A 59,035-nucleotide genomic window follows, 5' to 3' on the forward strand; every position below is an offset into this window, starting at 1 on the left:
CCAAGACCCAACTCGAACTTGATTTTTGAAAACAATAATAAATCTTTACCTCAAGGTGTTGTCTAGTGTCATCCCCACCATGGTAAGAATATATATGAATGATATGCCGAGAATATGCAACTCCTGGAAAATTGGTAACATTTAGTGAGATATAGATATTTATTTAGACAGTTCTACCCATATAGAGTAGTTGAAATATAATATTCTCTCAGCACATAAGCTTACCAAAGAAAGAACCATCAGGGCTCCATATTACTCGATTAACAGATACACCAGGATCTTTAACCAGAGCAGCCTGATTTCATACAACCAGCTTCAACAATTTCAGATCATCTAAAGCATGAAGGTCTAGAGAAACCTAGAACATAACAGGATGCACTACAACATCACGAGATAGTGAATCTGTACCTGGAGTGGCATTGAACATGCTCCAATATCCCAAACCTTAAAGTTTCTAAGAACCAATCTCTCCCTAGAGCCAACTTCCCATAGTCCTATGTCCCCAACATTTGTGCCAACTGAAAAAAGTAAAATCATCCAGTCAAGTCAGAGAAACAAAACAAACTAAAATGAAGGGGAGAGAGAGAGAGAGAGAGAGAGAGAGAGAGAGAGAGAGAGAGCTCACCAAGAAGTATAGTCTGCTGAACAGGATGAAAATCCATGCTCATGGGAGATGAACCCTGATTCAAGGTACGGGCAACTGTCTTGGGCAGGTCATCCAGAGTGTACAAGCTACGGCTATGGTTCTGACCGGGGTAGTTTACAGGTAATACATTTACTGGGAGGCTCACCTGAAAAAAATAGGTTTTTGAATACCAAAAGGAAGTGGTAAATGATTTCACAGAGAGAAAAATACATTAAAGTCCATCTGTTTAAAATTGTAATAGTAGAAAGGAAGCAAAAGTACCTCATCTGATATCCCAATTGGTCTTGTTCTTTTGGATACATGATCTGAATCCGCTGATGGATAATCAAGAGCAGGGTTATTAGTTGGTGGAGTCCTAGGATGCTTCAAAATTGCAGCTACCACAAAACATTTGAAACAGTTGAAGAGTTAACAAAACTTGAAGGCCCTAAATTTTTGTGTGAGCATCACCTCTATTAGTCACCAATACCATAATAGCAAATCCATGGCAGGAAAATGGCCATACAATATGTACTTACTCGGATTATTGGGAGCACCAAGCCCAATGGTTGCTCCAGAAACTGCAGGATGATTTGCTGTTGATGGATTTGACATCCAACCCGCAAGGGGAGCTGGAACTGGTGCAGGACCAGGTTGGAAAGGCTGAAGATAAAGAAGATGAAACATTACTACCAAATCTTTAAACAACACTAAGACATGACAGCACCAAGTTTAAACTGATAAACTCACCCCGGGAGCACCCAATGCGGGAAAACCCCCAGCTTTGGGCAGGCCTCCAAGAAGTGGACTGTTTGCAGGAGATGGGGCTCGTGCACCATTAGCTTGTCCACAGGTGTGATCCACAAAAAGTGTTTTTATATCAGGATTTGGCCTGGGATTCTTGCAAAGCTGATGCTGCCAGTTCAAGCTGCAAATCATAAAAGAAGGTCATATTCTTGCTGGCTGCAAAATAGTAAAAAGAAAAACAATACACAAAACCCATCTATGAAGTTTTTGAAAAGGTTACAGGCCACTTTCACCATAATATATTCAACTATGTTTTGCTTTTAATATTCTAGAAATGTTTACGTCATATAACATAGAGTATATGGTGCAAAATGGATAAAAATGGCAAAGAAGAACTGCTTTAAAGTGGGAAGAGACACTGTTAACCTGTTACATTTGGTGGATAACCTGCTTACCACTGAAAAAAGCATCACACATCCTGTTAACTAACAACTACAAATGGTTACATACAAATGCCACTAGTGAGTGAACAATGGTCAGCTCGTTTCAACAGGATTCCACAGACAAAATTCAATAGTAAACCAAGAACCTAAACACATATAGAAACTTCCGGTTACCTTTGATTGATGAGAGTTCGCAACCTTGAGCTCTTGAGGTTAGGAAACTGAAGTTTGTCCCGGAAAAGAGGATTTGCTTCAATAAGTTTCTTGAGTTCAACCAGCATAATTGCCCTCGCAGACTTTGTATCTCCATACTTGGATAGTTGTTCATTTTCCCTGCACAGTACATACAAGTATAACCAGGTATACTTAGTTTAAGTACTTCTTTTATTAGAAAAATGAAGAATAAGATACTACTGAACTAAAATGAGAAAGAAAAAATACAACGAAAAAACACTAAGACCAGTTACCTGAAATCCTCTAGTGTCAAAAGTTGAGTAATTTCTTTGAACAATTCTTCATTAAATGATGCAAAAACTTTCAAGTCCTTTACAAGGATGTCCACCGCCTTGCCCCGATCATGCCTGCAGAAGATTTGGATATTATTCAGGCAAAATTTCAGAGCAGAGTAACCACGAGAAAACAAGTACATACACTTACTTATCCAATGCCTCGAGATATTTCTGTTTCCGTATTTCAAAAAATATTTTCATGGAATAGCGGTTGTCATCCACTTTGGTGAAACCCGAGAGGTACCTCTCGACTTCATCCCAGTTCCCGTTATGCACTTCATCCTCGAAATACTTCATGTTGAAGAAGAAGCCCGATTCTTGCTCGAGCCTAATGAGTGGAGAAAACAAACAGATAAATTTTTTACACCAAAATTCAAATTTAAACCAATTGAACAGAAATCTCACTTGTGAACAGTCTCCTTGAACTTTTCCTCATCGAGGAACTGTAAGATTAAGAATACGAGCTCCCTACTGAGAGAAGACATCTCCAGAGTTGCGTTGCCGTCGCCTCTGAAATGTCAATAACAATGGAAAGGATAGTTATGCTTGCGATCTGCTCCCAGGAACTGAAAATAGCTCATATTCTCTCGAAATTTGATAGGAAATCAAATTATAACGACAAGAAACACATCCAAGCGAAGTTAAACGCGCTGATCATGCGCAAAAAACAAAAACAAAAAAAAAACAAAAAAAAAAAACTCTTTCCCTGAGACAATAAAGAAATGACTGGAGAATAACCCGAAGAAACAATTCTAAAGCACCAGTCCAATTGAAGGTTGTGAGGGATCGTAAAATGAGAAAGCGGCTTTAACGGGAGAAGAATCAAATATGCAGGAAAAGGAAAGTCAAGAAAAAAGAGAAAAGACGTAAACTTTAAAGCGAAGATTTTCAGGAAAGAAAGAGATCGTCGAAGAGCTCACCTCAGAGACGCCGGAACGAGCAATCAAAATCACCAAAAACGAAAACCAGATCGATCCACTGGTAGTGAGAGAGGCTTTTCCCTCTTCTGCGCTCGTTTCCTTTCACTTTCTTCCCTCCATCCTTTCCACAAAAATAAACAAATAAATAAATAAATATTAGTCTTAAAGTTGCTAGAAACGGAGCATTTATAAGGACCGGCGATAAGGAGCAGAAAATAAGCAGACGCTCTTATTTTTCAGTGATAAGCATCAAATGATAAGCACTCAAGTATAAGTGACATAAGCTATATAAGGACAGTCCAAAAGGGTCCCATTTGAGCCGGCTGCGTTTGCTGTCGACGTTATCGCCGTGGAATCTAGAACAGACAGCTGTCCTTTCTTTTGGATAGTACAGTCCGAAAACGACAAACGCAGCAAAACTCTTCCTTCCTATTTTACCCTCAGTTCTTCTCGTAATGGCCAAGCATCTGTCAGTCACGTCTCAAACTTTAATTTATCATCAAATACTCCCATATTTTGAAAAACCCATACTCTTCCATTATCTCATATCGTGTCGATAATCGTTATACCGTCACATTGATATAATTTCTCACGGGTAAAAAGACGAGAAAGTGAGACCGACATGAAGGGATGGCGACAAAAAAAGATTGGAATGCGATATCTCGAACTACTTTTAAGTTTTAGTTTCACGCGAGATGTGTCCGAGAGGGGAAATAGGTGTTTAGACTTTTTGAGGGATGAGCGTGGGGGAATAAAAGGAAATTGACGGTGACGGAGTCGGAGAGAGAAGAGGTGAAAAACACCAAAAGAGGCGCCGGGGATTGATTATTCCGTCGTCTCACCGGAATCTCACCGGACCTAAAAACAAGTCCCGTTACTTAAGGAGGTAGATGGAGAGACAACCATTGGCTTAGAAAGGCCATGGCAGAGGCAATTACATCTCATTCAAAGCTCCCAGTTCGATAATGGATGGTCGCCACGTGACAACCATGTTTCGTCAGATTCAATGAACTTACTCCATTTACTCCCATTATCTGGGACCTCTCCTTAATTTTCCTCCATCTACCTCCTTATCCTCCTCCCTTCAAGTGGTGGGCCCATCCGCCTTCTTTTAGAATCTGTCAAATCCCGTCATCGCATATATTTACGAATTTACCACAATCATAAAAGCAAGACTTCTCTTTCCACGTTTACACGCGTTAGTGCGGAGTGCGGAGTGCGGGGGGAAAGTTGGTGACTGACAAGTGACAACTCGACCAAATCGGACCTGATTAAAACGAGTTTTCAAAAATCTGACGGACAGGTGGCCTTCAATTAAAGCAATTACCGTGTTTTTTAAATTTGATTAGGAAACCGAATAAAGGGCTGGTGAGTTGCGTGGGGTCCACGGTGAAACGAAAGATGGGACTTTTGGAGCCGTACGTGGGAGAGTACACGTACATCCATCATTTCCGGAATTTATCGGGGAAAATATTTCTATTATTTGGTACCACTCTCGGGGACAGTTATACGTCCAGTCATAATTAAAATCATCTCGCGATCTTTTGTTTTTATCGTGTCTCGTGATACGGCGAATGGTGTCGCTTTTATCGCGTCAGCACGTGATGGGATTTCAGACGAGGGACAGCGACGTTAGGAAGGGGACCCACCGACATTTGATTGCGCTTTCGAAGCGAGAGGCGACATGTGACGTGGCTTTTTATCTCTCCATGCAAAATACGTAGGGTTTGGGATGTAGCAGCCGTCCTTCGTTCTCCACGTCATTGACCCATCTTTTCAATTTTTTTTTTTTTTCGATTGGATGAGAACCGTTGGATTTTTCTCACTTTCTTTACGTCATTTAGATGATGATATTTTTTTTTTAAAGAAAACCCTCCACCATCGAGAAATATTACGTTTTTGTCCTGGTAGTAATTTATTAAATTGCTTGGGTTTCTCCTCACCTCTCCTTTCATAGATTGTATCAAATATATGTCCACTTTATTTGTGAGGTGGTCTAACTCGATCCTAGTAGAGTGGTCCACCTTTGTTCTATAACCATTTTTCGGGTTTATTGTTGGTCTCAAAATCCCACTTAAGATAATTTTATGATAATAAATATTTAAGTTACTAATGATGTGCATTAAGTATATCTTGCAATTCAAAAAACCCCAAATAATTTTTTTAGTAATAGGACTGCTCGAACGACCTATACAAAAAGCCAGAAATCATTCAACTAAACAAGAGAGAGAGAGAGAGAGAAAAAAAAACTCTCAGTTGAAGATCTTTAGTCCAAATGTCAAAATAATCAGCCAAGAAAAGGCAAGAAAAGTATACCACATGGGTAAAAAAACTAAAAAAAATGAATTAAGTTGAATGTTGTACACACTCTTGATCTTTGTAGGTAGTGGATTTATAGGCATTGTTTTGAAATAATTTTAAAAATAAATTAATTAAAAAAAATAACTGCTCTCGTACTTCAAACAGAAGGATGCATACAATGTGACTCTTCACTTTTTCCAAATAAAAAGGAAATGTTTTTAGACTAATAGATGGATGAAAAATTATTAGGTTTAACTCGAAAGGGAGATAAGAAATAATTCTTCTACGGAGATTAAGGAAACTTTATGAAAAAAAAACTCCAATAAGGAAAATTTTGAAATGGAATATAATAATAGAAACTTTCCAAAAATAGAATTCTCATATAAGTAAATTTCTTTTTAACACAACTTGACCAACTTGGAAATAAATTTTTGAATAAAGAAATTCCGAATAAAAGAGATTTAAGCCAAATATATTTGGAATTTAGAATGAGGAAGCAAGACTTTTTAATCTGGAAATTTAAGACGTCATCAAAAAAAGGAAACTAAACACATGCATGGAAAGAGTTGTCTTAAAGAAACTCATATAATGTGAGATCAAAGAAAGAAAGTGCTCTTCTGGAAGGAAAGATACTCAAATAGGTAAATACTTGACGGGAGTCATTGATATTGAGTAAGAAGAAACACCAAATGGAAGGGATAAAATAATCTATTTTTCTCATTTTCTTCTTCTTCTTACCATTCTTCTCCATCTTCTTTTGTTTCTCCTTTTTCATGTTAGGGTTGTGCATGCTCTAATTGATAGCGGCTAGCTAATACACCCAAAAAACCAATCTATTAGGTGCGAAAAACTACCGCCTACAAGAGTGAACGGAACTAATTTGACACCCACCCCGCCCATTCTTGACCGCTTCTTACGGGATTCGAATGTTGGACGTAGCGTGCTCAACTCTAATACCATGATAGCGGCTAACCAATACACCCAAAAGACCGATCAGTTAGGTGCGAAAAACTACCACCTACAAGAGTGGACATAACCACTTTGACACTGATACCATGTTGATTTTTTTAGAGAAAACGTGGAGAAAATAGGGGAAAAAAACTTGACAGAAGAAAGAGAGAACAAGCAAAGGCACGTTGGTATTGATTAAGATAAGAATGAAGTTGTTCTCTTATATCATGTCCTTTATAATGGAATACAACTTCAACCCTACTAATGATAATTTTTTCCAAAGCACCTGTAATTATAACTTGCTAAATTAAACATAAAAGAGACAAAACACAACTAGGAAACATCTTCTTTTATTTTAGCTTTTTCCTTTGAGTTTGCTTCTCTTGTGAGACTTGTCTTGCATGAGATTTACCTTTAAAACTCCATGAAGCTCATGAGATATGTTTTGCATGAGATTCAACTTGGACTCCTTGATATGGCTTCTTCAACATATCCATTTTTCTTTTTCTTTTTTCAACAACCAAAGTTGGTTTAACCTTTCTTACCAGAGTAAAAACATGCAATGAGATTTGTTTTTGCGAAGTTTCTCTAGGGTTTCTTGAAAGATCTTACTTTTTCTTAGGCTCTTTACTTGTACAATATATGTCAAAGACTTCAACTATGCTAAGGTTAAAAAAGTTAGTCTTTCAAGTTTCCTAGACTTATCTTGTGCAAATCTTTGAGATTGATCAATGTATCCAACCTATTATGACTTAAAAGAGAATTTGTCCAAATCAAACTTTAAACAATCTCTTTACCTTTCCAAAGATTCGAATTTGGCTTTTAAAGCCTTATACTCATCAATGCACATACATGCATCATGTAATTTTCATGTAATTTCTCGTTGAACAGTTTGTCTAGCTCATCGTGCTTATCACTTAAATGAGTCTAGACTAGCAACTACATCATTTTGAATAGCATCTAAGTTAACTCTTTTAAGTTTTTCTGCATTGTATAGCGTAGTCAATTTCTTATTCGTGGTTAGAAAATATTCACATTTTTCAATAAGTTTTTCTTTACTACATTCATCATATTTTATGTTAGAGAATACATCTAATTCTAATGCTATGAAGACCAAGTTGGCAACTTCTTCTCTTTGGGCTTCATTCTTTGAACCTGAGAGTGTTTCATCCCATGTTTCAGATCTCAAGGCCTTTTTCTTGGACGATTTTACTTCTTTTTTCTTCACTGTCAACAATGAAATGATTTTTGCTTCCACATTTGAAGCATTTGTTATTGGTCTTTCTAATTTGCTTGTCCTTTTAAGACTAATCCCTTTTTGAGTTTTTGTTGGATTGGTTCCCTTTTTTTCTATTTACAGGTAATTTTAATCCATTATGACTTTTATGCTACAACCCTTAAGTGGTTTTTTTTTTTTTGCTACTATTGCTCTTACTGTCGTCCTTGAGTAACAAGCATTACCCTACTTAGTGATTATTATCACTTTTTTTATGTTCAAAATCCGTTGAGTCAATTTTGACTCTTATTTATCATCCATATTTTCTATGGTTTACTTTTTTGAGAGTGCGTCCTCTTCAGCACTTCTTTTGGAAACACCTTGAGATGATGGAAGAGATGATTGTATAGAGTCTTTTTTATATTCAAACTAGGATCTTTGTTGTTACCTTTTAACTGGAGGGGGAGAATACAAGGATAAGTAAAAAAAATGAGGTAGGTGGCAAAACTTATCTTAAAAGATTCGACAAGTTGTGGTAAAAAATATCCATAAGAAAAAATTGCTATTTTTGAGAGTTTTATATTTTGCAACTTAAAGTTACGAACTCCAACATGAGGGGGAATATTGAAGAACAAATATAGAAGAATTTTACATGACTCTCATAGAAAAGAGTCTCACATATAAAGAGTGAATGTGAAGGAGTCTTATATGAGCAGGACGACCTCTCCTCTCTGTTTTTCTCCCTCGCATGCAATGAAGAAGAGAAGTTTTGTTTAATAAAATATTAAAAATAAATAGTAGGTAATTTTTAATGCTACTTTAATAGAGAAGTACAACATCTATCAAGGTTATATTTGAAATTACACTTGAAATATTTATATTAATATTATATTGAGTAAATATATAATAAAATATCAAGATTTGATATGATTATTATCATATGTGGGTTGGTAGGCTTCGCCTTACACCAAGTGGGCGGTAAAACTTTAATTTTGACCGATTAGGTTTTACTTGTGACCCAATTAACCCTAGCAGTCTTCGGGATACGGAACATGATTAAGCTTCTTTTCATTCTTTAACAGTCAGACGTGCACTTCTCGCCAATAAAGGATGAGATAAGAATGCCTCGTGACAGATCTTATCATCTGCTCGACAATCTCGCAAGAAACCTGGCTAACTGCTCCATACATGCAGATCCGATCAGAAGGCGTCAGCTGCTTGTCTACTTTCTTGTCTTTGTCTCTCACAGACAGATCTACCTTCCAGGATGACGAACGAACCATTGATTGCTGAATCTACTGGTATTGGTTTTTTTTTTTTTTTTTTCTCCAGTTATTGAATTTTTCTGCTCCTTTTTTAAGTGCGAAAATTTAGAAACTTTTGTTCAGATTGGGAACCAAACAGATGGAGTTTTTACAGAGCTATATTCAGATAGATAGATGAGAGAGATTTGCCGACAATTGATTTATTAGATATACAGAAAAGCTCCGGTCATCTTGTGTGGAAGCTGTCAGTAGCCCAACCAGATGACCCTTGCTGAACAGTTGAAATCAGAGAAGATAGCGTTGGCTTCCTTTTGTAATTTTTACAAGGAAGACGCGTTCAGGTAGTGGATTGGAAATGGAAAAGGCTTGATGATGTGATGAGGATAAGGACAACCGTGCCGTGAAAATGAAACTATCATCGGCGATAATCGACGTGATGGATATTAAGATCTTACTGGTAAACAGCGAGACTAACCATAAAAGTTGGTGCTATTTTGTACTTCTCGTAAAACAGGCGTTCTTTTATAAGTTACAAACAGTTTTTCTAATATGCATCTAAGTAGGATTTGTTAAGGAATAGTCCTATAGATTAGTGACATAAAAATCTTGAGTTTATTAGTTGGGAAATAAGATTTTAAGCTAGTTATTTTGGGATAGAATTTTAGACCCAATTTAACATGATATCAGAGAATCTAATATACGGGTATCCACCCCAAAAAGATTCCACCCAAATTATCCACGTGCCTATACGTGATGGGGGTGTTAAGAAATAGTCACACTTGAATTATTGAGATAAAAAATCTTGAGTTATTAGTTAGAAGAAGTTTCTTAAGTGGTAGTCATTTTGAGATAGAACCTTGGATCCAATTTAACAGGATTATCATAATCTTTTCCTAATCTGCATTCAAACATATTAAAATCGGGCTCAATTTCTTCTCAAAGTAACAAATATTTAACCACGAAAACTTTGGGGACAAAAACAATATTTTCTCTTTCTTTTCTAAGTTTGAATTTTGAATTTTTCAATGATGTTCCTCAATATCGATGTGGATGACTTTTTACGAGCTTCAATAGTTTATCTAACGGTCTAAATTTCAGTTTAGCTGCAGAGAGAGAAGGTTTTCAAAGACATGAAGTGAGGAATTCCATAGAAGACGAAAGCGATGGACAAGGACAGGGCTCTTATTTTCTTCCCCAATTATTACAAGGGTACAGAAGAGACTTGCAAATGACGACTACAAGTGGAAGATCCCATGATCAGAATGCGTTTATATGGGAACTTTTAATTCTCACGATTGGTTGGTAGATAGAGAGATGCGTTTGTTAAAAAAAATGACTAGCAAAAACCTGTTTGACTAAGTCGAATTTGCTAGTTTATACAGTGAATTAGTTCGTGTTGGTCTCAAAATCCTCATTGAAATAATTTGATGATAAAAACACTTAAAATTACTAATAAAATACATTAAATAGACCATGTAGAATATCTTGTTTGATCGACCAAGAGAGAGAAAAAGGAAAACAAACAACTAGTACTAAAAACACATCGTTTGACTGACCTTGCAGTGTCATTTGATCGGATAAGAACGTTCAACACAACAAGCAACGCAAGAAAAGAGGATTCATCCTACTCTATAAAAAGACATAAGAGAGAAAAGGTACCAAAAGTACCAATTTGGCCACTTGACTAACCACATTGAAGAAAAACACTTTAGGAAGGTCAATCAACTGGACCAAGACACCATACAAACGACCAAGAGAGAGAATGTTATTGGAAGCATCCGTTTAACAAACCATCTAAACGCCTAAGCCAAAGAAGACAAACACCCAAAAGAAGTGGAAGAAGAGGCATCTAAGGAAGACTAACCAGTCCAGGCGTATGAACGAACAGGATTGAAGGGGTGTCTGATTATCATTGAAATTTTTGGGGCTAATATTTAGAAAAAACTAATATTATACAGGCTTATATTTTGAAATAAGTTATTTACACTTGGTCAGGTATATCCAAACACTCTTACTTTGATAATGAAATCTTCTTAAGAAACAACCCCCACCCCCCCCCCCCCCCCCCCCATCCAAAAAAATTTTCCTCCTGCTCGGCCAAATTTTATTTTTTCTTCTCTCTCCCTCCCCCGAATCGGCCTTCCTCCCCCACTCCTCTTGGCCTCCCTCTTCTCCCTCCCGGCGTACCGTCGGAACGCCGCTCCATCGCCGTTGCCCGCTAGCCCAAAAAATGATTGTGCACCGAATAAGAGGATTATTCAGAAGAGGTGACCTTTTTCAGAAAGAGGATTGTACACTAGTTGTAATATTTGAGACTATTTATGATTGATTGCATGCATAAACAAATGGGGGAGTTTAAAGTAAAAAAGGGGTATATGTACATAACAAAAATGTACATATAATAAGAAGGGTGAGTCGATGCAATAGCCAGAGGGGAGGGAGAGCATTGGATAGTGATATGTAGAGCATATTTATAGTCCCTAATACAAATTTTGTTGATGTCAAAAGAGGTAGAAAATCAAAAGGTATGTAAAAAGAGGAAGAAAAATTGAGTCAAAATCTCAAATAAAAATGGCAAACAAACATAGCAATGACTAAGGAGTCAAGATAAGATGGTTAGATACAAAACTTAGAAAAAGTTTATCAATGTTTTCTTGTAATATTTATGCACTCTCTTGCACTTGTATTTTTATATGCTCAATAGTGTTTGTTATCATAAAAGGAGGGAGAATGTTGGTTTCAAGATCCCCATTAATGATAACAATTACTTTAAGTTACTAATGAGATGCATAAAATGTCTTGCAGCTCAAAAGCCTTGAAGGATTTTTTTGGCAGCATATCTATTCGATCAGTTATAGTCCATCCAAACGGCCCATACAAAAACAGGAAGCAGACAACTCATTCTAGAAAACATACCTTCACACGGCCTTGCAGTACCGTTCGCCCAGCCTTGCAACACTGTAGGACTGGACAAAAGTGCTCAACACAGCAAGCATCGACAAAAAAGCAGAGTCGTTTGAATGGACATGAGCAAGGAAAGGTGCCAAAAGCATCGGTTTGGCCACAGGGCCAACCACACTGAAGAAAAGTGATTTATGAAGGTCAACCAACTAGACTAAGACTGTCCAAATGGCTAAGAGAGAGAAATGCCATTGGCAGCATTCGTTTGGCAAGTCATCTAAATGCCTAGGCCAAAGAAGTTGAACACCCAAAAGAAGAAGAAGATACATCTAACAAAGACCATCTGACTAGTCCATGATCATCTGAATAGCCCGTTCTAGAAAAGCTATGAAACAAGATTGAAGACTTCAATTCAAACAAGATAGGTCTCTAAAATCTATAAGTGATCTATCTATGTGATTAGTAACTCAAAACAAAAATTTAAGTATTTTATCTAGATTTTTAGTTGAGATTTCACCAAAATTTACAAATGGAAAAAAGTCTCTATCCATGCTCAATGGTTCAATTTCTGAAAATTGAGAACATGTTTGTTTAAATTGATTTTACCCCAAACAATTTCCAACCCAATTCATAAGATTTTCACAACACCTCCAAAGCATACATACACTTTGAAATCTATTTAGAGACAGAATTTTAGGTTTTGACAAAGAGAAGTTACATTAAGAGCCAAGTATTTTCAAGCTTTTACTTTGAAATATTTATTTGCTCAGGCTCTTATGTGTTAGAATCATACCCCCGGTTACAAATCTATAACAAAAGAGGCCCCTCTCCTCTCCATTTAACAAAGGAATCAAAATGCTAAAGGCTGAGACCGAAGTTGATAGATAGCAGGAAGTGATTGAGGGAAGAAACGATCATTTAAATTAAATATCAAGGATATTTTGCTAAAGTCGAGTCCTTTCATGTAGATCCAACTTCCTATAGTTGTTTTTGAAGAAAGGTCACCGAATAAGATTTGAGCACATAAACGGAAATTCAATTAATACTAACTATACATGCCATAAAACAAACACCAATTTTAAGTAAATTGAAACACTATTCAGCTACCTCATGTCTCCTCCTTGGCTGCTGCAGAAGCATAACTTACACTGCTATCTCTCACGCTTTTGCAGTGGCTTGACTGTTCATAGCGAAGGAAGTTGATCTTTATTTTGGTTGAGCAGTTCCTCAGCATCTATCAGACAATTAGACGGAACAGTCATTTACCACTACACATAAATGAAGTGAGTGGTATTCACAGTTAAATTTTAGAACCTACATGGAGGAAAACACTAATGGGATGACGACCGCAAATAGTATTGTCAAACTCTGATAAATAATTTCTGAAAGCATCAGTATCTCCTGTCTCAATGATGTCCATGCCCATTCGATCTAATGCTTCAATGGACTTGTAAATGGCTCCATATTTCCTGTCATAATGAGTGTAGTTGAACCTGATAAAAGAAGAGTCAGTTATATAGATCAACTTACTAGGAAGCTAAGCCAAAGCCAGGAAAATCATTTCAACTTACAAAAATAATATGGTAAGATAATAAAGCCAACTTAAAACTGTAAATATTATACAGTAAGACTTTCAAGTTTTGACCACAACAAGACGCCACATGACCGATCATTCTGATTCTAGAACAATAACATTATATTAAATATTAATTAATAAGAAGAAAATAATGATAATAACATTTAAAATTTAAATTTGAAAATAAAAAAGTAAAAGCAACTTCTATTATAAAAAAAAGAGTCTAGATAACAACAGTAAATAGAAAAATTAGAAACGGACACAAACAAGTGGCTTAAAAAAACAACCAGAAAATCAAGTTCAGATACAGAGAAAAGGCGAATTACAGCATACCTAGAACCCCAATGGCAAAAGTCTGAGGACACAGAAAAGAAATTCTTCGGGTCATCCACATACTTGGCTAGCAATCTTCCATATATAGCTTCTTTTTCTGAATTGAGAGCGCCAACCAAAATTGGAACAATTTTTACTGGCCAACTGCATGGGGTCCAACTTAGATGTCTTCATTAAGAAAAATACGGAAATAAAATTCAATCTACAATGAATTACCCATGAAAAACTCTAGCAAGATAAGGCAAGTGCATCTCCATGCTATGTTCAGCCTCATCTACATGAAGATCCATCAGTTCAAATTTTCCTGTTGCTCGCAATTCTTCATTGACTGAAACCAAGTTATGCCAGCATTGCATCAATAAAATAGACAAGTAAAAGCTAATTGCATTAGCAATGGGCTAGAAGACTATCAAAAATGTGAAAATATAGAATAAGAGATTTTCATGATGGTAAGTTCTTGGGTCACAGGAAAAATGCATGGAATACAACAGAAAACTTAGAATTTGGATACACTCACTCATCCGCTGATAATCTGGAAGAAATAAATGAAATAAATATCGTGCACAACCAAGTGGTTAGGAACATCTAAATTACATTACTGTGCATTTTTGCCCATCCAGAGTACCTTGGAGTCCTAGATGCAAAACAAGGCAATACACACCACTTATATCATTTTCAACAGTATTTTCTTATTTTATTATATCATAGTTATCAAACTATAATTTTAGGACTGCATATAAATTCATTAAGAAAAAGAGGAAAAAAAGGAACAAATATCAATAGTGACAAATAGGTCCCATAAAAAGCCAAAAAAAAATTACAATAGGAGAGCCGGATAAACAAAGGAAATCTACTCACACCATGATTGGCGAATTTGATGGCCATTTTTCAACTGCTTCCCATTTCACTCAGAAATTCATTAACAAAGTGAGGAGGAAAAAGAAGAAATATATATAGGCCCCAAATAGCCAAATAAGATTTACAAAGAAGAGAGAGGTAAACAAAGAAAGGAAATCTACACAACCTAATTGGCCAATCTGATGGCCATTTTTTCAACTGCATATTGTTCCCCAATTTTCACAGAAGATGCAACCCAACAAAAGAATCCTAAATCAAACAACTGTGATATAATTGAGCAATTGAAACAGTAGTCATCTTCTACCTTCTGAATCAATTGGCAGGTCTCCCACAGGCGTCTTGTAAACAGTGGCTCTTGAAAGAGCACATCTCGGTGTGTAATAATGGTGAGATGGACCAAGAAGAAACACCCTTGAACTGAAATATCATATCTTTACAAACTAGTTAATAAAGAATTGCCATTTTTGCCTCCATAAAGCAAAATAGAATACGACATCTTCCGCTTGAACAATCACAAAAGGATATTTAAATTATATTGTACAAAATTTATTCTTCTCAAAAACTATTATTGGTTTCTTTCAAATTTTCTTTTTGGAGCATGTTCGGTCAGTCACCAGAAAGACTTGTAATGAGAAAGAAAATGAAAGAAAATTGAAACCCCTGCTGGATACCAATATATTTGCACATCAGCAGACACTGGGAACAAAAAAGGATTATAGAGTAACACAAAGAGTTCATCCCACTTCAAACAACAGAAAACACATACAGCCTATTGTATAAGGCAGAGACTATATTGCAAAATGTGGCATCTGCACATAAATTAAGCAAAGGTATCATACGCATGAAAAGAGTGACGGTAACTCTCTGTACTGGGACCACAAGCATATTATCACCAAACATTTAATTAGATGTTCTCTAGTGTGATCTACTTGTAGCCACAATTCTGGTTGTCTTCTACTGATGATTATGGCAGCATATGATGCATCTGGTGCACCCGATGATAAAGTAATTGAAAGTGTTAAATGTACTGGAAGGGTATTTTGGTCACTTCATAATTTTCCGATTGTGTCTAGAAGAGTGTTATTTGTTTCAGGGAGTTTAGAAGTGGCTATGGTCCAATTTTCATAATGTTTGGACATGTATATAAGGAGATATAAAATGTACATTTTAGAGAGGTACAGGTGTCTTTTCTTCTACCAATCACTTAAGTTAATATAAGGAATTAGGGGGCTCGAGTTTTTCCTCCTAATCCAGAATCACGCCTTCTAAATTCTGGTCTCTCTTCTTCTCCCTCTTCATCTCTCTCTCTCTCAACCCTATTTCACTCAATTTCTAACATGGTATCAAAGCGTATAGGTCCATAAGATAGGCGCTTGAAGCGTTCTCTTTCTGTCTTGAAGAAGGGGATTTCAAATCTGGAGTTGTCCGGTCGGTAAAAATCTATCTTTTTGTGTTCTTTTCTGCCACAAAACTCTAGGGTTGATGGCTCTTGCTGTTAATTAAGCACACTTGTGACTAATTTCTGTCCTAAGGGGGTTTGCTGAAGTGGAATTGACCCTTTCCTACTGTGTGCATCCAATCCTACTCTCCAATGCTTGCATCATCTATCTGTTTGCTGATGTCAGCCCTTATTGTTGGAGTATTTGTGGCAATTGTTTGATTAAGTGCAAAGTTTCTCAAAAATTTCATGTCATTGGTGTTGGCGTACATAGTGCTTGCCCTAACCCTAATTTGAAGTGAGGCCCAGAACTATTGCTGCCATACCCTAATTTGAAGTTACTCCATCAAAGGATGCTGTGAATTCAGATGGACAAGATTCCATATTAATTACCTCAAAAAGGTTGAATGCACAAAACTATTTGAGTTGGTCCAAATCTATTCAAATCTACTTGAAAGCTAAAAGGAAATCTAAATTTACCAAAGAGCATCCTCCTACCCTATTACTTATGATTGAGAAGCGGATGATAGTCAAGTAATGACTTGGCTATTGAACAGTTAAAATTCAAGGCTGAGAAACCAGATTATTAATTGTGAAACTACCAAGGAGGTGTGGGTATCCTTGGAATCAATATATGCCCAAGAGAGTAATCTATCTAGGGTATATGAATTATATGCTATACTCTTCAGTCTAAAAAGGGAGGAGAGATCAGTTACAGACTATTACAGCGAGTTGAAGGGTATTATGCAAGAGATTCACATGTACCACCCATTCACAACTAATGAGAAAGAACATATAAAAACAAAAAAAACGTTCTTACGACAAAATTTCAGGATGGGTTGGAATCTGAATTCGATGCAGTCAGGGCTCAACTGTTAGCTTCAAATGATGTATCATCTCTGCCTAAGGCATTTAACCGAGTAAAATCAGTAAAAGCTGCAGTTATGACTGAAGGTAATAGGGATGATAAGAATATTAATGTGGCAGCACTGAACTCCTTTGTTCAGTCAGATTCTACTCGAGGCCTTAGGAGAAGTTCTCGAGGTAGAGGCAGAGATGGATCTAGTAGAGGTTGAGGACAAACAGATGGTAAGATTGATAGAAAGTGCGTTCATTGTGGACACACTAATTACTGTTCGGATAAATGTTGGATCACGATTGGACAGCTCACTTGGGCAAATTCATTAACTAATGAGCAGACCGAGCCTCTGACGGGACAGATAGGTGGTATCTTCCCAGGAGCCCCTGATGATATGCAACAGTTGGTTCAGTGCATGAGTCAACTTACATCTATCTCAGCTCCTTCATCCTCAGCATCGATTGCACAACCTCCATTTTATACGGCCACTCTAGCCAACTCAGGTATGTTGCATTATATGTGCATCCTAAATCCTCCTGGGCGATCGACTCAGGGGCATCTACTCATACGTCAGGTATGTTGTCTTTGTTCATTGGTTTGAAAGATTCTTCTTTGGGTTAAACATGTTACACTAGTTGATGGGTCTGTGTCACCTGCTTAGGGAGGGATAATGCCATACCTACTCCGTCTATGCCTCATAATTTGTGTTACTTGTTCCTAAATTTCCTCATAACTTGTTATATGTCAGTCTAATTACTAAATCTTGCACTCTTTTGTAACATTTTATCATTCTCATTGTGTGTTCAAGATCTCACGACAAGGAAGATGATTGGTTCTGTGCATAAGAGGGGATGACTATACCACTTGGAAGGATCATCTCAGTTGCCTACGTTTGCTCTCCACACTGTTGTTTCACCCTTCCAATAGCATTTATGGCTTGGACATCCTTCTCCTAAGAAGTTGGTTCATCTTTTTCCTACATTTCCGTCAAAGTTATATTTTAAATGTGAGTCATGTAAGTTAGGCAAACATCATTAGATTGTCTTTCCATTGAGTAAAAAAAAAAAGTAAAAGAGCATTGGAACTTACTCATTCTGATGTATGGGGGGGGCTTGCCTAGTGTCTAGTTTGTTTGGATACAAATATTTTGTTTCTTTCATTGATGATTTCAGTTGTACTAGTTGGGTGTATCTCCTATAGGAGAAATCAGAGGTGTTTGATATATTTCCAACTTTTCAGAATGAAATAAAAATGAATTTAATGCTTCTGTTCAGATTCTTCGTACGAACAATGAGTTAAAATTCATAAATCACAAATTTACTACATTTTGTCAGAATCATGGCATACTTTATCAGTCTTGTTGTGTATTTACTCCACAACAAAAAGGAGTAGCAGAATGTAAGATTATGCATATATTGGAAATTGCTCAGACATTACTCATACATATGCATTTACCCAAATCATATTGAGGAGATGTTGTACTTACGACATGCTATCTTAAATATAATGCCTTAGTTTGTGCTTCGGAATCAAATTCCACTTCAAGTGTTGAATTTGTCTAACACATTATTTCTATTGCCTCATCGAATATTTGGCTGTGTTTGCTTTGTCCATGTTTTTGGTACTTCCACAAATAAATTGCCCCCACATGCTGTTAAATGTGTTTTTCTTGGGTATTCTAGAACAAAGAAAGCATATAAATATTTTTGTCCATCTCTTCCCAAAACATTTGTGTCTATTGATGTGACCTTCTTTTAGGATGTACCATTCTTTTCTTTTTATGATACAATAGCTTCACCTTCAGTCACAACTCCTATTGTTGTTGTTCCCACACCAGTGGAAGATGCCTTTAGTTTGCCACAATCTACTATTGCAGAAAAGCCCCTTACAGGTCTATCAACGGAGGCAAAGGTTCGCAACAAGATCTAGTTCCCTCTCTCTCATAGGTTCCAACACCTTCTCTATCACAATATCCTGAGGTAACTGATTTAAATATTCCAATTACTCTCCGTAAAGGAGTCCATTCTTCTACTTGTCATCCATTGTCTTATTATGTTTCCTTTGATTCCTTATCCACTAGGTACAAGCAGTTTGTCTTGTCTTTGTCCACCTGTACTATTCCTTCCTTTATGCAAGATACTCTATTATCTCGTTGGTGGAAGCATGCAATGGATGTTGACATGGAGGTATTGACAGATAGAGGTACGTGGAGTTTGTGTGAAGTTCCTACTAGTGCAACAATTGTAGGGTGTCGCCGGGTCTACATAGTGAAATATAGAGCAAATGGGTCAATTGAGAAGCATAAAGCCCGATTAATTACAAAAGGGTACACTCAAACCTATAAAATTGATATGTTTGAAACCTTCTCTCCAGTTGCCCGTTTAACATTTGTTCATATACTTGTCTCACTTGTTGTTAATTAAAATTGGTCACTCTTTAGTTTGATAATCAGAATGCTTTCTTGTATGATGACTTAGTAAAGGAGGTATATATGGATCAACCTCCGCGGTATGTTGCTCAGGGGGAAACTCGTAAGGTATGTAAACTGAAGAAAACAATTTATGGGCACAAACAAAGCCCCAGTGCATGGATTGAAAATTTCAGTCAGGTAGTACTATCTTTTGGATTCTCCCAAAGTCACAATGATCATTCATTCTTTGTTATGAAGAGATTATTTGGCATTGTGGTTCTACTTGTATATGTTGGTGACATTGTTTTTTCAAAGAAGTGATGTTCAAGGTAAGGAAGAAGTGAAACAAAAATTGGCAAAACATTTTCAACCAAGGATTTGGGGTGTCTCTTAAATACTTTATTGGGATAGAGGTTGCAAGCAGGACTGCCATTGTATTGACACAAAGAAAGTATGTCACAAACATGCTACAATAGTATGGTATACTAGGTGCAAAACATGTAGAGATGCCATGGAAGTTAGAAATAACCTTCATGATGAGCAAAGTGAAGAACTCAGGGATAAGATTGTATATTGTAGATTAGTTGGGAAACTTATCTACGCAACTGTCACAAGACCAGATATATCCTTTCCAGTTAGTGTGGTAAGTCAGTCCATGGAACGCTCATGCAAGGTTCACTTAGAGGCAACTCAGAGTATATTGCATACTTGACGGGATCACTTGGAAAAGGGTTATTTTTTATGTCTCACAATCATATGAAAATAGAAGCCTTCTTAGATGTTGACTATGCAGACTCTAAGCTAGATAAAAAATCTACTATTGGTTATTGTGTATTTATGAGAGGTAACTTAGTTAGCTAGAAAAGCAAAAAAAAAATGTAATGGCCTGGTTACGTGTTGAAGTCGAATATAGTTAGTGAAAAAAAGGTGGGTGAAATCAATGTTGCAAGAACTGAATTTATAGGTCCATGTACCAATGGCAATGTACTGTGATAATCATGCTGCCATTTTTATTACTAGTAACCCAATGTTTCATGAAAGAACCAAACACATTGAGGTGGGTTATCATTTCGTTCGAGATGCAGTAATGAAGAAGGAAGTTGATACTCATGTCCGATTAGGTGATTAGCTTGGTGGTGTATTCACTTAGCTTTGGGCAGGAGAGACTTTGGGACTTTCTGTAACAATTACTTGATATATATATGCTCCAGTTTGAAAGGAAGTGCTAAATATATGGGAAGAGCATTTTGGCCATTTCACAATATTTCAATTCTATCTAGAAAAGTGCCATTAGTTTCAGGAAGTTTACAAGTACCTATGATCCAATTTTCATAATGTTTGGACTTGTATATATGGAGAGATAAGGTGTACATGTTAGAAAGATAGAGGTGTCTTTTCTTCAATCAATCACTTAAGTTAATATAAGGAAATTAGGAGGCTCGAGCTTTTCCCCTAATCCAGAATCACGCCTTCTCAATTCTGGTCTCTCTTCTTCTCCTTCTTCATCTCTCTCTCTCAACCCTATTTCACTCAATTTCTCACAGGAAGTAATGCTAATTTTATCTTGATAAAAGGTGAACAAGGTGTTAAAGGTAAAGAAACAACCTCCTTGCCATGCTAGTGTTAAGTTAGTTACTATCATCAGAATTGTGACAGTGATAATTTGGCTTTCTTGGGTTTGCTTGAGTTATTATGTTATTGGAGCTTGACATGATGGTCTAAAAGCGGAAAAGTACTCTCAAGGCATATGATTGGCAATGCAGAAGCCTCTGCTCCTATGAATCAGCCACCATCATGAATGTGTAGATATTTCCTGGTATCACATGTCGAGAAAAATTAATTGTGAACTTTGCTCCCCTCTCATCAGTGTTTTTTCTGTTCTTTCTTTCTGTCCAGTTGTAATTTTTTCTTTTGCATTCTCAGGTTTATGCTTTGTTATGATCTCTAATGAAATAATACTGCCTTGTCCAACAGTTGTTACACAAATGACTGTCATCTGACCATAAGTGCCAGCATGACATGGTATTTTTGTTGAAATTCTAAACATCATCTGCATTTTTTTATTGAATAACAATATTCAAACAACAAAAAAACAAACAAAAAGAAGATTAACATACATGTTTGATGGATCGATATTTGCAAATGCAAAGGCTGCACACCGACCCGAATAAGAGTAGCCAGCATGCCTGTAATATGGAAACCACTAAAAGCTTATTGATGTAAATTTGAAAATGATGTAGCCAGTTTCCTTGCATAGAGGGCAGAGATTTTATTGAATGACAGAAAGTTACAAGATAACTTCCAACCCATGCTACAAGAAGAGTGGCGCCAGGAGAATATCAGCTCAAATGTGAAGAGACAACAATTATCCACAATAAGGTGCAGACCATCAACTTGAATGTATCTAACTTTGAATATGTACATGCAGTTAAGAAGGAAAGATGTACTTACGGAGCAATTACACCTCTTACATCAGGAGACATAGTCAGACCAGTTGCCCTAAGCCATCCATCAAGCTCTTCACTAAGTTTGTTAGCTAAGAAGGGAACAACAGAATCCTCACTTAGTATCAGATTGAATCAGAAATATAAAAAATTAAAAAAATATCTGACAACCTCTGAAGCCTTTTTATAACAAGAGGCTTTTATAAGAGATGCAAAGACATGACATCTAGTGTAGCTGCTTTTCGGAGTTCATATTTTAGAGTGGATTGGTTTTGGAAATCATCATGTGGTTTTCGCTTTCCATTGAAGGGTTTTCAAAGTAAGTTTGGCATTTTCCCATTTTCTTTTAGTGGTCCATTTTGGCATATTCTTGTAATCTTATACTTTTGATTCGTAATTAATACAATTATCCATCATTCAAAAGAAAAATTAACGTTCTCCAATGGAGGATGTGATTTATTTATGTTATGGTGTAGTGATGGTGTTTTTTTCAAATTACTGTTAGCTTCTATGCACACATAATCTTGGGTGATTCCCCTGAACATAGTTGTATTAGAACTCCAGGTTGGATTGATTTGTGTGAGTTAGAAACAGAAACTAAGACAATGAGAATGGTTACATAGATAACGACCAAAAGTTTGATTTTTTTTATTTTTTTTTGAGAAAAGACACCTTTTTATCAAGCCCAAAGGCAAAAAAGAAAAAGAAAATATAATCAAGGAAGAGACCCCCTTACAATCACGCATTCTTTAGCTAATAAATCAGTAAAATCATTAGCTGTTAGTGGAATATGAGACCAAGAACAAACACAATCCCTAGCCAAATCCTGAATTTCCCGAAAACATTGTCAATGATGCAAGGGTGTGTTATGGTCCTGGGGTTAAGTACCTATGTCTTCTGTTCCTAACAGGCCGGTCTTTTGGGTAGTATTGGCTAGGTGCTTAACATTTGGTATCAGAGCAGGCATACGTCCCGAATTCGAGTCCCCGCGTGCGCAGGTGGACAAAACGGCCCTGGCGGGGCGCCATAAGGGAGTATGGGCTCCTGACCCGGTCCCCATTGCTGTGTTAAGGCCGCCGTGGTCGTCAACTCGGGAGGGTGGGGTGTACTGTTATGGTCCTGGGGTTAAGTACCTATGCCTTCTGCTCCTAACAGGCCAGTCTTTTGGGTAGTATTGGTTAGGTGCTTAATAGGGTGATCCATCCTTCTTTCCTGAACACCAGACAATGAAATTTTGTAGAATTGCCTTCATCATATCCATACATTGCAAACTATCATCAGAAATCCTCAACTCATGCATTAATGCATGAATTTCAGCCGTTGTAGAGCTGAAATTCCAAGAGGTCCAGCAAAAGATGCTTAGACACAAAAGTTGGGAGACAATTCGAAATTTCAAACTAGATGATCTTACATACCCTTGAAGTTCTCTACAATCCGATTGATGCAATTAAATGGAAACCCAGAAAATAAATCAAGATGAACGAAAGAAGCTTGACTGGAAGGTATGTGGTTTTCATTGTATGTTTAGTGAGAAAAGTGTTAATCCGCAACAAGAAATCACAAAATTTGTATGAAAGGACAGCAGGGAATGAAGCTTTTTTAATAATAATTACACACACACAAGTGTGAGGTCTTGAGCTCAATTTTGACAAATATAGAGATGACTACAGATAATGAGTAATAAACCTTAATGTTGGTTCTTTTTTTTTTCAGATTCTTCTTGTGGCTCTTAAGAACGTAGGCATTGGATGGGATGTTAATTGAATGACAAAGTTGAAAAAAAAAATTGTAAAGTACCTTTTTGTGAGCTTTGGTCATCAAAGAAAAGGGAAGACAACAAAGTAGATGGAGACTCCAATTGGATGTCAAGCTTAGAAGGGGCTCAAATGCTATTTCTAAGGGGAAGAGATTGAAGTAAAAGAAAGATCAAAGAAGAAAGAATAAGTCTGGAACGAGAGATAGAGAAAAAGAAGAGACATAAGTAAAAAGCAAATGAGAAGATCGCATGCTCCCCTGATTGTGGAGGGGAACTCAACAATTACGATTATTTGTCAAAAAGAAGAGGGACAAGTAAAAAGTAAATGAGAAGATCGAACACTCCCTTGATTGTAGAGGGGGACTCAACAATTACGATTAGTTGTCAAAAAGAAGAGACAAGTAAAAAGCAAATGAAAAGATCAAATGCTTCCCTGATTGTGGAGGGGGACTCAGCAATTACAATTAGTTGTTGCATCAAGAAGGAACTCTTGTTATTGATGAAATCATATTTTGGACATACTCTCTCCATAAATTGGCTTCATACCCCTCAGTTTGTTAATATGATTGTTAATTCCTTGGCAAAAAACGGAGTTTCCCTTTTGATACACTACATCATATTGTGGAGGATCTATCTAAAGAATATCTAAGGACAAGAGATCACCCCAAAGTCATTCACGTTTATGGACAAAGAAAGAAGAAAAGGATTCAATTAAAAGATGCCTGAAATTACTATTCTAGGACTGGTTCCGAGAATGAAAGTTCAAAATTGGAAAGTTTTTCTAAGTTGCAATTTCCTATTTCAAGCACGCTGAAATTAGAAGTTTTAACTAGATAAGTAACTTGTCGTATTTAGCAACTTGTTGTTTTAGTTAAAACCATCAATTAGAAAGCCTTTATAAGTAATATTTCCTATTTTAAGTATGGGTCCTTGCATCCAAATTAGTGTAGCCTAAAGTTAGTAAGTCTATAAGTTCTAAACTATTTTCTATTTTCAGTTCCTTTTTCCATCAAGTAAAACTAAATTTAGTAAGTCCTAATTAAGCCCATTTCCTAGAGTGGACAGCATTTTTTATTTTGTTGATTTATATACTTCTTTAAGGCCTTCATATATAACACAAAAATCACTCTTTTGCTATTGAATAAAGTTCTGGATTTTGTTCTCCTCGGATAAATTTATACTTTCTGTTTTGTTTATTTGCCATGCCACTCTTCTTAATAGCTGCAAAAATTTTACTTCTGTCCTTAAAGTGTGACCCATCAAACTTGAATTCAGATGGTAGTTTTCTTAATACTTAATGAAATCTAGGTTACCTATACCCAAGAGGAAGCATTCAACTTTATTACCCGTTGTATCTAAACCACAATGCTGCATCGCCTTCCAGCTTGACACTGTATGCTATCTTCCCATGTAATTGTATATGTTGTGTATTATTTTATAAAATCTGTTTTCAATCTTTTCCTTTGCTGTAGTTTCCTTTTTTTTTTTTTTGCTGTTTTAGCTGTAAGGCACTTTCTTCTGTGGTGTCCCTAGCCCATCTCTTTCCCCTCCTTAATAAAATTTTCACCATAAAAAAAATAAAAAAATATTAAAAAGAGAAAATCAGAAAGAGGTGAGATGATAGCCAGAGGGCAACTATATCCTCTATCTCATCAAATAGGTGCAGAAAATGCCCAGAAGAGGAAGATGTTCTTGATGCCAGCTGATTATAGTTGAGGAGAGCCTTTCCACAAAAGGAGGTTTGAAATGTTATGTGCAAAAAATTTCAATCATTGAAGGAAGGCTCTTATTCTGCTTCTATGGAGTCGCAATAACCAAAAGGAAACAAGAAAACCTAAACAACCATCAAAGCATGGACAAGACCACCTCCCCTAGCCAAATCGGCTTTGCCTCTAGAGACACCATCAAAATTAAGTTTGAAAGCCTTGTTTTCGGTGTAAAGAAAGAACAAATTATTGGATGTCAAAGTGAGATCTCTCTTTGAAACTGAGAGCTCTCTATTTCTCATGCTATTTGTATAACCTCAAACTAAGCTCCTCACTGATTTCGCATCCACTGGAAAGAAAGCACGCAACCCAGTGGAGAGTATCTATTAAAAGTGACACCAAGCTCCTAACAAAATCCATTACCGCTGGAAAAAGCATACAATTGTAACAAACAAAACGAACCAATAAAGACGAAGATAAAAAGAAATCGGCAAAGTTCCAATTCTTCTTCATAAAAAAAAGTAGAGAATGCGACTGTTTTTAGCCAATTTAAGGATGAAGTCACTACATTTTCTCTTTAGCGGATGCCATTTCCACTGAAACCTTCAATCACAAGCTAATTCAACACCACAAGCCTCATAAGATTCTGCATACCACCCGAAACCAACAACTATCCGTCACTTACAATCGGTTATCACATAGATCAATGGAAAACTCCCTTGCACATTATCAAATGCAATGGAGAGGAGGAAGAAAACCCTCAGAGAGAAATAACGAGAGAAAATGAACTCACCATTGTCAGAGTACCAAGTTCCCGCATGGGAAGCTCTTCGGATCACTGTCTCCATTTCGAATCGAGACTCAAAGCGGTAAAAATCACTCTAAGATGAGCGATAGAAAGAATAACGATCGTTCTACAAAAGGCGATTTTTTAATCAATATAAGAGCAGAGATGTTTGTCAGCGTGACACCCACGCAGCAAACACTTATGGGTCCCCCATTCACACTCCTCTTAAGTCGCTTCTTGAGATTGCTAGATTCCCGCATGCGTCCGCCTCTGCTGTGCAGGGAAGAAGAACAGCACAAGAGTCCGAGCCGAGTTGAAAATGGCCTGATTCGTGCTATCAATCTTATCAAAATAATAATCAGGTTAGTTTAGATTCGACAACATAACCTTACAGTTAAAAATAGTTAAAAACCAGATTGAACCGGTTAGAATGTGATTTTTTTTTTTTTTTTATAATTGGTACGTAAATCAGACCAAATCAGACAAGATGAACTGATGAGGTTGTTATTTTAAAATTTTTTAAATGGATTAACAGAGACTCCATCCTCACTAATATGATCTTCGTTTAGGTCTATGTTTCTGATCCATTTAGACTAGGGTGTAATAAACCGATCGGATCCGATCCGATTTCAGTATCCAAAACCAATCTGTTAGATACATTTGATCGGATTGAATTCTTGTAATATAAATAAATAAAAATCCAAAAAATATTTAAAATACACAAAATTATAAAGGGGGGTTATTCAACAGACATAAAATTTAAAGTTCATCTTCGTTTCATTCATCTATATGAACAGTTTTCGGTGTTAGTACTCCCAAATATGAGAAAAATATGGAAGATAAGAGAATTAGTAACTTGTAATACTATACTTAATTAAAATTAATAATTAACACATTAAATTAGGTAAAATATGAAATGAAAGAATGACGGACCGGGGAAAATAAGGTTTCTATCATTCTAGATCAATATCTGAATCCCGATCTTTATATTCCGATTTTGGATTCGAAATTTTTTTATCTTGGATCTGGATATCCGAATGGGATCCAAACGATCCAAAATTTCGAACGTAAGGGGTCATGTAACATTACTTTGTAAATTTTAATTTACTTTATTTGCCTCGTATTGATATTGGTATTTTATGTTTAATGTTTAAAATAGAAAAACATTAAAGACACATCCATTTTATAATGTTAGTGGCTTAAGGGGGAACTGAAGAGGGGTTATTTGGTAAGTAGAATTAGAAACAAGTGACACTTAACAATTTTATTAGTTAAGTATTTAGGGTTTAATTACCGAAATCAAAATTAGATTGCAAGGTCAAAAATATGAAAATAAGTTAAGCATATTGCAACAACCGTCTTGTAGATAAGGAGTAATTTGGATGTGGTCACAAATCACCAAAGATTGTTCCCTGAGGAGGCAATTTATGGATTAGGGGGGTAATCTAAAATGAAGTGAGATGAATTACTCCCGCATTACTTAGTTCATTAGATTGAGGGGTTAGTATTCAAAAAATAATTTTATTTGGGGATCACTTTAGGCTATATTACCATTTGTAGTAGATAAGTGTTATTTTTGTAGTTTCAATATATATGATGATTGCAATGTAGATATCAATTCAAAGGGTTAAGTCTAATATTTCTATTTTTTATTATAATAACTTAAGTAAAAAAAATTATAATAATTATTGGTAAATTTATAAATTTATTTTATGAACAAATTATATATTATAAAAAATAATTTTCATTATTTTTAAGAGGGAAAAGAGGGCTTGACTCAAGTCCAAACAACCTTATTCACACCCATTATTTGTTTGTATTTTGGTCCAAAAATCATGACATATCATTTCAAAAAATAAAATGGAAGAATCACAATATATAATTAATTTCATCATGAATCGTAAAATTTTCTAAAACGTTACCCGTACGTGGGGGTGGCTTCGAACCGAGCCGGCTCGCGAGCGACTCGTGTTCAGCTCGGTTCCGGCTCGGTTCGACTCGTTATATTTCGAGCTCAAGTCGAACTCGAACTCAGAAATAGGCTCATTTAGGTTAACGAGCCGATCTCGAACAGAGCCAGGTTCGGCTCATTGGCTCGCGAGCTGACTCGTTAATTTAACGAGCGGCGGGATCGGGGGTCTCTCTCTCGCCCTTGCTCTCCTCTCCCGAATTTTTTTTTTCAGTCTCTCTCCCGCCCTCGCTCTCCTCTCCCGAAAATGTTTTTTCGGTCTCTCTCCCGGCCTTGCTCTCTTCTCTCCCGAAATTATTTTTTCGGTCTCTCTCCCGCCCTCGCTCTCTTCGTCTCCTCCTTCCCTTCTCTCTTTTTCCTCCGAAATTCCCTCTCTCGGCCTCCATCTCCCTTCTCCCTCTCGCCGTCGGTGCCCCTTCCGCCGCCGCCGCACCTAATCCTTCCTCCCGCTCATCGCCTTCTCTGCCTCTCATCATCGTCGTCGTCGACTCCCGTAGCGTCGCTCTCACTTCGTCGTACCCCAACTAGAGCGGTTGCTCTGGACCCTCTCCCGTCGTCGTCACCCCCTACCACCACCTGCTGCTGCCGTTAAATCAGTTGGCCACCGCTCTCGCCGGAACGGGAACCCTCAGATACCTAAAGTTCGGAGAAAGGGGGGGAGATCATTTGCCCCCCTCGACGCTCCGTCCCGCACAGCGTGCGAACTCGCACGTGCAACTCACACATGCGAGTTTCACACGTGTGGTTTTTATAAAAAAAAAAAAAAAAAACTTGCAAATCCTAATACGTAAAAATATAATGTGTTAAAGTTAGCATTTGATCAAAATTTTCAGTTTATTTTTTTATTTTTTATAATTAATCTTGTACACAGTTAATTGGCTCACGTAATTATTGTATTGATGTATAATAAACAGCAATCAATAAATAATATAATATCTATTTTAATTAATTAATATATTAATTATACATTAAATTACTTATTTGTGTTGTAATCATGTTTGTTTTACCTAATTTTGGGGGTTTAAATATTATGTTTTAATTAAGTATACTATTATAAGTTACTCATTTTCTTGTTTTTTATATTTTTCTTATTTTGGGGCACTAACACTGGAAACTGTTTTCCAATGTATATGAAATTGTCCACACTAACACCAAGTTTGAAATTGAATTTCATGTAGAGGAATTAAATGAATTTGAAGCAGGAGATGAAGATGAACTTCAAATTTTAAGTTTGTTGACTAACCCCCCTTATAATTCTCATATCCACAGTAACTTCGGAGTCATTATTTAGTGCTGGTGGTAGAGACTCGTATAGTTCTTCTTTGGTACCAAATACATTTCAAACTTTGATTTGTGGCACTGGTTGGGTTCGAACTCTTCACAGTATAAAGAAAAATCAAAAGGTGAATTTTTTTGATTAATTATTTATTACGATATTTTTTAGTTTTATTTATTAAAAATTTGTTTTATGATTACAGCATGAGAATAAGAGTGTAAAGATAATGCTATCAGCTATATGATTTTTCATGTTTTTCTCATCATGGTAATTTTAATATTTTTAATGACATTAAGAAACTACCAGTGGAAGAGTATTTTTTATCTGACAATAACTAATTTTATTTTTTTGTTTTTGTCATAGGTGGAGATTTTGCTCAAGCAAGGACGTATATTATTTTATAACATAAAGAGAAATAACTATAGTTTGTAAATTTATAATGGATTTATAGTTTTTATTTGGGTGATTGTAAATTGATAGTGATATTTCATTTAATTTTGTTGTGTTTGATTATTGTATGGAATTTATTTATAATATTATGCAGTGTATGGAGTGTTTAGACTATTTTATGGAATGAATAAACAATTTATTGGAGTGTTTATGAAATGTATAAATAATTTTGTGGAGTATTTATGCAAGTATTATGTATGTTGATTATGCCCAATTTTATATAGAGATCATGTCGAATTTTATATAGGTATTATATATATATAGATTATACTTAATTTTAAGTATATCTAATCTTATACATATATTATATATAGGTTATGCCCAATTTTATATAAAATATATGCATAATTTTATATATATTTTATTTAGTATATATTTTTTGAAAAGTTTTAAATGTACGTTGAGGCTCGAGTTCGGCTTGAAGCTCGACTCGAACTCGGTGGGCTCGAGCTCGATAACAATTTTAGGCTCGAAATGAGGCTCAGATCAAAATATTTAAATCAAGTTCGGCTCGAAATATTTAAATCAAGTTAGGCTCAAACATAGGCAGTTTCGGGGTCGGCTCGGATCGATGCCACCCCTGGCCCGTACGATACCTCCGGTTCTATCTTCCGACTTCTCGTGATCCAAATACTCCCACTCCCCTTCGAAGGTGCCGAAGACCCGCAAGAAGCTCTCCCTAGTCAAATGAAAATTTCCAGTATCTAAGCTTCATATTTCCAACCGCCTAAGGTTTTTCATTCGTACTGTAAATTAGGTTCCCTTCCGCTGGTTTATTCGTCGGAAGGGGAATCATAGGGAGCCAAATATGAGAAATTCCTGGTTTATTATTGTCGTTTTAGCTTTTTTAATAAACCAGGCTTTATTGAGCGATCAGATTGCCGCCGCTGTCGTAGGTATATTTGGAATATCTTCTTTCCTTTTCTCTTGCTTGTTATATTGCTATTTTTTTCTTATCAACGATTCATGTTGTATGATACTATGATTTGCTTTTTTCGTATTATTTGGTTGTTTGTTCTGTTATCTAACCTCGGTTCTGATTCGTATCAGAGGTAACAAATAAACTGGAACAGGAAACGCTTTTTGGATTCAGCGGAATAGTTTGGTCCTCGACTGTTTCTAACCAAAGCAAAACGCTCTGTGTTTTCTTCTCTTATGACTAGAAGAAAAGGGTGCACGAGGGTGACCGGCTGACCGCCTCTGGTCAGACCATCGGAATCCTTGGATGAGTCAAACTGAGTTATTTCGAGGTCCTAGTGTAACATGAGAGAAATGACCCACCTAATCATCCGCTTTAGATAGATTTGTTCAGTTAAAATAAGTAATCCAAAACGTCCTACTTAAAAATTCTACTATATTAAACTCCAAATGATTTGTACACTGTGTCATACTTCGACATTCATTTCTATAATTCTCCCGAGGTATAACTTGCTTTGCCTTGATGTATGCAGTTAAACACTCATTGAGGTGCCACTTGTTATCTTATGAGTGCCATCTTTAGGATGATTAGCCTGATTGCACATTCGGCCTGATGAACTTCACAGGGCCATAATTACTGGAGGTCCACTTATTTAGCAAGCCTTCACCTGCCTCCAAAGTTTCATCATTTTCTCTTGTTATTAGGATAATGTTCTTTTGAAACGTTATTAGAGATGAGGAAATCCTGGTTAGCAGTGAGAAAGCAACACGTCTCTACTTAAATTCTGGAAAGAGTTGATTCTTATATTCCATTCAAGAGATTAAAAACAATAAAGAGACATAAGAAGAACACACGTGGATATGATTGTGTGCTTTAAATAAATTGTTCCTACCTTGTTTAAGGTCCTACAGAAATCTTGATTTTTTTAAGAGGAGCAAATTTTTTTTTTTTTTTCACTTTCCCCCCTATAACCATCTCAATTTCATCTCATCTTATCTGCACATTTTTGGAAGACTGGTGACTTGTGGATTCCTTGGGAATCATAGGAAATGCCTTTTTGGCCTCTGAAGGTATGAAGATGACTGTGGGTTTTTAACATGATAATGCATTTTCTGGAGAAATACATGCATTTTCATTATGTAGATTTGTAACTGAGAGGTGTGAAAAAAATGGAGGAGATTCTAAAACAAGGAGTGGCATAATCATTTTTAGTGAAATGAATGCAGAGCCCTATGGGACGATAATCTCATGTGCAGTCTGCCATATGTTCATATTGGTTGCAGTCGCTATCTTCTTGAATGCCGTAAAGAATGACACATTTTCCCTTGGATGTTAAAAGGCGAATTACATGGTTGTTGTCAATTTTCTTACAAACCCCAGAAAGTCACAAACACAGACAATGGGTGTTTAAACTCTGAATTTTGAGAAGTGGCAATCCAATAGTGGCTCTTTGATTTAGCTTGAGAAGTGGCAATCCAATAGTGGCTCTTTGATTTAGCTTGAGATTTACAATTCAAGAAATGGCTTTTTAATGAACATTGGTCGATAATAAGATCAAATGACAATTGCAACCAAGTGGCTAATGGTTTATTAATGCGAGGATGGGGTTGCTATTTGATCCCATAGGATGGGAATGAGGTAAAGTCCAAAAACCCATGAGGGTTTGGGGTGGGGATGGCTTTTTCCATCTCTGCCCTGCATAGTTGGTATGTGTACCCTTAGCTCTTTTTAATGAATATTTTTAAGTTTATTTATTTTTAGATATTATGTGGTTTTATTTATTTATTTTTTATTTGTAAACTGTTATATGAGGCAAGGTACAAATGAGAATAAAATCAACCTTGTTGTGGGGTGGGTAGGGTAGCAAGGTAAGATAGAATTAAAAAACCAACCCTTTTGCAGGGCAAGGCAGTGCTGGGATTGTGAGGTGGGGTTGAAAGGTAGGCCGGGGTTAAAAAATCACCCTGTAACGGGTGGGTGGGACAGAGCGGGGCGGGGTGTGGCATGGATGTTATGAGGTAGGTTGGGGGTGAGGTTGGGTTTCTTAAAACCTGCCTCGTTGCCATCCCTAGTAGTCCCTTGCTGGATGCAGTTTTGTTGGCACGTTATTGTATGTTGAACTTTGAAAATCTCTTTGATCCTGGCGTAAATGTATGTTTAGGAAAGCTATTCCAGAGTTTATATGTAAATGAAACCATTCCAGGATTTAGGCTTGCATTGAGGAATACCTGTATATTTGAGGTGTCTTGGGTTTGTACGGGACTGTGGGTTGTTGCACTTCTATTTTCTTTGTTCTGCAATAAATCTACTGATATAGTGGGAGATGTGAGCAGGCTTTCTGGATTATATCTATACGTGTATATGCCAATGGTGTATCCACCACAAGCAATCAGTTGCAATCATGATGTTTATGCATCCTGTGACAATTGTCTGACTATTCTAAATGGGTGTATATTAGGTTATATTTAATTGACGTTTCTTAACTGCTGTTCTAACCCATGATTTTGTAGGTGGAACATATTCTCGTAGCTCTCGCAATTCAAAATACATGATTGATTTCCATTCAGCAGAATCACCTTATCATCCAGTAAGTATGCTTGGTTATTGTCAACGGGAGAATCTACTTGTTCTTATGTTTTCATGACTACATGTTACAAATGCTGACTTGTCCCCCTACAAATTCTTCTCATGACTTCATTTTACAAATGCTGACTTTTCCTCCTACAAATTCTTCTATGTTATTTGTTTCAAGAGTTGTAAGATTTATGTTCTTTTAACAAGCTTGAAATCTTCTTTTATCTCTTGTGAAATGCTTGCCGTTTTTCATTTTTGGGTGGAAGAGTTCACACTTGTGTGGATATATGTTGTATCAACATAAGAAAACCTAGTACAAGCTTTAGAATAAAATTTAGATTAAAAAACAGTGAAAAGAAAGGTTATTATCTCACCCAATTTAAAGAAATTTCAATATCTTCAAAAAATTGATTTGAACTGGTACTCTTCTAAAGGCTTTCTTAGATTTTTAAGAATTAACTTGTTCTGTGCATGGTAACTTCCACAGCAAATGAACTAGAGCTTACATATATCTGGTACATAGGGTCTCCTGTTAGAAAATACTCTCTTAGAGAATATCCAGGCAATTGATGTCTTTAGCATTCATGATTCTAGAGCATTGAGGTTACCCAATTGCCGCAAGTGAATCTGTTAATGTTAAATCTTTGAGATTAAGACCTGCCCTTTTCTGAGAAGGGCCCTTACTGGTTAGTATTTTATCAAATCGATCAAAAGAAAGATCATTTGAAAAAAAAATTGAAAACTGGAAAGGACTCAACAATCCTGATCTAATGCAGCGGTGGTTTTAGTTTAAGGATTAATGAAGTTGGAAGCTTTCAGTAGAGTGTGGGTTACCTAGATTTGAGTGAACTACCAGAAAAGTACAATCTGAAAATGTATCTTTTTTACTAAGAAAATTAGCAAACAGAGAAGAGTGAAACAGATAAATTCATCCTAGAGGAATAAGAATCAGAATTATATTCAATAAACAAAAAAATATCTTCCTTGGTTGTAGCTAGTTGGGCTTTATGGAAGGAAATCCCTCTTGGGAGATTTTGAATGTGTTTTGATGAAAATTTTGACTTATCCAGCTCCATGTCTATCTCTTGGTGTTACACTCCAAGAAGTGCTAATGGGCTGGCTGAGTATTTGGCTAGGGAGGATGCTTCTAGGCAACATCTTGTTGTTGGCAATATCTTTCCCATTTGATTGTATTTCTGGTTTTGTTTTGTTTTTACTTGCTATTAGGTTTCCTCTTCTTTTAATGTAATATCTTCTTTTTGTGCCTTCTTTAATGGAATCTCTTCTCTCATTGTTAAGAAAAAAGTATCTCCCTTGGTACATATGACACCTCATTGGGGGGTTGGGGTATGAGGTCTAATGTTCATGACCTTCAAAACATCTTCTTCTTTTTTTTTTTTTTTTTTTTTGAGGAAAAGTGTGAAAGTATATTACTGAGAGAGAGAGATACAAACCTTACTAAATAAGACCTTCCTCCACAACAAGATGTTGGAGAAAAATACCTGTTTTAGCCTGTTTATACGCTAAGTGATTAGCGGATCTAGGAATATAATTCCATGTACATTGTAGTTGAGAAATTAAGGTACATACATCATCAAATAGATTCCAGTGACGCCAAGGCTGTTTACATTTCTTAGTCCCCCAACCGATAACGACTTGAGAATCGCCTTCAACATATAATGGGCCTACTAACCTTTGATGGAACAGTTTGAGACCATTAAATAATCCAGATAACTTTGCCGTAGTAGAACCTGAAATCCCAATAGGTCCAGCAAAAGAAAGGAGATTCCCTTTATCATTGTGAATAACCCCACCATAGCCAGCAAGTCCCGAACAGCCAAATACACTTCCGTCAAAGTTTAGTTTAAAGTATTCGGCCGGTGGGTGGGGGGGAGACCAAGTCTTCATTATAGGAGGTCGAGGTGGATAAGACATTTTTGCAACCAGATTCCAATTTTCTCGTAAGTTGATTCCTTCAAGGATTTTAAATTCTTTTCTCATACGAATCCAAGATGTAACTTTCCCAATAACTTGATTGCTAAGCATATTATTAGGGAGCAATTTTTTATTAAACCTTCGATTATTCCGCTCTTTCCAAAGGGCCCAGATGATGTGACCAATGCAGCAAGAGATTAAAAGCTTTCGAAATTTTGGGAGATTAGCCTTAGTGATTGTATGAATAGTTTCTGTGAGGTTTTGAGAAGAGCAATACTGCAGGCCGATTTTGTTGATGAGAGTGGTCCACACCGAGTGAGCATATTTACACAACAATAATATATGATCCGCAGTTTTAGTGGAGACAAAGCAGAACGGGCACATAGGATCGGCAACCTGAGTTCCGCGATGTATTAACGAGTCCGAAGTCAATATTTTATTTTGGCAAACTGTCCAGATTAAGAATTTTGCTCTTGGAGGGGCGTGTAAAGTCCACGCAATTGCAGAGGAGTGACCAGATTGATATGCAGTTGAGGTAGAGAACGTACCTATGGGACAAGGAGTCCAAATCAGAGTATCAGGAGCATTGCTGACGCAAACCGCAAATAATCTCGTAATAAGATCAGCAACTTCAAGAGCTTCTGTTTCTGTTAGAGCTCTACGGAGATTTAAGTTCCAGTTACCTGAGTTCTGCCCGACCACTGAAATATAATCCTCATTGTTCCTTGCAAGAGAAAAGATTTGATGAAAGATAGAGTTTAGGCTAGCCTGGCCAATCCACCAATCCGTTCAGAATTTTGTCCTATTTCCAGATCCCACATAGCACTTGACGGATTTTTTAAAAACAGGGAGCATGACTGCTATTTTTTTCCAAACATGAGATAGTTTGTTATACCTTCCTCCTTCAGTCCACCATCAGAAGGATTTGTTTGCTTTATCGGCCACTATATTTCGGCCACTATATTCCGCCAGATCAGAGACGGAAACATATTGAATTTCCAAAGCCATTTCAGAAGAAGAGCTGAGTTTGTTGTTGCAGTGTCACGAATCCCAAGATCACCTCAACATAAGGCTTACAAACGTCAACCCATTTTACAAGACAATATTTTTTTCGCGTTTTGCCCTTCCCATAAAAATTGTCTTTTCAAAAACTCGATTATCTTGCTGACAGAGACAGGACAACGGAACAGGGAAAGAAAATAACATGGAATACCATGTAAACAAGACTTGATCAGAATGAGTTTACCAGCTTTAGACAAGAATTTCCCTTTCCAGGAAGAGAGCCTACCTTCCAGCCGCTCAATGACTGGGTGCCAAGAAGATTTCGAGGGCAAAGCAAATGATAGGGGGAGACCCAAATACGTACCCGGAGATGAAGCAATTGTACATCCCAGATAATTCGCCATGGAGTTGAGAACCAGAGGGTCAATATTAAAACCCAAAATAAAAGATGTAGCCCAACTTACCTTCTGTCCAGAGGACAACTCAAAGAGATTTAGCAAAGCTTTCAAGTGCGAGATTTGAGAGAAGGAGCCTTCTCCAAAAAAAATGGTATCATCAACATATTGTAGTAAAGGAATGTCCTAGCCCGAATCTGTTGAGATAGGATTGAGCCAGCCGGATCTTTTGGCAAATTCGACCATAGAAGCAAGATGCTCCCCCAAGGGAGTGAAAAGAAAGGGGGACAGAGGGTGTCTTATTCCTCTCGTTGGCTTTGAAATAACCACAAGGAGTCCCATTTACTAGAACAAAAAAAAATGGGGAAGATATGCAGCTTCTCATCCAAAATTTCCACCGAGTCCCGAAACCCATTCTATCAAAAAAATAATCAATACGTTTCCAATTTACACGGTCAAAGGCTTTCTCAAAGTCAATTTTAAGAACAAATCTTGGTCTGTTTGATTTTTTGAAGGTGTCAAGAAGCTCATGGGCTGCCATGGCAGAATCTAGAATGTTTCTTTCTTTTATAAAAGCACTTTGGCAGGGGCTAATAATTTTGGAGAGGTGGGGCCGAAGGTGGTTAGCTAGCAAACGGGCAATGATTTTATAATAACTTGTGGTGAGGCTGATAGGTCTAAAATCTTGGGGACGAGAGGCAGCAGATTTTTTTGGAATAAGTGCAATAAAAGCAGCTCCTACTGCCTTGTGAGTGATGTCGACTAGGTGGAAATTTCAGACAAATTCGTAAACTTCCGGTTTGATGGTATCCCAAAACTTATGATAGAACTCACCATTAAACCCGTCCGGACCAGGCGCTTTGTCCTTCGGGAGCTTCATTGCTGCAAGTTCAATTTCTTCATTGCTGAAGGGCTTTTCCAGATCTGCAGCCTCAGACAAGGAGATTCTCGAGTAGTCGAGCTGAGGCAACTTCGGCCGGTTGAAGCGTTCTTCGGAATTCAATTCTGAGAAAAACTTGACAAAAATGTCAGAGATGGAGGGGCTATCTGTAATCACTTGGTCTTCATGGCAGAGAGATGTGATATGGTTAACCCTCCTCCTGGCAGAGGCTATAACATGGAAAAACCTTGTATTTCCATCCCCCTTGGCCATCCAGCGGAATCTTGCCCGCTGTTTCCAATGAATAGTTTCACAACGAAGCAAACCAGAGAGTTCAGAATTTAATTGACATCTAAGATTTAACTCAAGGGAAGAAATAGACCTTTGTTCTTCAAGTAGATCGAGCTCCGATATGCGGCGGCAAACTAAATCCTTCCGAGAAGCAGCAGTAGCACGGTTGGATATAGACCACGATCGAATTTTTAACTTCAAAGCTTTCAGTTTAAGGGCAAGATTCCACCCAGGATTTGGGTGATGATTCAATTCTTCCCACCAGACCGGGATGGAAGAGTTGAAAACTTCCAACAGAGTCCAAGAGTTTTCAAACCGGAAGGGAGCAGGTCTCCGAGAGGGGGGGAAAGTATTGAGTTGGTAAAGCTAAAAGGCGTGCAGTCATAAAATATTCTATCCAAAAGATAAGAGCTCAGCTGATCATCCTTCAGGAAACCAAGATCAGGTCAGGTCCATTGCAAAAGCCATTGTTAGAGATGTTTGCCATTTCCCCCAGCTGGCTTGGGTGCCCTGGATGCTATCGGCTTGGCTAGCAACATTTTGGTAATTTGGGATTGTGCTGTTCTGGTTATGGTCTACTACTGTAGCATGAGATTCTCTCTTACATTCAATTAAATATAAATCAGCTGGTATCTTGGGGGCATTTATGGCCGAGTAGTTACCGGTTGTGTGCTGAATTTTGAGAGGAGCTTGCTCTAGCCCTTGATACGAGGATCTTCCTTGGCTTTTTGCGGGAGATTTCAAAACCATTCGTTTCTTCGTTCCCGTATCACCTCCTCCATCTGTGGTTTCATCGACTTCATTGGGGCCTATGGACTCAAAGAAATTCGTGCATCTAACAAATCCTTCACCGGAGTAATATACAACGAAATCCAGTCCTCTAAAAACTTGACCAGTTTCTTGCTGTGAATTCTTGGCTGCAAATATATTCTGATTCTTTAGCTCTTTTTCTGATTAAAGATATTTCTGATCATTGGTTCATCTTCCTAGACACTAAAACCAGCTCTTGGGCCATAGGCTATTCCACTTTGAGAATTTTTGGTTGTCGATAAGGACTGCTATTGCCTTATTTCTGGTGGAAGGATTATACCATCACTGGCCTGATTGGGGGCATTCTTGCCTTAAAGCTCAAGCATTTGAAATCTCAGCTTTGTCAATTGTCTAAGGATAGACACACCTCTCTGTCAGCTCAAGCTAATGCTCTTCAACTACAAATCAATGCCCTCAATAATCTTGAGGAAGGTAGACCCCTTACCAATTTTGAATTCTGTGATCGCGTCATGGCTTCTCATTTTCTACAAAATTTACTCAACCATGACCGAATTAAATGGAAGCAGCGAGCTCGATACAAATAACTGAAGGAAGCATTTTTTTTGGTCCATTGCTTCCTCTAGACGGCGATCTAACAGAATCAATTCTCTCCAAATCGGAGGTAAATTGAATTCTGATAGTTCAGGCGTATCTACTAAAATTCTTAATTTGTTTGCAGAGCTCTATAGGGAGGAAAATCCTTACAGGCCCTTTCTATGTGATCTTTTGCTTGAAATAATTTCCAGTTTTGAGCAACAATCTTTAGAGCAGCCTTTCTCCTAAAAGGAAATCGAGATAACTATCACAACAATGCTGTTTGATAAAGCTCCAGGTCTTGATGGGTTCAATGGGGAGTTCTTCTGGGCAGCTTGGAGTTTTATTGCTGGTGATGTGAAGAGGATGATGAGGTACTTTCACAACATTGGCATCACCTACAACAACCTAGGGCTACTTTCATTGCATTGTTACCAAAGAAGGACAGTGTGGGGTAAGTGACATTTTTCGCCCATGCAAGAATGGACCCCCCCCAGAGCTTGGTTTCCTTAAGTTAAATTTTGATGGTTCCTCCCAAGGTAATCCTGGAAAGGCGGGTTTTGGCTATGTTATCTCAGATCCCTTAGGCGATCATTGTTTATCATATGCTGGTCCGCTTGGCATTGTTGATTCAACAACGACAGATATTCAAGTTTTTCTCAATGGGCTTCGCGTTTACCGTGACCATTACAGTAGTCCTATTCACATTGAGGGGGATTCGAAGGTGGTTATTGGTTGGTGTGATAAGGCTTTCTCCCCCCCATGGCGCCATTGGGATTCCTTGCGGGAAATCTTTGAAATTTCTTCTCAATTTTCTTGTATTTGGTCTTATATTCCGAGATCTACTAACTCAGTGGCAGATGTGCTTGCCAAGTCAGGAGCTTCCTTACAATCTCTTGTTGTTAGGGAATTGCTCCCCGTCCCTCTGTAATTCTTTGTTCTTTTGTTAATATATACATCCTTTTAAAAAAAAAGTGACATTTTTCGCCCCATCAGTTTGATCATAGGGCCTTACAAATATATTTTTATTAAAAGAAAAAGAAAAAGAAAAAATTACAAAGGCGGAGGGACAAATCCCTTACAACGAGAGATTGCAGGAAAGCTCCCTCCTTGGCAAGCACATCTGCTGCTGAATTTGCAGATCTCGGAATGTGAGACCAAATACATGAAAAAGAAGATACAATATCCAAAATCTCCTGGAATACGTCCCAGTGCCTCCATGGGGGAGAAGTATTGCGCTGACACCAACCAATCACCACCTTGGAATCCCCTTCAATGTGAATAGGCCCACTACATTTGTCTTTGAACACCCGCAGCCCATTAAGAAGGCCATGTAACTCAGCCGACGTTGAGTCGGATATGGCTAAAGGACCAACATAAGAAAAACATTGATTCCCAGATGAGTCTGAAATGACGCCCCCCAATCCCGTGATCCCGGGATTGCTAGAGAAGATCCATCAAAGTGTAGTTTTAGGTAGCCAGTTTCCGGGGGGGGGGTCCATTCCTGCATAACTGGGATTTTGGCTCCAATGTGCATCCTCGCCAAATTGCTTCAATTGTCTCGAATGCCGGTGCCTTTGAAAGAGGAGAAGGTTTTTTTTGTCAATAGCCAGGTTGATATTTGTCCTGTCACTCTGTCAACAACTCTAACTTTAGATTCGCTTTTAGCATCAAACTGCTTTCTATTCCGTTCGTTCCAAAGCCCCCATGGAACGAAACTAGCACAAGCTGAGATAATCAATTTGCTGAGGCCAGGAAGAGGATATCCCAAGATCGACTTGCAAAAGCTTATCAGGTCGACAACAATACAAAATTGAATCCCCAATTTGCTTAAAACAGAGGTCCACACATTCCATGAGAATTGACACTGAAGAAGAGTATGACTGGCGGATTCATCTTCATTGTGGCAGAAAGGGCATAGTGGATCTATAGATGGGTGACCTCTTCTTCTGAGCACATCAGCCATGAGAATTTTACTTTGAAAAACACTCCACATGAAAAAAATTACCTTAGGGGGGGCACATAGTTTCCAGACGAAGTTGATGTCATGCTCCCTTTGCGTCGGATCCCAAACGTTGATGTATCCATATGCCGAGGCAACTGAGAATTTCCCACTTTTGTCAGGCCACCAAATGAGCTTGTTTTCATTGGAAGGCCAAATTTTGACATGATTCAAAGCATCTAAAAGGTTGCTGGCTTCCATGGCCTCCGTGTCTGATAAACCCCTTTGGGGGTGTAGGTTCACATTCCCTCCCTCAAAAGCATCTGCAACTATAATTTCCTTGTGAGTGGAGAGAAGGAAATTATCTCTCGCATTCTTGCGAGCAGGCTAAAATCCGTACTGCCGCATGTCATCAATAAAGAGCAAAACTCTTTTACAAAGGGCCAAGTGCTTCTTGATGCAGTGATGGTTGTTCATGTAGTGGTGGACTGCTTTCGTAAGAGCAACAGGTCGAGGGTCAGGTTGAAATTGGATTTCGAGAAGGCTTTTGACTAGGTCAGCTGGAACTATTTGGATTATATGCTTTCTATAATGGGTTTTGGTGATAAATGGAGAGGCTGGATTCAAAGTTGCATCTAGTAATAGATACTCGATCCTTCTCAACAACAGTGCATGTGGCTACATTAGTGGTTCAAGGGGGCTTACGCAAGGGGAGCCCATCTCACCCTTTCTTTTCAATATCATTGCTGAAGAGCTATGAGCCTTTTTCAGCTCTCTAGGGATCTTAATTGAACTAATCTGGTCTTTATGGATGGTACTTTGGCATTCCCATCGTGCAATTTTTGGATGGTACAAATATTTTAAGAGAGGGGACTTTTGAACAAATTGGGCATATCAAGCTCTTGTTCATATATTTGAGATCATTTCTGGGCAGAAGATTAACTGGCATAAAATAACATTATATTGCTTCAGCATGGGTCATACCACTTTGGGTTCTCTTGCCTCTTGCCTTGGTTGCTACTATGGTGTCCTTCTGGGAATATCTTTGTCTTCCCCATTTCGTAGGAAGGATTGATGGCACTCTCTGGAACCCGGTCATTGAGAAGCTCACCCTGCGCTTATAAACTTGGAAAGGACAACTTCTTTTCAAAGCTGGTAGACTTATCCTTCTCAAGTCACGTCTCTTTGGTATTGCCTCCTACTTCCTCTGATTTCTTGATTGCTAGATAGTGGTGGTCAAGAAAATTGAGAAAACCATGAGAAGCTTCCTCTGGAAAGGTTCCACGGATAGATTCAAGCATCATTTGGTGAAATGGAAAGACATTTGCTTGCCTAAGCAAAATGGGGGTTCGGGGATTAAGAGTACTTGCCTCACTAATCATGCTCACTAAATGTTGCTGGAGGCTGAACGCCTGCCCACATTTGCCTTGGGTCGTGTTTGTTAAGATGAAATTGAGGCATTCTAGCAGCTTTTGGCATCTGGGAGATGACTCATCAAACTGCCTTTCTATTGCATGGCGTTACATTTCCAAGAATTTTGAGGTTCTCACACAAAATTCTCTTCTTTGGCCATAGGATGGAAGCAGCATAATCTAATCGATGATGAAGCACTGGAGTTTAGCAACCTCACCATCTCCTGGATCAGTACTATATCCAGCTCCCTAGCAATGACAGAATTATTTGGTGCCCCGACCTGGCTTGCTCTTTCTTGATGACATCTTGTTACACTCAGCTGTTGGCAACTATGGTTTCGCTCTCTCTAGTGTGGCTTGCCTATTATGCAGCAATGCTGATGAATCCAAGGACCATCTCCTCATTCGTTGTGACTTCTATTGGCGGGTCTAGACTTACATTTTTCAAGCTCTTCAATCTCTATCTCTCCATTCCAAATTCACTTGAAGGTACTATCAATCTCGATTCGTGAATCACCCTCCCCTTCCTTGGGAAAGTTATGATTAAGGCCTGTTTGGCTTTCATTCCTTGGGTATTTGGCTTGAGCGAAATCAAAGGCTTTTCAATCAAGCTATCACCTGTGGCTTGCGGTTGTTATTAGTATCATTACTCTCATCATTGCCTGGCTCACTTCTCTTGATACCTTTGTAGATTTTCATTGCCTCAACCTTAGAAGCAATTGGGCTCATGTTGTTTCCTTCTTGCTACCAGTAAAAGTGCCCGTTGTGATTGCTTGGACTCCTCCTGAATTCGGCTATATTAAACTCAACTTTGATTGTTCCTCCCTTGGTAATCCTGGCCCATCTGGTGTTGGTGGTCTTTTTAGAAATGTTGCAGGGAGATCCTTGCTTCCTATGCTGGCCCTCTTGGCATTTCTTATTCCACTTTTGTTGTGTTAAAATACAATTCTAGGGGTATTTTGGTCATTTATCGTGTTTTCCATATTACATTTTTCTCTTATAGTATGACTATTAGATAGAAAATGTCTTATTTTATCTCTAGTTAAATTTTCATTCAATTTAGAAGTAGAGACTCTTCTGTGAGACCTCCTCCTGTGAGACTCCTATAAGACTCCACCATATTAATTCTGGCTCTGTGAGACTTCTTACCGTGATAGTCATGTAAGACTCTTTCATATCTGCTCTTCCTTTTGATGTTGATGCAAGATCCAACTGCATCGTGTCCTAGACTCTCACTGGAACAGCATATACTGATTTACTTTAACTCATTGTGACTTTTTAGATGATGTCATTTGTTTTGGTTTATATCGAAACCTATTATATCGCTTATCACAAACCAACCTTAAGAAGGTGGTGCGTTCTTATACTCCCATACCTACAAGGAACAGTTCCTTCAAACGGAAACTATACTTATTTTCTGTTTAAGCAATAAAAATGGAAGTTGCCAGGAAGTAACTTCACAAACTGTCCTATGCTATTGGGTAAAACATCATGGTAACAAAAAAAAAATCAAAATATATGGAAATGACACATTGAGGTGCTCTCAGTTTCAGAAAAAATTCTTCTCAGAGACTCCAGGCCATTAGGATTCTCTAACATTATTATGGTTCCTTTGTTTCTTTTTTCATATCTGTGTACTTGCATTTCTTCTGTATTTATATTTTATCCCAGCTGATTTTACTATCATTGATCATAGCAAACATGGTTTTGGAAATAATAGGATTTTCATAAAATGCTTGCAACAAATGAAAAATCACAAATTATAGCATAACTATTATCTTTACTAGAATTAACTATCTCTATCTTGAAACTTTCCCAATGTTACTTTCTGTAAATATCTGAACTCACATCTGTGATGCAGTTAATATTTGTGAGAAGTCTCTCTCTCCCTCTCTTTCTCTCTCCTGTTGTTTCTCAAAAGTTCCAATATATTTTCTATAGATGTTTGAAATGTGATAAAGTTTGGCTAGAATAACAAAATGTCAGGTGAAACCATATGCAGGACGAGGATCAAGAGTCGATTGTGATGTCTGATAAAACAGGCAAGCCCTTTTTGTGTTTCTTGCCTGCAGTGGAAGAAAGTAATAGTGGGCAGTCAACGTCACAACTGAACAGTAGTAGCATAATTGTGGAATCCGAAAGGCAAATCAAGTTAAAAACGCCAGATGAGCTAATGGAAGTGATGAAGGATCTCTGCTGGACTAGGGTGAGGACCTGTGAAATAAAGCTATTTGGTTACTTCCCTGCTTTTTCTAATTCTGAAATTTTTGTAGCAAGAGGGTTGGTGGAATTATGAATTTTGCCACCTGAAACATTTGCGGCAATTTCATTTGGAAAATGGCAAGGTTGGCTCCTAAATCTTAGAAAACTCATTTTTTAGATGAATATATGTTGTTATGTGTTAAAAATAGTAGCAAATGTCAACTACTGAGGTTCTGCCATTGTGAATATCATTTACAGTATTTCTTAAAAAACAAATTACACAGTTCCTACTCCTAATGGTTGTTGTGATCTAAAACATAGACAAATTGAATCTATCAGTTGAGTTCAAACTACTCAATATAATTAGGAGAGATCTCAAAAAAGGAAAGAAAAAAAACAGAGATTTTTTCGTTCATGTTTTCTCATGTTGATATGGCATATCATTAAAGAAAAAGAACAGAGAGATTCTTTTTTTCCTCTTTGTCCTCATGCTGAAATTGCACATCATATAGTAATCATTGAAGATCAGTTTTCTTTTTGAAGGTTTCACCAAGAAGCTGTTTTCCTTTCTTTACTTTATTACATGTTTGATTCTCTTTTCAATGTTGATGATTCCTCAGGAAATTGGTCTGCAGTTTCAAATTGTTGTTCAAGTCTGTCATTTTGTAGATGCCTGATGAATAGAGGACGTTCCTTTTTTTTTTAGAGTGACATTCCTTTTTTCTAGAATATAAAACAAAGATTTTACTAAAAAAGCGGTTGACATTTGTGTTTATATAACAGGTAGTTCAAGAGTTTATTTTGGGTGTATATGATCCTGAAGCCACAGCTGCATTTAACCACAACCGCTCTGATGTTTCTATAATGAAAGACCCTCGCTCGAAAGATGCTTCTCAGAGGTAGTTGCAGAAGGATACACACTTGTAAAAGAGAAAATTAATAATAGCAGTATCCGCAATGAAGATAATAGGACCACTTTAGTCTTGGCCTACTTACATAAGATGACTCCTAGCAGTGATCTAAAATTTAGCCATTGAATTATTCAGTTCTTTTGTATATTTTAGGGCAATTTCTCACTATAGCTTTTAGGTCTGGTCTAGTGCTAAAGGTCATAAACTTACTTCTAACAAGGTCAACTTTCAAATCTGGCTAGCAGGATTCCAAGTGAAACTGTTTATTCAGGGTCGATTGTGTTGCAATATTAAGCATTTATTTTTAAGAAATGATTACTATTTAGAGGAAGGGCTGCTTAAGTTGGGAGGAGGGCGCTGCTCCTACTCTCTATTGTTGCAGGCAGAATAGGATGGAGGGCATGATCAACCTTGCTTCTGACAAGATGCAGGGGAGGTGCTCTCTCCACATACCATGCAACAAAGAGCAAGGGTGATATCCAAAATAAGGCAAACTTGCAGCCATACCCAGAACTAGTCAAAAACTCAAAAACATGTGGAAATTACCTTTTAAAATTCAAATGGTGTTATTCTTCACTCAACTTTTTCATTGTTTATTATTTCATTTTTTTCTTACTTTTCATTATGGTAGGTATCATGCGCATCTGCTCACAAATGGGACTGTTTGTGACCTCACATCTGAACCTCGGGAAACTGAGGTGTGAATGAAGCAGCTTTCAAATTTTCAGAAAACAAGAGACTTTCCAATTTTGGATGTCGTCTTTCGTATTTCATAGTACAAATTTGATAACTAATTTCTGCTGCAGGTGCGGTTCATATGTGCAGAGTCCAGGGTGTTGATTAGTTCAGTCAAAGAGATAGCTACCTGCAAATATGCTATCATGATTCATTGTCCTATGCTTTGCAAGCACCCGTAAGCTCATCTTCCTTTTACTTGTTTTATGTGTTTTTTTTTTTAGTTTCTTTCTTTCAGATAACTGAAGTGGAAAATATCAGGTACTTCTTACGGAAATATTTTGTTTGTAGTGTTTGTAACCATTAAAAGAGATAACATGTAAAATGCTTGAACTATCTTACATTTCTATCTTTTGAAAGCTTCAAAAAGGTGAATCATGATACCAGAACTCGAAGCGCACTCACATTTAAAATGCTTGACTATTTTAGAAAGCTACCTTTTGGAAACTTGAAAAATCAGAATTATGATCCCAAAACTCAAAATGCACCGAATAATTAAGGAAGTTTTTGAATTCACTACTGAAATCAACAAAATTATTCAGATACTGGAGTATATATACTGAAAACAGTGAAATAAATGCAATATGATCCAATATATACTAAAAAAAAATGAAATAAATACAATATGATCCACTGGTCTGTGCTAGTATCATTGCTATGCAATGATTATCTGGTGGAACCCTTCATGTGTGGTCATCAACACCTGGTAGTTCAAATTACTAAATGTTGAATTATGTGAAGAAGGTATTTTGGTAATTTTGTATGTAATCTGATTGTCCCTCTAGGGTATTAGTAAGCTCATATGTTTATAGGAGCTTCATATTTGTAGCTTTCATTAAATTTTAAAGTGTATATATGGAGATATAAGGGTATGAGTGTCGAGGGGCATTTTTGTACTTTTCACTTTGTTTTCACTTGGCCTTCAATCGAGTTCTTGCATGATGCTGTACCCTTCTCTCATCTCTCTTCTCTTTTTTATGTTCTTTCCTTTTCTCTCTCTCTACTCCTTAATCTCTCAATGTAACTTGGGATCAGAGCAATAAGATCCAATTGTCGAGGGTTTCTAGTAGGATTTCACTTCTCTTTGAGCCTACAATCTCTGCAGGAAAGGGGTTCTTCCAATTTTCTGCTAATTAGACTTGAAGGTTTGATTTTTTGTTTTCTTTCCGTGCTAAAGGTCGATGGTTTGTGTTGTCTTTTGAGCAGATTTATGACTTTAGTACCCCTAGAGGGTGGTATTTTGGAATTTTTTCATATTCTAGTCTGCATCCATGTCCAAACATATGACCATACCTGCATTGTCTCCATAATTGATTACCTCATCATGACTGCTGCTTGATTTGGGTATTTTTATGCTGAATCGAAGCTGTTTATCAATCAATCAATGATTTGCATGGTTAATTGAAGTTTGGCAGTCACATTTTTTTGTGTAGGCATAGTGCCCTATTGGTGTTTGTGAAAATTTCCGTGTGGAACTTACTAATTTCTATTCTTGTGCATTTGGTTGGTAGTTGTGGTTATCTATGACAGTTTAAGAAGTCATTAATCCTACAAGGGATTCAAGTATTTTTTTATAGTAAATACACTATTCAGATCACCATAGAGATGATGAATGACAAAAATTATTTGAGCTGGTCAAAAGCTGTCCGTATGTACCTCAAGGCAAAAAGAAATGCCAAATATCTCTAAGGTGATCCACCTACTCTGGATGATAATTGAAATGCAGAGGACAATTAGGTTATGACTTGGGTTTGTGAATAACATAAGATCTAAGTTCTGAAATTAAGTGATGAATTGTGAGACAAACGTAAGAAATATGGACTTCACTTGAGTCCATTCATGATCAGGAAAACAATATCTCCAAGGTGTATGAGCTCTATGCAAGAATCTTCAGCTTAAAAGGGGACAAAATTGTTGCTGATTATTTTGGTTGCAGGGTCTATTGCATAAAATTAGTGTTTACCATCCATTATTATAGACAAGAAAGAACTAAGAAGGGCAGATCATGACAAGATCATGTTTTGGCCTAGATGGCTTTCGAGAGAGGGGGGGGGGGGGGGGGTGTGGACTTGAATGTTCTCAATTTAAAATAAAAGAAAGTAAATGTAAAATCATGCACACACTACAACAACACAAAATGTTTTATTATCGATGTTCCCCTATTGGTATTCACCATCCAAGAACCCTCCCTTGAGAAATTTTACTAATCTTAGCTCTATCAGGTGAATTTTAAAGAGATTTTGGCTTTCTTTTAAGCCACGTGTATGCTCAAATACACGATTACAAGAAATCTCCCCAAAGATTTGGCTAGATTCTAGCTCTAGCAATCTCTTCTATCTAGATTCTAAGGTTTTAGATGAACCTCTAGTAAAATGAAAAATTACAAAGAAAGGAAAACTTACACTCTTTGATTCTTGGAGAGACAAGCTTCTCCTTTCAATTGTCCAAGCCTCCAGCCTTGATGCACACTGAGAAATGGATTTGGAGTTTGATTAAGTGAATGCTATAGTCATGCCGATAAATGTTCATAAACCTCTCAAATGCATGTTTGTGGTGGTATTTAAAAGTTCCTCAAGCCAAACTAACCTGTTATTTACCCGTTTGTAGAAAGATGACATCTCATTGATCTATCCATGTAAAATGAATGATCGATCAATCGAGTGTAAATGCTATATTTTTGTCAGAAATGTCTTATTGATTGATTAGTATGATCGATCAATATCTTCGTGTTGGACTTGACAAGTTAAGTTAATCGATTAGTGTATCAATCATGCATTGAAGTTACTGGCTGTGCAATATATGTATGATCGATCAATGTCTAAGCTATGATCGATCATGTATTGAGTCCCTTATTGGCATGGTTTTGCTTGATAAATCAGACTAATAGGGTGATTGATCATGCTTTAAAAACTTTATATGCCTGGACATGTATGATCGATTGGTCCACAAGAAATGATCAATCATGCTTTATAACACAATTTGGTAAAGTCCTGGTTGATTGATCATGTTTTATATTTCTTACCCGTACACATTTTGATTGATCAATCATCCCCAGAAGATGATCGATCATTTTTTTTGTTTTTTTTAAATGAGGTGTATAAACTATAAAAGAGAGTGAAGAGTACAAACAAACCTAGCTAAGTGGGCCTTCCTCCACAACAAGGTGTTAGAGTGAAATACCCGTCTTAGCCTGAATGTCTGCCAAATGATTTGTAGAGTGAGGAATGTGCTTCCAATTACAATTTAAAGAAGAAATTAAATTACAGATTTATGAATACATATCCCAATGGTGCCACGGAGGTCTGATAGATTTTGCACACCAGTCAATGACAATTTTTGAGTCCCCTTCGATGCAAAGGGGGGTGATGATCGATCATTAAAAGCCAATTTGTTAGAATTGACTTCAAAGCATGAGAAATTTTATTCCTAAGTAATTTTAATATGTTTAAAGGTTTGATATCTATTAGTAAGACATGTTACGAATGCAAGTGTCCTAAAACTCCAAATAATTCAAGTTGTACCTCAATTTTGAAGAGTTGAGGCTGCGTTCTTTACATGCATAGAGTCCTTGATGTTTTCTATCCTAATTAGACTCTAAACTTCAGGTTTTCATTTCTTTTCTTGTGGGTGCTTCTTCAAGATGACTTAACACTCTTTTGATGCTTGTGCCAGTTCTTTTGCATGGACCTTGATTTTTGTGTCACTTGAAGGTTGGACATCGGAAATGCTGAATTTTTAATTATTAGATTGATTAAGTTTTGTTATCATCAAAATATGGATGGGAACCATCACTCAGTCAACATTATGTGGCTAAGTTTTTGGATGGTTTAAGCCTAGAATAAGATATAATTCAGGCCCATTTACGGGTTGATGACGATGTGCTTACATTTGAGAAAGCTTTTGACATAGTAGTTTGCCCTGAGATAGTAGTGGTTATACCAAACAGCAAAGATAACAAGGGAATAGAGGTTGCATCCCTTACTACACAGTCAACACAAGGTTGGTCCGAAGCTCCCCGAGGATGTGGGGGCATGGCTTGTAAAGAAAAAGAAAAATCGAACCCCTAGTCCCATCAACAGGAAATTGGAAGACCCCCTTTCCTAGAGAGATTGTAGGCTCAAAGACAAGTGAAATCCAGCATGAAGCCCTTAATAATAATTTGATCTTATTGCTCTATGTAATAATTTGTATTGAGATCATGAACGTTCCTAATACGGCTCAAATATTTACCCAGGTGCCCAAATTTAGTCAGCTAGCATTCTACTTTTTGGGCTCACTGGAATTTTTTTTTCAACACTTACATCAATCTCACATTTTATATCACATTTTATACTTTGGAAACTCAAATGTGGTGATGAGAAAATTGCACAAATTTTCTTTATGACAGGTTACTGGTTAATTTTCATACAGAATCCTTCTTGACTTCTACTGTTTCTTGTCTCAGGATGTTTCAAGAAGAGAGGGCCGTGTGGCACACCATCAATTGTAATGAGATGCCCACAGGTGAAGGGTACAAGGCCTCGGTAAATGAGCACAGCTTCAAGAAAGACAAGTCGGTATTGATGATTACCGAAGTTGATGAGCCTACACAGTATGCTCGAGAAGAATATGCAACGTAATGACAAATTTCTGCCATCGATAGTCACCAAGCTACATGCTCAAGGATAGAAATGCCCTCTGCTCCCCCATCCGTTCATTCTGCTCTTCTAACCGCTTCTTATTTTGTTTACTACGCACTCAAAATTGAGAGAGTTTTCTCGTTTTGTTTACTAAGCACTCAAAATTGAGGGAGTTTTCTCGTCATCCGCTGTTGTAAGCCCTTCGGAGTAGTTCTTAAATCGGAAACATGATTAATCACATTGGAAATTGACATGTTACTGCAGTTTTATAGTGTTAATCCTTGAAACTGGCCACTGTTTAAACACTTAAACCGTACCTTTGAATTCATAAAGGTAAATTTACCTGAATTTATGTTACAGTCCGGACTGATCCAGGCTAAGTGGAGCAAAATGTCAATGTGCGTATGTGGTTTTCAATCTTGATTACTAATGAGTTAGGCTTTTTATGAATTAAGATTGTCGAACATAGGGGGTATCCGACCTCTTACGATTTTCCTCTTCGTTTATAAAAGCTATAAAACAGTAAAAATATAATAGGTTTTTGAGTATACAGTAAATAAACAGAACTGGAATGCTTTCAAATATAATCAAACGAAATAGATACGAAATAGTAATCAGAACAGTATATCCGACCTCCAATTTACACGCGAGATCTTATTTTATCCTTTCTGTGAATTCTCTGCTGTCTATTGTGAAATGGACAGAGCATCATACTGTAGGTTTCTAACCCTAAAACTGGTTCATCAGCCTTCTAAATAGTTAGAAAATAATTATAACTTAACAGGCTTTTATTGGACATTAATTTGATGGAATGACCTTTCAGATATTTGCCAATTTCCCTCTCACACCCACAGAACAGAAGGTAAAAAGCTTTATACACAAATTGGAAGATTTTTGCCAAACATAAAACATAAGTTACACCTATTTAGGCCGAAATTCCTCTGTACATAAGACCAATAAACTTTCAATCATTAGCTGCTGCATCTACGGGCCATTAAAACTGTAGAAGATTAACTAAACAAAACGAGATGGTCTGGTACGAAGTTTAAACTGAAGCTATTGCGGGCAACAAAGCCAGGTATTCGGTAATCGCTTCCCCTTCAATTGTTACTTCAATGTCATAATCTGATAATGGATCTCCAGACAACTCGTGTGCGATTTCATTTTCCATATCTTCATCTCTTTCTTCTTCCGAAATCCTTGTGCCTGATGGACCACTTTCTTCCTCCACATCCATGTGAAGGCCTTCAGAATCCAGCTCACTATTGTTTGAATTAAGGGTTGAACCTGCATTATGACCCAGAGGAATTTGTGGCGGATTTGGAAGCTGATTAGAAACGAGCAAATTCAATGCCTCTTCTGTTGTATCCGAAGCTTGCAAAGCAGCAACTACTGCTGGCAGGAAGTTTGAATTCATCAGTCTTTATATAATTACATCCAACCAGTTATTTTTTTGTTCTATTATGGAAGCAATAATTGATACTAAAAGCAAACATTCAACTTAATAAAGGGAGGAATAGTATCTGGCACACTTCTGAAAGAGAATTAACTCTGGTAGAACAGTTAAACTGCATTTGTGGGTAATGAGCAAACAGAATAGACACACAAGACGAGCTACTCCAGGACAGATCTAGAACTTTTCCCAATCTTTTTTTCATTTTTATAGCATGGGTAAACCTACGTTAGCACTAGGATAAGGACTTGACCTGGGGGATGCTGAAGCAAAAATAATGAAGAAGGTGAAGCAACTAGGAAACATACAACTAATAAAGAAACAATATGAGATGCAGAGTGAACAATGACTGTTTGAGCACTAGGCAGAAGGAGATGAATTGTTAGATAAGCTTGGTCACATTTTTCTTTTCTAAAACATGTACCAATAGCATTGGTGTTTTTCCTAAGTGAAATCTTTCCGATATTCTTGAGATAGTTTCTGGTGGCTTTTCAAGATAAAATGTTTTTTATGGAATTCACAATCATTTTCTTTTTCAATAGGCTTTCTCTAAAACTTCCCAAAAGGTTTCTACTCTAAGGCTTTCCAAGTTTCTTGGAGGAAACAACGTTGGCTTCTAAACTATACTATAGGAAACAACATTTACCATTGGTGTTCCCATTAGTATGACATGGACGAAAAAACTTCCCACTGGAATGAGGAAATCAGTAAGATCATGGGCCACTGCTTCTTTGCTGCAGCAGCTTCTAGTTGATAGGTTCAAACACTCAACAGCTTTAGATATTACAAAGAAATCTAACAGTTGACTTCTGAGGAAAAGTGAGAGAGCGGACCTCGTGATCTTTCAAAACCCATGGACAGAAGCTCTTCAATGGCAGCATCTCGTGTTTTACTTTGTCTGTTTCTCTTCTTTGAGTCAATATAAAGCTATAACCACAAAAACACCATGAGATAATGAAATCTGCAAACACGTACACCTAAAACAAGAGAAAGTGAACATACAGATCACCTGTATTGTCGAATTAGTTTCTGGATTTGTGAGGTCATCCAAAGCTTTTTGGGTGTCATTTTCATTTCTTCGGAGGGCTTCAGCAGCAAATGACTTCTCAAAGCTTCAAAATACAGATCGTCATTTAGACTGGGAAAAAAAGGTTTAACTGGAAACATCTGATTCAACAAAAAAAGAATCAAATAGAATGGAAAGAAACTAGCAACTAATAAAAGACAGATAAGAAACCAGAGAGCACCAGCAAAAATATCATGAAGTAAAATTTGTTTGACATAGTACTGGTTCCATGTATTACCCAATGGACACTAATTCATTCAGTCTCTGAAGATTGACAGATTTCTTCAGGGGAGTCATTCCGTATCTCTTTTGTTCCCTGACAGTTAAACAAGGAGCTCAGACACAGTAGACAAGAGAAAACAAAGAGCTTGCAATCATGGATAGAATTAAATGAAAGTCTCACATAATCTCTTTTCTTTGTTTTAGATCCTCCTTATGCCTTTGGGCCTCTCTCTCTTTCTCCTCAATGAGAAAATCAACAGCACTATCAACATTTTGATTGGTCATCCTTAATGCTCGTCTTGCTGCTTTTTCCTTGTATCCCATGCTCATAAGTAGAGACAAGGCTTCATCCGGAACTTGAAGCTGAAGTAAAGGGAAGAAAAAGTTCTATAAACAATATAAACATTTATTCCAAAAATTAGAGACGTGCTTGACACTGTTATTCTAAGAAGGCATTTGTATATTCTGAACAACTTTGAAGAACGATGACTTGGTTGCTCAGCACATAGGTCCTAAGGCTATCTAGAATACCACCAGAAAAGTGTCACTGGAGATTGAACATTGTCATGGCACCAAGCCCTTAGTGTCATGATACCACCTAACTCATGGACTTGAATATCACCCTTAGAAACAAGCTTACCTTGACAACAAATGTAAAAGGGAGACCCTCCCCTAACAACAAGAGATTGAAGAAGTGGGTGGGGTGGGGGTGGGGTATTTTAGAACCGGACAATTTTTTTAGATTCGAGCACACTTTCATGGCTGAATCCTTCAAATAATGGTAAGAACATATTTTCAGAGGTCCCACATATCAAGTTCCTAAGGTAAACTTCAGAGCAAAAGATCACCCATTCCAATAAGAGAACATCAAAATCACAAATTTGTGATTTTGAGTCCAATTCACTGAGCCAGTCATAATATTATATAGAAACTGCTACACTCATTTGTCATCAATATGAGGTCAAGGACAAGGGTAACCCCAGCAAGTAGAAAAGAAACCTGAAGGTACTTTGTTTCGGCAGAGGCTAATGCTTTTCGAGATTGTTGAAAAAGACCACTATGGTAGGCCACTACCCCTTCCAAGAGCTCCAGTCTCAAGTATCTGAGTATCCAGTCAGCAAGAACCAAACAGAGAAGTGAACAAATCTACTTCCAATATCATGTATGAACCGATGTATACCTATCTGCACCTGGAAGTAAAACAAAATCAGTCTTACATGGCAAGCTCCGGATGACGCCCTGCTTGAAGGAGTCTAACCCTAGTGGAGTCCTTTCCATGAGAGCGTTCAAGCCCCTCTCGAGCTTTTGCAAGGCGTACTCCTGCCATGGAGAGCCAGGAGATGTCTCGTAACAAGAAATAACACCAGACTGTGTCTATTTGAAGTATTGACACATTGTCAATCATCTGGATAAAGGGAGAAGCATTGTACCATCAATATGCTGAACAGCTACTTCAGGTGAGCTTAAGAATCTAACTACTACTAATAACATATTTATGATCAGGAGGAATAAAAAGGTAAAAAGTCTGATCAGCTCACCTCAATAACTTTAGGGTCACAAAGAGAAAAAGCCTCCTGCAAGAAGGAATAGGTGAAAAGAAAATAAGACAAATCCCATCTCTTTATAATATACAAGCTGAAATCCAACCTCCATTACATTTCTATGAACAAGTGTTTTTGCTATAATATCAGTTTACTGTTTCACACTCATTCAAGCCTCCACACCTCAGAAACAGGTGCAGAAATGAATGATCCAAAGTAGAGCAAGTAGGGCATAATGCAGTCTCCAGAACCCTATGAAAAAATAGTGCTCTTATAAAGTAAAGAGTGCTCTTATAGTTGGTTCATCAGATCAATAGCTTAGATCACTATACATGGGGCCTGGTGCCAAGGGGAAAGAAGAAGCTTAAAAAATAATTTTATATGATAGAGTTCATCACATTTTCCACTTCAGTGGAGATGACTCCCCCTACTTAAGGTAGTCAAAATAAAATAAGAAAATGAGAAAAAATGGCTGCTATAAATAAGAAAAATAAATGAAACAATATAAAATAAAAATGCAGGCCTTTATAACTGACCTCTCCCATGGCAAGCACATCAAGTGCATCTTTGTACTGTTGATTCCTAATCAGCTGTTTTGCATTTGCATGAAGCATCAGGCCCATCATCACTCCCCTGGAATAGCACACTTTCACCATCCACAGCAATGATAACAGTTTTGGGTATATGATGGGGAAAAGAATGCAGATATATGGTGTTTTGACACTTGACATAAATAAGGATGTTTAAACTCTACACTCATATATTCTACTGGACAAAACTTCTAGCATACAGATCCTAGTTTTGATCGCATGCCTACACCATTATAAGGTCATCATTTTAAATGACCATTTCACACCGGTAGAGTATTTGACAGTAAAGAAAAAAAGCCAAATTGAACCATAGCTCATGGAAGTAAAATAAATTAGATGACAAAAGAAAACAAGAGCCAATTGAAGATAAAAATGACTATGACAGAAGCATCGATTTAAAGAAAAAAATGACATCGGACATTATTGTAGCTTGTTGCAAGAAGTCCAGTTAAGCAGAATGCATAAATACAATGAAAAGAATTTGGAAAGAATTCGGACTCCTTTGCTCACTGTTAAGCAGCTAGAATTTGCAATTCCATACCGCTGATCAGTCTCCGAACCCAACTGCACTTTCTTCCCACTCTGATCTTCAAGCTCCAAATTGAAGTCTTCTACTGGCAATGTACCAGCAGCATGTCTCTTTGCCATCGCCACAGCAGCAGCCCTGTTAAATCAACAGTTCAATAATATGTCCCCTTAACAGGAAGTAGCAAGTATGAACTTGTCAAGTACTAAGACATATGACTTATGACGGAAGGTAGAATGTGCCATAATTGACTGCTTTGTATCATTTATAACCTTTCATCTCCACATATTAATGCTGAAGAAAATCAAAACACCCAGGACTTCAAGCTTATTGTAAAATATATTTCCATATATATAGATATTTTGAGAAAGTATGTAAGCATAAGCACAATTGGGGGGAAATATACACATTTTGTATAACAAGCTACCTTATGCTATTATATTCCCAGACCGCAGTAATAATTCAAAAGGGAAGCAAGAACTTTTAGCACATGTTGAGAAGACAATATGTGGAACCATCAGTAAAGGTAGTTCAACTTTCTAATTTGGTAACTTCCTTTCTGTGTTTATTAGCTTTATCCAGCATTTGCTAATAATTTTTTTTTATAAATCAATCAAAAGGCACAAAACATAACCAAGCCCGTTTTAAACATGACATATATCAAACTTTAACAAGATGACAGATGAATTTATTTCTCATTTGATTTATCTTATTCATTTATTTATTTCTTGAGGGGGGTGGCGGACGTGAAGAGGCACTTGATTTTGATTCTTCAGATATCGAACATTTTATATCGTGCTGATAATTGATAAGGCCATAAAAGCAAATTCAGTCAACATCAAGACAAACGAGTGATCCTATAACAAACAATTTTGTTGGGTGTTAATTAACAAACGAGTCATCCCGCTCATACTGATCGTGAAATTCTGAGAAATTTGTATTTCTATACAAAAAAAAGATTTTGGAATTTCAATCAGTAAATATTTTATATTGGCAATTATACACTCCAAGGACTCGTTAAACAATACGGCACCAGTTTTCTCCTGGCATCCAGTGCTTCTAAAGAAACTTAGATATTCCAAAATCAGACAGTTTAAGAAGAGAGCAGCAATAACGTAAACAACTTGCCTGATTCTGGCGAGACGGTTGGTCCGCTCAGCCTCATCATAGATAGCCTTTCCCAGATCAACGGAAACCCGACTAGCCAAAACCTTGGCATTATTTTTGAGACCTATCTGCGCAAGAGAATCGTTTTTGCCGTCGCCGTCCCGCAAAATTTTCCCGGCACAGATTAAATTGATACACTCCGGAGCGCAACCGGATCGGTTAGCGATTTCTCTTCTGAGCATGGGAAGCGTCCATTGTTGCAAATAGACGTCCAAGGCGCCGGCCCAAGCTCCTGCAATTTTAAGTTTAGCAGGTGCAGCGTTCTGAGACGACGAAGCTCGAGCCTCCATCAAAGAACGTAGTTAGAAGACAAAAATTTGTCGAAGACTTGTTAGATGACGAATCGCCTACTCGGGGGTTTTTTAGCTCAGTTTACTTGGCGACGAAGCAAATGGCAGAGGTCTAGCGTACTTCCAAGCAAGTGACATCTGAGTCAACAACGGTGACGGATCCAACGACGATAAAGTGGCCCCACCTTATTTAACAATTTATAATAGAAATTAAATTATTATTATTATTGAAAATCATTAAAACTTAGTTTTATTTAATTAATTTTGTATTTTATAGTATATAATTTAACCATTTACCTGAAATAGTCATATAAATTATATAACTACAAAATTATAATATGTTAAATGAGTGCATTAATTTAAATAAAATGAAATATGTTTTCAACTTAATTATCAATTAATATATAACATTTGATTTATATTATTTAACTTAATTATTAATATTATATTATTATCTTTTTACCATCCTTGAAGCCCACGAGGTTTTTAGATTTTTAACTAACGGGGGTTAGTGCACAATGTAAGTTCGGGGCGAAAGTGAAAGGGAATGTAAATTATTTGTTTGTGTTAGTGTGCGTAATGGAAAGTATAGTGTAAAATACTTGTTTGTGTTAGTGTGCATAATGGAAAGTGTGGTATAAGGTGTAGATAAATTATTTATTAAATAATTTTTTTGATATATTTGACTTTTATAAAATAAAATTAATATTATTTAATAAATAAAAACATATTAAATATAATAATTAAACAAATGCTTACTTTATATTATTGAAATTGTAATTTTATAATATCTAAATATGAAATAATTATACAAACATTGTACTACACAAACATCGTAATAATAAAAATAAAAATAATACAAATATAACTCAATCAATTATTTAATAAAAAAATTAAATTTGTATATACAAAAATAAAATACACAAAATATTTGTCAAATTAGGGTGGGAAAACAAGGTGGATCTAGTTCCTTTTTTTAGCCTTTTTTTTGTCGAATTAGAAGTAGGGGTTTTAAGGTTAAGAGTTCGGGGTAAAGTTGAGTGTTTAGAAGCTCCACTTGACCCAAACATTAAACAAAGTTAAAATTATTTTAAAAGGAACGAAAGAAAATAAAAATAAATTATTAGTTTTAATTATACTTTATAATTAAAAATAAAATTGGGAAGTAATTAAATACTGAGAATTGCATAATGAAAAAATCCAAATATAAAATAAAAAACAGAAAAACGAGAATATAAAAAAATAAAAATAACATAAACAATAACAATGGTCATTTAAA

At 37.0% G+C, this 59,035-nt stretch overlaps 4 protein-coding genes across 6 annotated transcripts in view; 1 reads left to right on the top strand and 3 right to left on the bottom strand.

The window, feature by feature from the left end:
• LOC137937746 (protein TOPLESS-like) overlaps positions 1-3,377 on the bottom strand; it is a 10,234-nt gene extending 6,857 nt beyond the window's left edge. Inside the window, exons 1-12 of the mRNA XM_068782902.1 lie at positions 3,245-3,377; positions 2,730-2,834; positions 2,473-2,652; positions 2,283-2,396; positions 1,990-2,148; positions 1,376-1,553; positions 1,165-1,288; positions 908-1,023; positions 626-791; positions 409-518; positions 226-295; positions 50-123 (exon numbers count right to left, since the gene is read on the bottom strand). Of these exons, the coding sequence (XP_068639003.1) occupies positions 50-123; positions 226-295; positions 409-518; positions 626-791; positions 908-1,023; positions 1,165-1,288; positions 1,376-1,553; positions 1,990-2,148; positions 2,283-2,396; positions 2,473-2,652; positions 2,730-2,809 (1,371 nt within the window). The 5' untranslated portion in view covers positions 2,810-2,834; positions 3,245-3,377. The remainder of the gene's footprint in view (positions 1-49; positions 124-225; positions 296-408; positions 519-625; positions 792-907; positions 1,024-1,164; positions 1,289-1,375; positions 1,554-1,989; positions 2,149-2,282; positions 2,397-2,472; positions 2,653-2,729; positions 2,835-3,244) is intronic.
• Positions 3,378-12,782: 9,405 nt separating this feature from the next.
• Positions 12,783-26,419, bottom strand: LOC137936991 (uncharacterized). 2 transcript variants are annotated; one of them, XM_068781991.1, is made up of 9 exons: positions 26,052-26,419; positions 25,827-25,904; positions 21,804-21,888; positions 21,470-21,538; positions 14,950-15,062; positions 14,004-14,115; positions 13,788-13,931; positions 13,197-13,371; positions 12,783-13,112 (listed from the first exon to the last, which is right to left on the bottom strand). In XM_068781991.1, exons 3-9 carry the CDS (start codon positions 21,833-21,835, stop codon positions 12,987-12,989), a joined length of 771 nt encoding a protein of 256 aa, XP_068638092.1. In that variant the 5' UTR covers positions 21,836-21,888; positions 25,827-25,904; positions 26,052-26,419; the 3' UTR covers positions 12,783-12,986. The 2 variants fall into 2 exon arrangements, with proteins under 2 accessions (XP_068638092.1, XP_068638091.1); XM_068781990.1 differs by lacking the exon at positions 25,827-25,904.
• A 3,884-nt stretch (positions 26,420-30,303) lies between these two features.
• On the top strand, positions 30,304-51,249 carry LOC137936745 (protein OS-9 homolog). 2 transcript variants are annotated; one of them, XM_068781607.1, is made up of 8 exons: positions 30,304-30,636; positions 33,170-33,246; positions 44,437-44,640; positions 44,708-44,779; positions 45,420-45,535; positions 46,179-46,245; positions 46,354-46,460; positions 50,727-51,249. In XM_068781607.1, exons 1-8 carry the CDS (start codon positions 30,549-30,551, stop codon positions 50,899-50,901), a joined length of 906 nt encoding a protein of 301 aa, XP_068637708.1. In that variant the 5' UTR covers positions 30,304-30,548; the 3' UTR covers positions 50,902-51,249. The 2 variants fall into 2 exon arrangements, with proteins under 2 accessions (XP_068637708.1, XP_068637709.1); XM_068781608.1 differs by lacking the exon at positions 44,708-44,779.
• Positions 51,250-51,754: 505 nt separating this feature from the next.
• Positions 51,755-57,831, bottom strand: LOC137936554 (uncharacterized). Its single transcript, XM_068781298.1, has 11 exons — positions 57,428-57,831; positions 56,315-56,437; positions 55,720-55,816; positions 55,181-55,216; positions 54,860-55,047; positions 54,642-54,744; positions 53,824-54,005; positions 53,659-53,736; positions 53,364-53,466; positions 53,188-53,281; positions 51,755-52,293 (listed from the first exon to the last, which is right to left on the bottom strand). The coding sequence occupies exons 1-11, from the start codon at positions 57,754-57,756 to the stop codon at positions 51,947-51,949; spliced, it is 1,680 nt and encodes a 559-aa protein (XP_068637399.1). The 5' UTR covers positions 57,757-57,831; the 3' UTR covers positions 51,755-51,946.
• Positions 57,832-59,035: the final 1,204 nt, after the last annotated feature.

Source organism: Aristolochia californica, unplaced genomic scaffold (assembly GCF_029961685.1).
Source record: "Aristolochia californica isolate CCGP_79_NKW_82.1479 unplaced genomic scaffold, dmAriCali1.0.hap1 SCAF_7, whole genome shotgun sequence".
Lineage (NCBI taxonomy): Eukaryota > Viridiplantae > Streptophyta > Magnoliopsida > Piperales > Aristolochiaceae > Aristolochia > Aristolochia californica.

Excerpts from the sequence above, each read along its gene's own strand:
- LOC137936991 (XM_068781990.1), bottom strand. The coding sequence starts at position 26,106 with ATGGAGACAGTGATCCGAAGAGCTTCCCATGCGGGAACTTGGTACTCT. Across the intron at positions 21,889-26,051 it reads AACTTGGTACTCTGACAATG|CTAACAAACTTAGTGAAGAG; the intron begins GTGAGTTCATTT and ends TTCCCTTCTTAG. Across the intron at positions 21,539-21,803 it reads GTAAGAGGTGTAATTGCTCC|GCATGCTGGCTACTCTTATT; the intron begins GTAAGTACATCT and ends TCCATATTACAG.
- LOC137936745 (XM_068781607.1), top strand. The coding sequence starts at position 30,549 with ATGAGAAATTCCTGGTTTATTATTGTCGTTTTAGCTTTTTTAATAAAC. Across the intron at positions 44,780-45,419 it reads TTCATTTGGAAAATGGCAAG|GTAGTTCAAGAGTTTATTTT; the intron begins GTTGGCTCCTAA and ends TTTATATAACAG. Across the intron at positions 45,536-46,178 it reads TCGAAAGATGCTTCTCAGAG|GTATCATGCGCATCTGCTCA; the intron begins GTAGTTGCAGAA and ends TCATTATGGTAG.
- LOC137936554 (XM_068781298.1), bottom strand. The coding sequence starts at position 57,756 with ATGGAGGCTCGAGCTTCGTCGTCTCAGAACGCTGCACCTGCTAAACTT. Across the intron at positions 56,438-57,427 it reads AACCGTCTCGCCAGAATCAG|GGCTGCTGCTGTGGCGATGG; the intron begins GCAAGTTGTTTA and ends TTGATTTAACAG. Across the intron at positions 54,006-54,641 it reads CCGAAACAAAGTACCTTCAG|CTTCAAGTTCCGGATGAAGC; the intron begins GTTTCTTTTCTA and ends CCTTTACTTCAG.